This window comes from Pinus tabuliformis, chromosome 2_1, assembly GCF_031772625.1.
Source record: "Pinus tabuliformis cultivar Carrire ecotype Pingquan chromosome 2_1, CPIR1, whole genome shotgun sequence".
Lineage (NCBI taxonomy): Eukaryota > Viridiplantae > Streptophyta > Pinopsida > Pinales > Pinaceae > Pinus > Pinus tabuliformis.
The window spans coordinates 244,625,394-244,697,482 of NC_142299.1; positions in this window are offsets into that span (position 1 = coordinate 244,625,394).

The window sequence follows — 72,089 nt, forward strand, 5'->3', positions numbered from 1 at the left end:
TAAGTTGGGGTCCAATCCATCATTAGCTCGTAACTACTGCAAGTGCACTCACTGTGGCCTACCAACCTGCAGAAATTACAAAACAATTATTGGGTTGTCTGTGTATAATTCTGAAACAAATGACAATTATCCATCATGTGTTTCCCTCCTATCTAACAGATCACACACCATAAAGTGGATGCCACACTTGGCCCTGCCTATGCCTCTAGTCTCAATGGTATTAGACCTCCTCCTACCAAGTAGTTCATGAATGTTGGATAGTGATCCTTGTCATGGCCCTGGCCTTTGCATTTTATGCACCATGCTACCTCGTGCGCCTCTGGCCACGATGCCCTATCCTTCTTCAAGCTTTTCATTTCCAAACATAGATTCTATAGTTGCGTGTGGTTTTGTTGAAGTCCCAACCCAAGGTCTTGTATCAGGGTCTCATGTAATCTTATTACCATTTCCAATGCTTCAGCCAAGGTGGAAAGTTTCTGTTGTGACAGTGTCATCCTCAAGTGCGGTGTCAGAGATGCTACAAACCATGCACGATGTTGTCCATATGTCAACGTCATATTGGCTTTGTGGATCATACTCTTCATCCATCGATCCAGATCCCAAGGATTTTCACCTAGGAGCATCGCGATTTCTTTAAACCCGATGATTGATTGTGTTTCTGACTTTGGCCTGCTAAATTCCCTGTTTAGCGTGATCTGGATCTCTGATATCCATGCATTTGGATGGTCGTTAGAGTTCTTGATATACCATGTTAATGCACGATCCTGCAGCACACTCACTAGTGTAGCCTTCTTACTATTGTCGTCTGTGACACCTTGTCATTCCCACTGCCCTTACGATGAACTAGAATTGGTTCATATTTTAAGTCCCTACTCCTCTGAATATTGGTAGTTTGATCTCACTTGCCACACTGAACCATGGAGGTGGTGGAGGTGGAGTGGGTGCAGATGGAGGTGAGGGAGGTGAATCAGGTAGCGGTGTAGGTGGAGGTGGTAACCACAGAATGCGCTGCCTTATCAAGCTGACTGTGCTTCTTGGAGAGACCTTAGTGAACTCTTCCTCACTCTCTCATGAGGGTGAAATCAAGGGACTGTTTTCTAATTCTTCACTACTTTTGTATATCTTTCCACTCCGCATAGTCCCAAACATTAATGTATTCACATGAACCTTTTTTCACACAATAACATCTTAATCCAAGTATTCAAAGTTTTAATATACTTACCTCATGGTCCTTTTAGAAAGCATTGATCTGCCTTGTTGTAGCTCACGGTCTTGTCTACCACAAACTCAGTGATAAATACCCCTATGATCTGGTGGAGCCAATGGTCCATAACTCATGCGATCTTATCTTCTGATGCTTCTAGTCTGTGCACTAATTCTGGAGTCCACACTATTGGTTTATCAAGCCTACACCTTCCATAGTTGTCAGCTAACTTTGTAATCCACTCATACAGCTTAGAAGGAAAGGATGCAAAGAAAATATCGTGGATTTCCGTATACACGTAGTGCTCCAACCACTTTTCCTTTAACACTTGGGGAGTTCTTTTTTCCTATGTCGCGAACTAGTGAATCTTCTTGTCCAACCAATCTTCAATTTCCTTCTTTGTTGGGTTCCAGTGGCACGTCATCAGAAATCACTTATGTAGATCCCAGTCCTGGCAATGGAACCATTTTTTGGCTTAGTGGGGCCTGACCCAGGTTCAGAAGTGATTTAGCCAAGAAAATACCGGTACTACTATCCCTTTCGGCAATAGTCCACGGAGCGCGGACTGAGGTCTCACTCGAAGTAGTATGGGAGGGTGTTAGAACTAGGTTTCTGCACCCTGGGGATGTCTAATATGAAGTGATTGGTAGTCAGTCCAACCTTTACACTTACTGTGCTACGCGCACCAGTGGGTACCCCGCGCCCTACGATACTATCTTCCTTTTGATCTAGCTGCAGTGCGACTTGTGTTATTTACCCAAGTCTTCCATAATTAGGCTTTGTTAGCTGATTACTTAGATTATTTTCATATATAAGCATTCATACAAGTATTCATCTATTACATGTAGTAAATATGCAGAGTAAAAGTAATGTATAACATCAAAATACAGATTCAAGAACATATGCACAAAGTAAACTTCTCTTTATTAACTTTCAATCCCAAGTACAGACCCGACTCTGCCCTATGCACTTAGCTGCAAGGGTCTTCTTACTTAGCTACGGACTCTGGTAGGCCTTTGCACACTCAGCTATAGAGCCTCTTCCTACTACTATGACCTAGTACACTTCAAATTCAACTCTAACCTTGAACCATGCCTTCGCTATTCTTTCTATTCTTTCTTAGCTATCTTTACATTTAGATCCTCGCTCTATTTATACAATCCCATGGTCCACAGACCATGGGTAGGTTAACACAACTTTACATTAAATTATAATATTTTGGGGTGGACAACCCTATGAATCATCCTATACTTCGCGCTCCGTGCTCGTAATTCATGGAGTTTTACAATCTAACTAACCAAAACTTAGGCTTTGAGCCCCAAAACAATGCTGCGGGGGAACCCATGCCCAACACTTCTACCCCAAAACTAGCTCTTGGGGGAACCCATTCCTAACAGGCCCCCAACACAAACATGGTGACTCACCCTCAAGTCACTCTGTGGGCACAGAGATCTTGGTACGAAGACCCCCCAGCTCGACCTGTATGACTGCTACCTTGGTGGTGCATTGCGTGACCACCTTCTTTATTTCCTTGACCAATAACTCTACTGTTGGCCCTGCACTCTCAGCCTGAAGCTTCTGTTGAGTCTCCTGTAGAGCTCTCCCCTTTTCCACCCGACTCTTTGGTCCTAAGAATGATTGCCCTTCTCCGACCCTTCCTGTCGAGGTTGTGATCAAGTAGGCCTCATCCAACCAAGGCTTCAAGCATGCCTTCAGCACTTCCTCTTTGTGCTAAGTTGCATCTACTTGATCCTTCAATGCATTGGCCTCTTGTAGCTTCGTGAGTCTTTGTGTGAGGGCAACAGTACACGCCCTCCCTTTTACCTCATCGTAGCATTGTTGTATCTCTTGCGCCTCTATCTCTAGCCTTTGCACAGTAGGGTCTTTTTATAGGCTGGTTAGTACTTCGAATGACTATTCAAAAAGCATTTTACAGTCCACCACTACACTTTATACTACCACTATTGCCTCTGTTATAGTAGCCATGCACTGCTTCTTGACTTATAGTGGAGTCAAAGGATGGGCCCTCAACTGCAATTCGGTAAATTGGAGGTTCAACTCTAACTTAACCTTTTCCAATTTTGTGTGGGCATTGCACACCCCCATAGCGAGTTTGCAAACATGCACATCTACCGGCTCATCTATAGGAATGGTCAACTATGGGACCATTCGGCATGCTTCCTCCATGGCCTTAATCATGTGCTGACTTGTGTCAGTGAGTTCCAACATTGATTTGAGGGCAGAGTCTCTCTACACACCCAAATGAGTATTATTTATCTTCTGCTCGCTAGTCACCTACAAAGCGCACTGTTCACGGGCCCTCAGCTCCGCGATCACCCCATCCTACAACAGGTGGAGTGCCTTGCTAGGAAGAGTTACCACATTCAGCCCTACTCCCTTTAGTGTGCTAACAGCGGCCTTGTCAGCTTCAGTCTCTGTCATCAGTGCTCCATCTGGAAGCACTATGGTTCAGGAGTCCTTCACACACAACATCTCGATGGCTTCTAACGTAGCAATGGCCAAATTGGTGGATGCCAGGTCGGTCTATGTTTCCCGAATCTGTAGCTCTCACAGATTCATTTGAATGGGCCCCAACGCCTATTGCTACTGCTTGCTCAAGATACTGCATCATTTCCATGGTGGCATCCCTTATTGTATCCCCAATTTCATTTATATCACCCTCTGTCAGCGTGATTGGGTCCATGGACATCTTGCTAGTTCTTGGACTTCTTCCACGGCCCTAATTTTTCTTGTCCCTTTAGACGCTTCATACAAACCAGAGGTGTTTGCAGGTCTGATCCTCCCTATTCTGTTTAATCATGCTCTTCTTCCTCTTTGTCTGGGGAGGGTGACTTCTCTTTGTCAGAGTTGTGCTCCTCTCCTCCTGTCTATCCACATGTTTCCTCTGTGGTGTTTGGTCAATTTAGTGTGTTCTAAATTGCTGATTAAAATGTCAATCCGGGATTTGTAAATTGACGAAGTGAAGTGTACTATATGTACAAGATAACCATTTTCTTAGTCTTTTGTTGTTTTTGAGTTTTTTAGTTTGTTTTTGGATTTATATTTTATGGATTCCCTAGTGTGTGATGGTGAAAATGAAAGTTAAGTATGGATGGTAATGGTGATTTCTACAGTGATTTTCCAAACTTAAAAGTGTTCAAAAAGAAAACTCTAAACTAACTCTAATGAAATCAATTCTCAAGAGGAATTAAATGTATCAAACAGTGAACTAATGACAATGGCCCAATATCCTTACTACTGTATGAAAAAGAAAGTAAAAACTGAACTTAAAGCAACTCAAAGACTGAAAGCAAAGCAACTAAATCACACTACTTCAACCCCTGTTTTGATCCTTTACCCTTCAACTCAATCTGCCTTATGGGAAGCAATCATGAACAAGCTGAGCAATATGATATCTAAATTGCAGGAAATTAAATTGCATAAAGGAAACTAATCACACTACTTCAACCCCTGTTCTGATCCTTTACCCTTCAACTCAATCTGCCTTATGGGAAGCAATCATGAACAAGCTGAGCAATATGATATTTAAATTGCAAGAAAGCAAACTAAATCATACTACAATAAGTAATATTATGATTCCTTACTAATAGAGTCACTTGACTATAGAAAGGAAATCATAAACAAATTAGTAATATGATGTCTAAGTAGCAGAAAAATGAATAAGAAAAACACAATTTGAAAAATGACAGTGCTGGAATTAAACTTCAGAAAATGAAAATCAGCAAGAAGGACAAGATGATCTCATGTCAATAGTTATAAAAAAAAAATGTAAATCTGCCTGGGCTACCTACAATAAAACCTGTAAAAGAAGCACTGATCAGCTAACAGTTAGAAAAGAAACATAAAGGAGATATAGACAACAAATGATCATTAGAACATCACACTATATATACATGCAATGATTAAAAAACAGTAAATGAAAGCAAGTAAGAAACTATACAAATCTCTGGTGTATAGGGGCCCTCTGCAACCTCGGCCAGTCAATCACTTGGTCACAAATCCGATTCAGAAAAACTGTCTTCTCATGTATTTAAAGCAAATTGAAATGCAGTACAGTGGGTGACAACGGTCAAAATTACAATACAAAAGATAATCCCTTCAGCGTATATCAACGCGTTATTTATAAGAAAAAGATGTTGCAACTAATTCCTAGATTTATGCTGCCAAGAGACACATAAATCTTCTTCAGCTGAGATCTAGCGTGATGGTCATGAATTCATGGAGTGGTGGTTGCTTGGTTTAGTTCACGGGCTGCTCTCCAGGTGTGCCAATACCTTCTAAAACTAAGGATCGTGCCACGCAACCCTTCACATGGGCAAAACAAAGCCGTGCCACCGCGAAATTCTTCATTTGGCCCTTCTTTTGACCATCGTTGATCGTGATTGTTTATGAGTGATTTGGATGATCTGAGGGGACACACCCCATGTACACTTCACGTGCAGCTTACCCATGTGGTTGGTTTCTCCATTGGACACCTGTAGCATAGCCTTTAACAAAATGGCTGCGGAAACTTGGGCTGGCTGCGAAAAGTGACAAGTTTCCGTAGCTGCTTGAACAAAAATCTAAATCAAACAACATTCATAAACATAGTTAGGAAACCATTCCATAAGCTATTTTTAAACTATTATGCAACGATTTGACAGCTTGGTGGATGAAGTAAATGGAAAAGGAAGGATGAAAGGGTATATAGGGAAGTGCAGGTTTGGGACTCAACATACCCCCACTGTGAAGGTGTTACATGTCCTCATGCAACCAAAATTTAGTCACCCCTTTCTAATCCATATGTTCTGATGCTTATGCTATGACATCTAGCCCTGTTTTCTTCTTCTGTGGTGCTACCACCATCTTTGGTTTCCTTATTAGACACTTGAACTTGAGATTAATCAATGCTCTGCTCAACGTTTTGCACTTTTTCTTCAGCTTCTTGTTTTTCTTTTGCCATAGTCCTAAATGGAGCATAGTGTTATCATGAATAATCTTATCTACCTTGCTCTGCTCTTTGAGTGATTCATTTTCCTGCTTGATATGCCTATTTAGGACTTCTAATTCAAATACCCCCTGTTTCAAGGACTGAACTTGTGCATCTAGTGGCAGAGTGGTACTTGGACCTGTAGCTGATTTTTCTAATGATTCCAAGTAGTCATATACTTCATGTTGATTGGGGTCTACTTCAGGTGTCTTTCTTGGACTGAGTTGAAAATCTGGTGGAGGAGGAGGACTGCTCTCCAACTCTGGCTGAGAAGGGCTTTCATCATGTGGAGCACTGATTTCAATGCTTGGTTGAGGATGAGGTGGACTATGTTATGAAACCAGCTCACAAAAAGATAGAAAAGAGAGATCCACGCCTTAGAATTCAGCCTCTTCGAGGGGGAAACCTCCTTTACATTACATAAATGAACAATTCTTGGATGATACAAATGAAAAAACCTCCTTTCTATATATAGGAGTCTAAGGAGTCACAATATAATCCAACCGACCTAACAATAATAATATAAAGCCACAAAAATAACAATAGAGGGATTCTATGGGGCACAGAAATAACAATATGGGGGTAATAGGGGCACAAAAATATAAATAGGGGGTATAACTACAATAGTAATGGGGTAATCACTAGTATTATAGGGACCCAACATGCTCCTCTCCTTCAAAAAAAGTGTTGTCCTCAACGCTTGAGCAGTTCTGGATACTTCTGCATAAAATTCTCATCCTCCCATGTGGAATCTTCAGCAGATAAGTTCTTCCACTTGATAAGATACTCTGAAATTGATCGATTTCGTAGCTGTCGAGTTCTTGTTTCTGTGACTGCTTCCGGTTCAAATATAATTTTTCCTTCCTCGTCAAGTTCTGGCAATATTGTTTGAATTGGGAGCTTGTCCCCTATAACCTTCTTTAAACATGAAACATGGAAAACTGGGTGCAATCGAGAAGCTGCAGGAAGCTCCAATTTGTATGCCATAGTACCAATCTTTTCCAACACCTTGTACGGACCATAATACTTTGGTGATAATTTATTATCCTTCTTAGCTTGCTTTAGGGACATTTTCTTATATGGTTGTAGCCGTAGGAATACCCAATCACCTACATCAAAACTTCTTTCACTGCGATGTTGATCTGCCTGTTGTTTCATTCTATTTTGTGCCAACACGAGGTTATCCTTTAAGAGTTGGAGGACTTGTTGTTGATGTTCGATGTGATGTTCCACTGCCTGAACCTTAGAATTTTCTCTTAAATATGATGTGATGGATGGTGGTTGATACCCATAAAGTGCCATAAATGGGGTCATTTTTGTTGCTGTATGGAAGGAAGTGTTATACCACCATTCAGCCAGAGGCAACCATTTGACCCATTGTGTCTGTTTATCAGATACAAAGCAACGAAGATATCCTTCCAAACATTTGTTTACTATCTCAGTTTGCCCATCAGATTGAGGATGATAAGATGAGCTATGAGCTAACTGAGTACCAAGACAAGAAAATAATTCTGTCCAAAAATTTCCAGTGAAAATGGGATCTCTGTCACTTACAATAATCTTTGGGTTTCCATGTAGCTTTTGAACTGTTTCCATAAATGCAGTAGAAACTGTACTGGCTTTAAATGGATGTGATAATGCACAAAAGTGTGCATACTTGGTAAGTCTGTCAACTACCACCATGATGACACTCTTTCCCTCAGACTTGGGTAAACCTGTGATAAAATCCATTGAAACCTCCTCCCAACGTTGGCTTGGAATGGATAAAGGTTGTAATAGACCTGGTGTCTTAATTGTTTCAACTTTATTTTGTTGGCAAACCAAACATTCCGCCACAAACTTTTGAATATCTGATTTAAGGCCATCCCAAAAAAATTCCTTCTTAACCCTGTGGTAAGTTTTTAAAAATCCTGAGTGCCCTCCTAAGGGAGAAGTGTGCAATTCCATAAGAATCTTTTGTTTTAGCTGGGAATTCTTACAGAGGTATAAGCGATCTTTGTACCATAACGAATCATTTTTCCAGCTAAATGTATCAGAAGTACTGGAATCTTGTTGTAGCTTTCGAATAAGTGCCCACACTTCTTCGTCATTCTTCCATTCCTCCCTTGCTTCGTTTATCCAATCTGGTTGGATAATAGAAATGGCACACAACAATGCTTCCACATCCTCATCCTTTCTTGAGAGTGCATCTGCCACCACATTTTGCTTCCCTTTTTTGTAGATGATTTCAAAGTCATAACCCAACATCTTTGTGACCCACTTTTGTTGCTCTTCAGAGGATAATCTTTGTTCTAAAAAGTATTTAAGGCTATCATGATCCGTTTTTACCTTGAAGTGTCTTCCCATTAGGTAGGGTCGCCATTTCTTAAGTGCATGGAGTATTGCCAACATTTCCTTCTCATAAATAGCTTTGCTTAAAAACTTTCCCTTGATTGGACGACTTTCAAAAGCAATGGGTCTTTCATCTTGCATTAGAACAGCACCAATTCCATTTCCTGAAGCATCACATTCCACAATAAAGGTTTTTGTGAAGTCCGGTGTAGCTAAGACCGGTGCTTGGCACATTGCCTCTTTAAGATGTTCAAAGGCCTTTGTTGCTTCTGAAGTCCATGAAAATGAATCTTTCTTCAATAATGTTGTTAGAGGTGCTGCTATTCTCCCATAATTCTTAACAAACTTGCGATAATACCCTGTCAACCCAAGAAATCCTCGCAGATGCTTTATGGATGTGGGGATTTTCCATTCCTTAATGGCTTTAATTTTGCTAGGGTCTACCTTAACTCCTTCATGAGATACAATATGACCCAAATATTCCACCTCCTGGACTCCAAAGAAACATTTGGATCTTTTTGCATATAATTGTTTCTCCTCCAATAGTTGTAGCACCCTGTCAACATGTTCAACATGATCCTTCCAAGACTTGCTGTAGATTAGTATATCATCAAAAAATACTAACACAAATTTTCTAAGGAATGGTTTGAAAATTGAATTCATCAAACCTTGAAATGTTGAAGGTGCATTGGTAAGGCCAAAAGGCATGACCAAAAATTCATAATGACCCTCATGAGTTCTAAATGCCGTTTTTGGAATGTCTTCAATCTTCATTCTGATTTGATGATATCCCGAACGAAGATCCAACTTGGTGAAGTAAATTGATCCATGCAATTCATCCAGTAATTCATCAATAACAGGAATGGGAAACTTATCTTTAATAGTGAGCTTGTTGAGCTCCCTATAATCTGGACACATGCGCCATGATCCATCCTTCTTGTGCACCAATACTACTGGAGCTGAGAAAGAACTTTGACTCGGTTGAATTATACCAGCCTCTAGCATTTCTGCAACCATACGTTCAATTTCACTTTTTTGGACATATGGATATCTGTACGGCCTGATGTTTGGAGGAACACTTCCTGGAATCAGATGAATAGCATGATCATGATCACGCATAGGTGGGAGACCTTTGGGAGTCTCAAATACCTTGGAATGATTGTCCAGGACTTTTTGGAGATCTGGAGAAATAGATGATTCCAATGTGGAAACATCTAGCGAACATAATTGTGCAATTACACCTCTTTGCTCCTTTTTTAGAAGCTTTGTCATGCCATTAGAGCTGATTATCTTTCCTGGTTTCCCTGCAATACCCCTTAATTCAACTTCCTTTCCTTCCACAGAAAATTTCATGAAAAGTTCTTGAAAATTAAAAGCTATTGTACCCAAGGATTGTAGCCATTGGACTCCTAGTACAACATCAGCACCTCCCATTGGAATGGAAAGCATTGGGCTAGTCAATACATATTCTCCCATGGATAGCTTGATATTATGGCACTTTCCAGAACAATTTATTGTTCCTCCATTTGCAATCATCACTTGACACTCTGGTGCTGGATATAGGAAGCAATTCAATTCTTTTGCTACCCTACAATGAATAAAATTGTGGGTGCTTCCTGAATCAATCAACACTATTACCTTTTTCTTCTTGATTTGTCCTTCTATCTTGATGGTTTGAGGAGTGGTAATTCCCGCCAATGCATTACAAGATATGGTCGGATTTATTTGTTCTTCATCTAGGCTTTGTTCCTGGAATATATCCTCTTCTTTTGACCTTTCTTGCTCCTTTTCTTCTTCCTCTTCACAATCTATGTAGAATAATTTCTTCTCAGCACACTTATGACCTTTTGTGTATTTGCTATCACAATTGTAACAAAGCCCTTTTGCTCTTTTTTCTTCCAATTGTTGTGGTGTCAACCTTGTAGGTTGTGGAAGACTATGGGCAACAACACTTCCGTCTTTATAGTTGTGAATGGTATGCTTCCTAGTTGCCATAATTTTGCTTTCCATTTTTCTTGCTAACCTGAATGCCTTCTCTAATGAATCAGGTTCCCAAAGGTGCACATCATGTTGGATATTATCCTTTAAAGACCCTATGAACACATCAATCCTATGCTCCTCTGGAATATCTTTTACCCTTATGTTCAATTTTTGGAACTCCTCAATGTGCTCCATTATTGAACCCTTTTGTTTGAGACTTATCAATTGGCTAAAAAAAGTGTTGCTTTTTGTATCCTCATAATGTGCTATCAATTCTTCCGTAAAAATTGCCCAAGTGATAAATTTTTTACGAGAACAAAGCCATTGATACCATACAAACTGATTTGGTTCCAAATATAAAGTTGCCATACGTACCTTTTGTGTGTTTTGCACATTATTGAGATCGAAGAATTGCTCCATCTGTAATATCCATGTGGCGGGATCCTTGCCATCAAACTTCCTCATATCGATTTTTGGAACATGGTGAGTCTTCGATCCAACATTAGAGTCTATGGAATCATGATTAACATTTCTTTTGTTCTCATCATGAGTTTCCTTTACTACCTTTTCACCATTAGTGACCCTTTCTTGTAGCAACTTCTTCAATTCTTCCATGTCTATCTTCAAATCTATCTTCAAATCATCCATCTTAGCTTCCACGTCAATCATCTTAGCTTCTACGCCTTTCTTTAAACAGTCCATCTTAGCTTCTACACCTTTCTTTAAACCATCCATCTTAGATTCTGTTCCTTTTTGTGTAAGGGACAGTTGTTGCACTTGGTCTTGTAATTTTGATATATCATGTTGCATTTCTTCCTCTTCTTCATGAGTCATGCTAGAGCTTTCAGGTTCCTTACTAGGTGTTTGCATTTTCTTTCCTCGGGGCATCAGTTACCGATAATAATGCTCTACTATGCCCTTTGAATTCCTTCAAAATAAATTTTCAAACCAAGCTTAAGCAAAAATTTAAGAAAATCTACACACCTTTTTTCACTTTGTAGGAGCTCGATATTGCCTCTGATGTATCTCTGTACTCTCTGATTATCTAGTCCTAAATTTGTGACCTGTAGTAGCCCTCTGTGTCCTCTTTCCAATGCCACAAGTCTGACCCAAATTGGATTCTCCAAGGAAGAGTTATGCGAAATCTCCCACATTGACTTGATTACAGACTAGTTCAGTAGAGCGAACTTGTACGGCGTGCCACGAGTCCCTGTTTTGACCTTTGGATCTGAAAAACACCCACATGAAACTACAGTCCGTCCTCTTTCTGTACCTTCTTACGAAACTTCAATCCGATCTTCAGAGAGAAAGTTATGACAATTTTCCCCAGGTCACCTGTTTTGAATGTAATTCAGGAGTCTGCAAAAAGACCAACTTCCTCAGATCATATCTCCGCAAATATCGCGCGACAATTTCTGAAATTAGGACCCAAGATTCAGCGCGATTTCTTCTCAAATGGGTTTTTTTTGCGACTTCTGAAACGTCACAGAAAAACGTTATAGAGAAAATGCCACGATGACCTGTTTGGAGCAGCGAAACCCTAGAATCCAAAGCTCTGATACCAAATGTTATGAAACCAGCTCACAAAAAGATAGAAAAGAGAGATCCACGCCTTAGAATTCAGCCTCTTCGAGGGGGAAACCTCCTTTAAATTACATAAATGAACAATTCTTGGATGATACAAATGACAAAACCTCCTTTCTATATATAGGAGTCTAAGGAGTCACAATATAATCCAGCCGACCTAACAATAATAATATAAAGCCACAAAAATAAAAATAGAGGGATTCTATGGGGCACAGAAATAACAATATGGGGGTAATAGGGGCACAAAAATATAAATAGGGGGTATAACTACAATAGTAATGGGGTAATCACTAGTATTATAGGGACCCAACAGACTACGGCCAACTGGAGTTTTCTCAGGTGTCTCTCCACCCAAGTCAATGAATTGGGGCCGTTTTATTTGTGTTTTACTCCCTTTTCCTCTTAACCTTGTGCTTCTCCTTAAGTATGGTGGACTAGTACTCTTTTCTTATATACTCTGTTTTCCTTTTTCCTTTTTCTTTGCTATAGCAGCAGCTTGAAGATGTACTAATCTTTCTAACAGTGGTTTATAATCCTCCTCTATGGATTGCTCAGGGGATGGGTAGACTTCTTGGATGGTCCTTTTGCCTTTTTCTTTCTTCTGTTTCTTGTCTTTAGCTCTATCTTCTTCTTCTTTTTGGCCAGTTTCTTGAGTTTCTATAGTAGGGGAGTCTTGGACTATAGTGCTCTTTTCTCTCCTCCTACTTTTTCTTGGTGTCCTCGGTGTGCTACTTTCAGAGGCCTCAGATGGCTCTTGGAAGTAGTTTCTTATCAAGAATTGCTCCCATGTATCTTTGTTTTTCCTTAAGTGGTCTTCAATAAGAATTTTTATAAGTCCATGATGGTATAGATGAGGGTCTATATTGCCTATGTGTTTTTGGACTGTAATGCCCATGTTCTTCAAACTCAAGAGCAAGAAATAAGGAAAATTAAGAGTCTGATTTTCTAAGAAATTCATCAATAGTCTAGCATGGTACATATACATCGAACCGAAGCGTCCTTCACAGGTGACAAATTTTTGGATAACTAATAGTAGGCTAGCCCATTCTTCCTTTAATGCATGAACATGAATTCCTTTAGTAAACATGGTGGTTTCCATACTTGGGTTTCTTAACATGATTCTCCATGCCTGTTCATCCACGCTTTTATTTTTGAACCATCTCTCACCCTCCTGAGGTAAACCTGTAGCAGCTGCTACCGTTGTTTCGGTCACTATAAGCTTCAAACCTCCAATCTCCACTTTCTGACCATCAGATGACCGTGCAAAAGCCTTGGTTACTTCTTTGTTATAACCTTTAAACCTTTGAATGAACCGTAGCCATTTAGCTTTCTTCAGTAAATCCTTGGCCTAAGGGTAACCTTCTAGATATTTTGGTCCTTCTAGCTCTGCCCTGAGTAGTTTTCCCATTTCTTTCCCTGTTTCAAATTTCAACTGAGGATACAATTGCGTATGAGGATTATAGCAGAGGACAGTAGCTCGGTTGCTGGGTTTATGGTAAAAGGTAATGGCTGGGAAGGAAGTTGATTTGACTTCTGTTGGAATGGAAGCAAGAGTTGAGAATTTGGGTTCTGTTGAGACGGTTGTTGTTGTTGAAATGGCAATGATAGTTGTGGATTTTGATTTGGAAGTTGTGAAGCTTGTTGGTTTTGAAAAGATGGAGGATATTGATAAAATTTAGCAAATCTCCCATAAGGATTTTGCATGCCTTGTACCCATGATTGAAAAGGATTTTGAGGTTGGGACCAAGGTTGTTACCAAGGATTCCAATTTGGTGGGGTTTGAAAGTTCATAGAGTTATTAAACCCTTGGTTTTGTTGCCCCTGCCAAGGTCTCCTTGCAACAAAACATAGAGACTCAATTATATTTGGATCTTCTTGGAAGACAACTTTGAGCCCAGGAATTGACAGACAATCCTTGGTCTCATGATTCTCTGAACAAATCGCACATGTTTCTAAAACTTTTGCATCCAAGGGACATTCCCTGAGAGCATGTTTTTTTCTACATTTTGGGCAAAAGATGGCTAAAGCTTCAGTTTCTGCTTTCTGCTTATTATGGATCTTAAGAGTGTCTAGTTGCTCACTAAGACCCCCTAAGATATCAGTTTTTAATTCATCAAGCATATTTCCAATATCAGCCCTACTTACTGATCCAGTTGCAGATTTGTTTGCTCTGATGAGAGAAGGATCTATAGGCCCTTTTCCAGTTTTAGATTTTCCTCTTGAGAGATGGACACACAGCTCTGTTATATCATGAAGTGGAAGTTGAGATATGTCTCTTTTTCCCATCATGTTCAAAATATCTATCCATTCGTCTCTAATGGCTTTTAATAGAAGGGATTTCAAGGTTTCCTCATCCAAGTTACTCATTTTTTCTCTTTTCAGATTGTATTGGAATCTTTCAAGTAAATTGATCAGGTGCTCATGTCCTAAGTGTCGTAAAATGATCAAAATTTAAAGTGCTTAGAACTGGTTCAAAGTTGAATGATTGTAAATTTATCGTCTTCCCGATTCCAGTGCCGCAAACGGTTCGAAAAACGGTCACCGTATGAGGAAGTTATGGCAAAAAGAAGAATTTGTCCATAACATTAGAAATTTTAATTTTTCAAAAAAAAAATTAGAAAAGGAATATTCCGCCTGGCACGAAATCTGAGGCAACCACCAAACATTAAATGTAATTGCAATTAAGTTGGCGGAATTTTGGCAGGAGCGCCAAATTTGGCGGACCCGCCATAATTGGCGAAGCTAACTGGAGTTAACTAAAGTTAGCTGGAGTTTTTCTAGGGGAAAACTGGAGAAACTTTAAATGGCCATAACTTTGGCTAGGAAAGTCGGTTTTGGATGAATTTTTTTTATATTTTGGATATTTTCGACCTTCTGAAGCCATTGGTGCAGGTCTTACAGCCATCTGAGGTCATTTGTATAGGGTTTGGATCCGTGCAATTTCTAGGAGCCACCAGGGCCCAGTTTTGTGAACACTGGATAGGGTTGCAGGTATCCATTGGAGGTGATCCAATAGCCAATACTGAAGGATTCGAGTGTTCTGAATCCATTTTTACCATCTATTTCTCTTGTAGATGATTTTATTTAGCTATATTTTCAATTTTAGCATTTAATAAAAACAAGGACAAGCCCGGTTGGGAGCTTTGGACCCAACAAACATAGCCCTGGAGGGGGTGAACTGCTTTATCAACTTCTTTTCCATTTGTGGTTGATTTATTTTTTAGATCAAATTTGTTTTAATGTGTTAAACAGTAAAAAGAAATAACTCTTCTATGCTTAAATGGGTCATGAACAGCTGAAAATTTCATGTGTTTTCTTTCTGCAAGACATGGAAATCTTTTAAACATGTTTAATTCTGAATTGAATACCTTGCAAAAAAATTTCAAGTAGTTTCAAATTCAGATCAAGTTGGTATCAGAGCTCAGGGTTTTTGTGCAAATATCTTCTAACTTTCTTGCAAAGTATTGATGCTTACCAGGTTGAAACTTAAAAGAGGGGAAGGACAGTTGACTAGGGAATGAGAGAATCCTCAGTCAAGGAAGGCCAGAGAGCCATCACCTCCACCTTCAATTTCACCCTCAAGAGTCTCAACAGAAGCTTCAAGGATGTCTGAACATGAGAAATTCCTACAGAGAGAGATCCAAGAGAAGAAGAAAGAGTCTTTAGAAAGGCTTTCTTCGACCTCACTGAAATGGTGAGGATATTGTACCGAGAAAGAAATCAGAAATTGGCTGGAGAAGGGTCCAAACATCCACATGAAGGAGAGGGCTCTTCAGGAGGTAAGAAGGATGATGATCATTCCAAGAAAGGACATGGAGAAAATGGTGATCCACCACCCCCATCTTCACCTTCTTCCTCTTCATCTTCGTCTTCTTCTCTTCATAAGCATAGATCCTCTGGAAAAAGTCCTTTTTTGAAGCTTGATGTAAAATTCGAATTACCTATGTTTAATGGTGAATTGAATGCAGAAAATCTTGACAACTGGATTAGGCAGTTGGAAGTTTACTTGAGGATCCAAAATATGCATGATGATGCCACAAAGATTCATTTGGCTTCTTTGAGAACGGATGGAGCAGCACTGGTCTGGTGGGAGGCCAAGACTAAAGAGGAGATCAAAAAATTCAGTAAGGTTACCTTAACATGGCCTGAATTTCTGTTAGCCATTAAAAAATAGTTTTATCCTCTTGCTCACATGCAGAAGGCCATTATGAATTGGCAAAATTTCAGACAACTTAAGGGTCAGAGTGTCCAAGACTACACCCAAGAATTTAGGAGAAGAGCTCTCTTGTTAGGGGTAGATTTAGAGACCCAAGAAACCTTGCTGAAATACATCGGTGGCTTGCCCAGCTACCTTAGACACACCATCTTGATGTTTAACCCTACTAGCCTGGACGAGGTTTATGTCCAAGCTACCCATTTAGAGGCAAGGGGGAAAAGCACATTTGAAGAGGGTAGAAACAAGCCCCCCAAGGGGAAAAACAAAGAGAAAACCTCCAAGGGAAAGGGCAAAAAGAATGCATCTGTCAAACAGGAGAGTGAGAAAGTGATCTGTAAACACTGTTCTAAACCAGGCCATGAGGAGAAAAAATGTTGGAAATTATATCCTGAAAAAAGACCTCAATTTAACAAATCCAAAGGGAAACAGAAAACTGCTGCTACTACATCTACACCACAAGATTTAGGGGAAAATTCAGGTGATGAAACCAAAATTGCAGCCATGGGTTTGAAAAAAATTGAAGGGAAAAGAAATTGAAACTCAAGCCAGCACTAGTACCTCAAACTGCCATGTACAAGCTCCTAATGAGGAAGAAAGAATTGAATTGTTTCATGTGAGGGTGATTTCAAAACATACTAAAATTGACACACTTTTTGATAGTGGGTCACAAGCAAACCTTATATCAGAGGACTTGGTCAAGCAGCTTAAACTTGAGACCGTTCCACATCCGAAGCCATATCCACTTGGATGGATTTGCAAGGATGCAAATTTACAAGTTTCAAGAAAGTGCACATTGCGCTTTGCAATTACTACACATTTTATTGACACAGTTGAACTTGATGTGGTACCTTTTGATATAGCAGGAATTGTTTTGGGAAGTCCTTACTTGTTTGACAGGAAAGCTATCTTTCATCACCATGAAAACAAATATCATCTGTTCAAAGATGGCAAGGAGTTCATTTTTAGAGCTCATCGCAAGAAGACAAATATAGCGATGGTCAATGCAGGACAGGTAAAAAGGTTGTTCAATTCAAGTAAGAATTTTGTTCTTCTTATGATTAAGCCCAAGGTTGATGTGAATCATCAATCATTTGACAATTGTGATCCAAAACTTAAATCATATCTGTATGATGTAGTTGATTCATATCATGAGATGTTTCAGGAGCCAACAGGTTTGCCTCCTAAGCGGGAGATTCAGCATGAAATCCATTTGCATCCAGATTGTCCTCTTCCAAACATAGGCATGTACCGCATGTCTATTATGGAGAATGTTGAAATAAAGAAGCAAATCAAGGACTTGTTGGACAAGGGTTTCATAAGGCCAAGTACTTCGCCATGTGGGTCATCGATTGTATTGATTCCAAAGAAAGATGGCACTTGGCGTATGTGTGTTGATTTCAGGGCCTTGAACAAGATAACGGTAAAGAATCGTTACCCACTCCCAAGGATAGATGATTTGCTACACCAGCTGAAAGATGCTCGATATTTTACTAAGCTAGACTTGCGCAGTGGATATCATCAAGTAATAATTGAAGAAATTGACATTTGGAAGACATCCTTTAAAACCAAACAAGGACTCTTTGAGTGGCTTGTGATGTCGTTTGGTTTGTGCAATGCACTTGCAACTTTCATGCGGGTAATGGATGATGTCTTGCGTCCTTTTCTTGATGATTTCGTTATTGTCTACTTAGATGAAATCTTAATTTTCAGCAAGTCTAGAGAAGATCATGTCATGCATGTTAGAAAAGTACTTGATGTTTTGAAGAAGAATCAATTATTTCTTAAAATGTCAAAGTGTGAATTTGGAAAGACTTCTTTGGTTTATTTGGAACACATAGTAGGAGAAGGTGCTTTGAGAATCGATCCTGCTAAGATTGAGGCTATTGTGAAGTGGCCTACTCCCAAATCCATAATAGAGGTAAGACGTTTTTTGGGTGCAGCTCAATATTGGAGGAAGTTTATCTCTAACTTCTCTTCTATAGCAGCTCCTATGCATGCAGTGACAAGTGGGAAGCATGCTTTCCAATGGGGAGGCAAGCAGAAAAAAGCTTTCAAATCTTTGAAAGAGAAGATTAGATCAGCTCCAGTCCTTGCATTACCGGATTTGAGACAGCCATTTGAGATACAAACTGCTGCTAGTGATTATGCTATGGGTGTAGTTCTTCTACAGCATGGTAAGCCTATTGCTTTTCATTGTGAAACTTTTAATGGTGCTGTTGTAAATTATCCTACATATGATAAGGAGTTGTATGCGTTGGTACAAAGCGTCAAAAAGTGGAAACACTACTTGATGGGCAAAGAAACTGTTATACATACTGACCATCAACCCTTATAGTACTTGCAATCACAAAGCAAGTTACAACAGTCATGACACTTCAGATGGATGGGCTTCTTGCAACAATTCCATTTGGTAATAAGGTATAAGAAATGTACTTTGAATAAGGTTTTTGATATGCTTTCAAGGCCTATTATTGGTGTTGTTACTTTACTTAAGAATGATTCCATTGTATATGATAGTTACATAGAACAATATGCCTCTGTTGATGACTTTAAAGATGTGTATGCTAACTTGAGTAAAGGAAATCATAGAGAGGAAAATGACTATCACATGCATAACAATTTGCTATTTCATTTGGGCAAGTTTTGTATACCATAGGGAGAGAGGATAAATGTCATAAGAGAAGCTCATTCTTCTCTTATTGCTGGCCATTTTGGTGTGAGCAAAACAGTTGCACATCTACAGAGGTATTGCTATTGGCCTCGCATGGTAGATTCTGTTTCAAGGTCCATAAGAGGTTGTTCATTATGTGCTACAAGCAAGCCTAGCAACAGGAAGCTTGGGTTGTATACTCCTTTGCCGGTACCTTCTAGACCATGGGAGAGCATCTCTATGGATTTTGTAGGAGGTTTTCCAAAATCTCGAAAGCAACATGATTATTTATATGTAGTAGTTGATCGTTTCAGCAAAATGTGTATGCTTATGCCTTGTAAGAAAACTATAACTGCTAAACAAACTGCTGAATTATTTTTTCATCATGTATGGATTCACTTTGGTTTGCCTACTTCCATTATTAGTGACAGGGATTCCAGATTTGTGGTTAATTTTTGTTCCAACCTATGGGAGATGATGGACACAAAGTTGAAGAGAAGTATTGCTTTCCATCCGCAAATAGATGGACAAACCGAAGTTGTGAACAGAACCATTGTGCACCTCTTGAGAGGTTATTGCAGCAAGCATCCCAAGCTTTGGGATGAACATTTGCACTACATACAACATGCTTACAATCGTGCCAAGAACTCTTCCACAAACACCTCATCGTTTGAAGCTTGTTTTGGTTATTTGCCAAAATCACCTCTTGATTTCATTATTGAGAAAGATGTTGCCATTGAGGGACATAGTGACATTGACAAAGCTCGTTCATTCATTGAAAGGATTCAGCAAATACATCAGCAAATTCAAGAACAGCTTGAGAAGAGTCAAGGCAAGTACAAGGAAAGACACGAAAAGCATAGAGTCGATCACAAGTTTCAAGAAGGAGATGAGGTATGGTTGTACATTAGTAAGGAAACGATGCAAGGAGAAGGTAAAAAGCTGAAGCCTATTCGTTATGGTCCATTCAAAATACTCAAGAAGGTTGGAAATAATGCTTTTCAATTAGATTTGCCTTTCTACATGCAAATGTATTCTGTTGTCAATGTGGAGAACTTACGTTTGTATGAACCTCCTTTGATTTCTGATCATGAAAATGTTGTTCAGCTGCCATCTATAGAAGATTTCTCGCCAGAATTCTTAGATGAGCTGAAAGAAGATACAATCCTTGACAGAAGGACACGCACTTGAAGGAGGGGCAGTGTAGATTATGTTCGAGTTGGTTTCAAAGGTAGCAAACCAAACAAGGAAAAATTGATGGAGGTGGATAGAGTGAGGGATCTGTACACTCACCTCTTTAATAGGTAGTTGAAGGCTTTTGGGGTCCAAAAGCTTCCCAATGGGGAGGCGTGATCAGGTGCTCATGTCCTAAGTGTCGTAAAATGCTCAAAATTTAAAGTACTTAGAACTGGTTCAAAGTTGAATTACTGGAAAGTTCTCGTCTTCTCGATTCCAGTGCCACAAACGGTTCGAAAAACGGTCGTCGTATGAGGAAGTTATTGCAAAAAGAAGAATTTGTCCATAACATTAGAAATTTTAATTTTTCAAAAAAAAATTAAAAAAGGAATATTCCGCTTGGCACAAAATCTGAGGGAACCACCAAACATTAAATGTAACTGCAGTTAAGTTGGCGGAATTTTGGCAGGAGCGCCAAATTTGGCGGACCCGCCATAATTGGCGGAGCTAAATGGAGTTAACTAAAGTTAGCTGGAGTTTTTCTAGGGGAAAATTGATGAAACTTTAAATGGCCATAACTTTTGCTAGGAAAGTCGGTTTTGGACGAATTTTTTTTATTTTATTTTGGGTATTTTTGACCTTCTGAAGCCATTGGTGCAGGTATTACAGCCATCTGAGGTCATTTGAAGAGGTTTTGGAGCCGTGAAAGTTCTAGGAGCCACCAGGGCCCAGTTTTGTGAACACTCGATAGGGTTGCAGGTATCCATTGGAGGTGATCCAATAGTCAATCCTAAAGGATTCAAGTGTTTTGAATCCATTTTTACCATGTATTTATCCTGTAGATGCTTCTATTCAGCTGTATTTTCAATTTTATCATTTAATAAAAACAAGGACAAGCCCGGTTGGGAGCTTTGGACCCATCAGACGTAGCCCTAGAGGGGGTGAACTGCTTTATCAACTTCTTTTGCATTTGTGGTTGATTTATTTTGCATATCAAATTTGTTTTAATGTGTTAAACAGTAAAAGGAAATAACTCTGTTATGCTTAAATGGGTCATGAACAGCTGAAAATTTCATGTGTTTTCTTTCTGCAAGACATGGAAATCTTTTAAACATGTTTAATTCTGAATTGAATACCTTGCAAACAGATTTCAAGTAGTTTCAAATTCAGATCATAAATCCTCCAAGTTTTCATCTTCTCTTTGTACCATTTTAAATACTTCATCCTTGTGGTTGGTAGGCATATAATAGTCCATGTATCTATCCAGAAATGTTTGTTTCATATCATTCCAGGTCCTAATGGATTGAGTGAGTGATCCCATGAACCATTTCAAAGCAGATCCTTTCAATGTTGAAGGAAACAGTTTGAGTTTTTGAGAGTCTTCCAAATAATCATAGGTTCGACACATGACCTCAAACTCAAATAGAAATGTTTCAGGATCTTCATTTCTTAATCCATGAAAGTTTGGGAGGACAGATGGTGAAATATTTTTCATTGTTGCTCGAGAATCCTCATCGACTATAGGAAATCAAAATGAGTTATCTCCATCCCTATTTCCCCCATTGTTACCTCTACCTCCTCCATTATTTCCTCCTCCCCCTCCTTTACCTCTACCTCTACCAAATCCATTAACTCCCGCTTCTGTCATGGTAGTTTTCTCAGAGATTTCAGAGTCTTCTGGTTCCTCCACTAATGGCGAATGAGGAGTAATTTCTCCCTCTTCTTCCTCAGGTGATTCTACTTCTTCAATTACAATGTGTCTCCCTGTAGAAGGAAAGAAAGGATCTTTTCCTAATTCAGATTCGATGGATGGTATGGAAGAGTCTCCTAACTCAACTACTGCCTCTTGAATTCCAGGAATCCTAGGGCTAGGAGTGTAGGTTGGAGATGATGGAGGTGTCTCTTATCTATTCCTTGAAGTAGATGGATTTGTGAAAATCAAACTCTTGGCTCTAGCTAAAAACCTTCCCCTAGAATCTCTTGTTCTATGCATATCATTTTTATTTTTCTTCAAGTCAGGCTAATAATTCTCTTTCTGATCTTCCAGGTCACTCTAGGTGCAAGAAGAGAGCATACTCAAGAAACTATTAGACCAATAAATTTCTCTTTTCTGATCCTCCAGATCATGCTAACTACAAGAGGAGAGCATACTTTGAGAGGTTATCAATTTTCCTTCCTTGAATTTTTTTTTTAAGAAATTGGCTACCTAGTTTCACTTCCCGAGCAACGGCGGCAAAATGTTTGGCCAATTTAGTGTGTTCTAAATTGCTGATTAAAATGTCAATCCGGGATTCGTAAACTCACGAAGTGAAGTGTACTATATGTACAAGATAACCATTTTCTTAGTCTTTTGTCATTTTTGGGTTTTTTAGTTTGTTTTTGGATTTATCTTTTATGGATTCCCTAGTGTGTGATGGCGAAAGTGAAATTTAAGTATGGATGGTAATGGTGATTTCTATAGTGATTTTCCAAGCTTAAAAGTGTTCAAAAATAAAACTCTAAACTAACTGTAATGAAATCAATTCTCAAGAGGAAGTAAATGTATCAAATAGTGAACTAATGACAATGGCCCAGTATCCTTACTGCTGTATGAAAAAGAAAGTAAAAAATGAACTTAAAGCAACTCAAAGACTGAAAGCAAAGCAACTAAATCACACTACTTCAACCCCTGTTCTGATCCTTTACCCTTCAACTCAATCTGCCTTATGGGAAGCAATCATGAAAAAGTTGAGCAATATGATATCTAAATTGTAGGAAATTAAATTGCATAAAGGAAACTAATCACACTACTTCAACCCCTGTTCTAATCCTTTACCCTTCAACTCAATCTGCCTTATGGGAAGAAATCATGAACAAGCTGAGCAATATGATATCTAAATTGCAGGAAATTCAATTGCATAAAGGAAACTAATCACACTACTTCAACCCCTGTTCTGATCCTTTACCCTTCAACTCAATCTGCCTTATGGGAAGCAATCATGAACAAGCTGAGCAATATGATATTTAAATTGCAAGAAAGCAAACTAAATCATACTACAATAAGTAATATTCCAATTCCTTACTAATAGAGTCACTTGACTATAGAAAGGAAATCATAAACAAATGAGTAATATGATGTCTAAGTAGCAGAAAAATAAATAAGCAAAACACAATTTGAAAAATGACAGTGTTGGAATTAAACTTCAGAAAATGAAAATCAGCAGGAAGGACAAGATGATCTCATGTCAGTAGTTATAAAAAAAAATATGTAAATCTGCCCAGGCTACCTACAAAAAAACCTGTAAAAGAAGCACTGATCAGCTAACAGTTAGAAAAGAAACATAAAGGAAATATAGACAGCAAATGATCATTAGAACAACACACTATATATACAAGAAATGATTAAAAAAACAGTAAATGAAAGCAAGTAAGAAACTATACAAAGCTCTGGTGTACAGGGGCCCTCTGCAACCTCAACCAGTCAATCACTTAGTCACAAATCCGATTCGGAAAAACTGTCTTCTCATGTATTTAAAGCAAAGTGAAATGCAGTAGAGTGGGTGACAACAGTCGAAATTTCAATACAACAGCTAATCCCTTCAGCGTATATCAACGCGTTATTTATAAGAAAAAGATGCTATAACTAATTCCTAGATTTATGCTTCCAAGAGACACATAAATCTCCCTGAGTCGAGATCTAGCGTGATGGTCATGAATTCATGGAGTGGTGGCTGCTTGGTTCAGTTCACGGGCTGCTCTCCAGGTGTACCAATACCTCCGAAAACTAAGGATCGTGCCATGCAACCCTTCATGTGGGAAAAACAGAGTCGTGCCACTGTGAAATTCTTCATTAGGCCCTTCCTTTGACCATCGTTGACCGCGACTGTTTATGAGTGATTTGGCTGATCTGAGGGGACACACCCCATGTACACGTCATGTGCAGCTTACCCATGTGGCTGGTTTCTCCATTGGACACCTGTAGCATAGCCTTTAACAAAATGGCTGCGGAAACTTGGGTTGGTTGTGGAAAGTGACAAGTTTCCACAGCTGCTTGAACAAAAATCTAAATCAAACAACAGTCATAAACATAGTTAGGAAACCATTCCATAAGCTCTTTTTAAACTATTATGCAATGATTTGATAGCTTGGTGGACGAAGTAAATGGAAAAGGAAGGCTGAAAGGGTATATAGGGAAGTGCAGGTTTGGGACTCAACATGTGGTAGCATGGTATGCCCTAGCCTTATCCCCAACCTCCTTTCTCATTTTCTCAGCCAACTACTCCATATTGAGCTTGGCTTCATCCTTATTCCATTGTGTGGCTGTCTTGCTAGATCTTGCCATTAAGCCTGAGGCAATGTGTCATTCTACCGACCAACAATCAATAACTTCTTGGATTGCATCATCCATCGCTAAGTAGGGCAAGTCATGCCACTTCTGTTCGGGGTCCTTTCGCACCCTTATTGATACCTGGTTTAAATCATCCTTAAATTCCATGTACAGCTACAATTTATCAAAGACAGTAGGTGACAACCGTGACTTGCAGTTGATGGTCATGTGCACGTTCATCTCCATCAAGATCCAAAAGATCTTCATGTCCTTGATTCACTGAGGATCCTTAGTAACCCATAGTGAAGTGTACTTCATGGCCTCAAGCTGGTTCGACATGACTAAGGGAAATTGGCTTTCTTTGGGTAGCTTCCAAGCTACCATCATGATGGAAAGCAAGAGCCATGCATAGTGGAAGGTCTCTTTGAGATCTTACACCTCACGGTAGTTCACGAGGAACTCACTACAGAGGTAGCGGGCCTAATTAAATTGAAACCCCTTTGCGCATTAGGTTGCTAGAGCTACAAAAGGTGTCGATACTTCATCGGAGTGACACTTCCGCATGGTCTTCCCTGCCAATATTTGTGTGGCCACTTTAACTACAGGGTTGGAAATACTTATAATCACATAGCTCCAAAACTTCTTTACTAATCCGAACTTCTTCTTCATGGCCTCCAAGAGGGATAGTTCGCCTGCCTTTCCACCAAACATCATAGCCATATTCTCCCCTGAATATGGAAACCTTATGATTTTGTGGATTAGTCTATCAGTCATGGGTATTGGCTCCTCTAGTCATAGACACCCATCATGTACCATGAATAATAGCTGCTTGATTAGCAGCAAGGCAATGGGTGTGTGATTATAGTGCGACACCCATAACAAGTTGAGCAAGCCTACCTTATCCACTCCTTGGAGCCACTTCTGTGGTTCCAACGCGATCACCTCAGTGGTCTTATTGAAGATGCGGTGCATTAGATGGTCTATCGCCAAGTGAGGGAATCACTTAGTGTCAGCTAAGTCCCAATCCTCAAATTTCAACATTGGAATCTGCCCCAAGTGTGGTCCTTCAAAAACAATCTTGTCTGGCAACAGAGATGTGTACAAGGTGACTTTAATCTTGTCAATGTCCTTAGACACCTTGGCCTTACCCCTACGTGGAGGGACGTACTCAAGAAATTTAGTAATGGGGTCAGATCCCTCAACTTCAACATCCTCCATGTCTATCCCAAGACCCTCATCATCCATTGGGATATCCTCAATTTCTTTCTCCTTTGGTTCCACGTTAATGGTTTTTCCCTTTTCCTGAGTGGTGGGCTTGTCCTTTAGCAAGTTTCTCCTAGGTGACGCACACACTGGTGGTGTCGCAGTCTGCTTTCCTTTCTTGCCTTTCGCGCCTTCTTGGGTCTGGGTGGGCCTTGGTCTAGGTGACTATGGTGACTTGGGTATCTTTGCAACCTTTGGAGAAGTTCCCTCTACTTCCATAGCAACCTCTGGCACAACCCCTTTAGTTGTCATTGCTTCCCCAATATCTACAGTTTTTGCCAGTGTCGACATGATGCTATCTAATAGTTCTTGTGTCTCCTTTGGTAATTTTTCAAATGCCGAACTCACTATCAAAGCTTCAAAGAATTCACGGTTCATACGCATCTTAGAGTTCAGCAACTCAAAGCTCAAAATGGAAAGTGTTCTTCATTGGGTAGCCACATGAAATTTATAGACCATTTTGAATTCAATCATAATGTTTCCCCAAAAATCAATTCATTAATGCTATATTGGCGACATATTTTCAAGTATCTCACCCATAAATTTCGTCTTAAATGTCACCCCTTCTCCATTTCGCCATGTTTTCATCTTTAAATCATGAATAATGACTTTAACAGTCACTTTATAGCTGACCTACAAGGTTTTATCCCAGGTAGCATCGCATTCTGCATGCTTGTGTGGTCTTTGTGACATCTCCTCATTCCACGTAGTTTCTTCATTGTGCAATTCCCCAACCCACGTAGTGTAGTTTATAGTCCCCCGTCTCCTTTCAGCTACCTGGAGTGCTAAGACTTTGTTTCCTTCATATAGTCACCTAGCTAGATCACTAGTGTATTGCTTCAATTGGCTACCATTCACTTTTGCTGGGAAGGGCTCCCCATTTAACTTAACCAACTGAACTGCTCCATCGACAGTAATCTCCTTGATGACATAGGGCCCCAACTAGTGCATCCTAAATTTTCTTGGAAATTTATCAAACTTGTTGTCATATAGCAAAACCAGATCATTTATCTGGAAGGTGCATAGTTTAATGTGCCGATCATGTTATGCCTTTTGTGCTCCTTTTGAGCTTATTGATGAAATCCAGCTAGAAATCAGTCCTCCTCAAGCTCTGTTAGCTACGCGTGCCTCTCTTCCCAGGCTCTGTGTTCTGCCATTCCTATGAGTGTGGCTATGCATAGACTAGGTACAATGTATTCCATTAGCATCACAACTTCTATGCCATACACAAGTCTAAAAGGCATTTTCCCAGTCAACTTCTTGCAAGTCCTTCTATAGGGCCATAACACCACTAGTACACACGTATCCCAATCACTTCTCTGAGAATTATAGACCTTTTTCAGTGCGTTCTCTAGTATTTTATTGAATTCTTCCATTGTCTCATTGGCCTATGGGTGATAAGGCATGCTCTTATGATGATACACCTGAAATTATTTCGTCAACTTGCTAATTGTTTCATTAAGGAAGTGCGTATTGTGATCGCTCATCAAGATCTTTGAACAACCAAATCTTGTCAATACATATTCAAAAAGAAACTTTACCGTTGTTGTGCTAGTAAAGTCCTTCATAGGCCACGCCTTTGCCCATCTGGTCAAGTAGTTTGTCATGGTGATGATGTACCGTGCAGATGTTTTCTTTCCTGGAGGCTAAATTGGTCCCACAAAGTCAATTGCCCATTTCTAGAACGGTTGTAATGTTACTTGTGGTATCAATGATAGTTCATCCCTTTGCGATGACCTACCAGTCCTTTGTCATGCATCACAAGCCCTACAATATGCTTTCACATTCTTATGCAAAGTTGGCCACCACAATCTAGCACACAGAACCTTCTACGCTGTCGCTTTTCTTTCATAATGTCCTCTTAGAGATCCTCTATGAGGATGCTGCTTCGATCAAAGTTAGGTACATAGCATCGTACTATCTTGTCATACCCCATTTTGTATAGATGTCCTGCAATGACGGAAAATTCTGTTACACACACTGCTAACTCCTTCTTCTGTTGGCTTGTATACCCTTCTAAAGCAGTCCCCATTGTTAGGAATTGTATCATATCCTCAAAGTGATTGTTGGCGATGTGTACCACAAAGAGCTACATGTTAGGGAGTCCTTCCTCCAAATTAGTGGGTTCCTCTCCCATTTTGATGTACGAAAGATGATCTAGTCCCACGTTCAATCATCTAGACTTCACAATAACTTCAAAATCATACTCCTGGAATAATAACAACCACCTACAGATATCCCCCCCAACATAGGCTTATTAACTAGGTATTTTAACGCAGAATGATTTGTATACATCTTAAAATATCTTCCTAGCAAATAGTGCCTGAACTTTTGAAGCATGTGTACCATGGCTATCCCTTCACACTCTGTAGTGTAATAGTTCTTCTCAGCTGTGGACAGCTTCCTCCTCGCAAATGAAATAAGATGTTCTAATTTCCCCTCACCCGCCTATGTCAGAATGTCCCCTAGCATGATACATGAGGCGTCCATGTGCACATGAAATTCCTTCTTCCAGTCCAGAAAGACTAGGATCGACGTAGTGACCATTTTCTCTTTCAAAACGTCCAACTCTTCTGGCATTCATCATTCCAATAGAACATAGCATCCTTTCTCAAAAACTTCTCCATGGGTGTAGTGATCTAGGCATAGCTCTTGATGAACTTCCTATAGTATCCAGTATGCCCCAGGGTTGTATGTAGTTGTTTCACACTCCTTTCCACCTCCAAGTTGATTATCACTGTGATCTTCATGGGGTCTACCATCAATACCTGTCTGCACACCACATTCCCTAGCAAGATCCCAAAAGGGACACAAAACAGAAACTTCTTCAGATTGAGCATGATCTGGTGCCTTCAACATATATCTAAAATTAAGCACAAACCTACCAGATGATGCTTGACCAATCCAAACATTGTCCAATCATAAAAGTACACCTCCAGGAACTTAATAATGAATTATTTGAATGCTGCAATGACTACACATGAAAATATTGCGAGTGCATTCTTCAGCCCAAAAGGAATTAGAGTATACTGAAAACACCCCCATTCTGTCACAAAGGTCATATTTCTTCTATCATGAAGTATGATTTTGATCTGATGATACCCAAAGTACCCATCAGTGAAAGAGTATGCTTCTTGGCTGCCTACATTATCCAAGACTTCATCAATGAACGGGGTCAGGAAGGGGTCATGCATGCAAGCATCATTTAGCTTTTGAAGATCCACACATATCCTTATTTCTTCTTTCTGTTTCTTTTCCTGAACCACTATCGGGCTTACCCAATTGGACTCTTTTACTCGTTCAATAATTCCTTTTGCGAGCATCTTATCCAAGTCAGCGCAAACCCTTTCCTTATACTTAGGATTAAGAAGGTAAGGTCTTGTTAGAAATAAGACTGAGGGGGCAGGGGGTGAACCAGTATTAGTCAAATCAATAACTTTTTCTTTTCATACTCTGATGTATATATGCTACTTCAATGAAGGTAACTCACATCTACACACAAATGTATTTAAGGCAACCAACATATATCCAACAAACTTATGATTTAGTTAATTCATCATATGTTGATCCTTAATCAATGCATCAGTACTTCATTAGCCATATAAACAGTAACCATGTGTAGTAATAATAGAAAAAACCATCACACATAAGAAACAGACATGAACACCAAGATTTAAGGTGGAAACCCAATGCGGGAAAAAAACCACCTGCTACTGTCTTCTTTTAATATAAGAAAAACTTGTTTACAATATTGTACTAGTGTAGAATCATACCAGTACATAGGCACCCGCTTGCAAAAGGATACAACCTTCTCTCATTCTCCAGCTACTACTGGAAGGGAGCTACAATGCCCTAGCTTTTGTACTAGCCGATTTGTTTCTTAGTACATAGGCGCTGACCTATAGAAGGCTCCAACGTTCACTTTTTTTCCAACTCCTACTCTAAGGGAGCTCCAACCCCTTGTCTCTTGTACTAGGTAATCCATTTACTAGTACATACGTGCTAGCCTATAGAAGGCTCCAACCTTCACTCGTTTTCTAGATGCTACTGGAAGGGAGCTCCAACCCCCTGGCTCTTGTACTGTCCAATATGTTTTCCAGTAGGTAGGCACTGGCCTACAGAAGGCTATGACCTTATCTCTTCCTCTAGGGACTACATTTCATCAATTTTCAGACTGGAGACTCTTGGAACCCAAAACCACAATCTGAAGACCTCATTTCATCAAATTTTCATACTGGACTTGTCAATAACATTGAAGATCAAAATCAATCACCACTGCAATACAACCATCAAATACATCTGCATCAACCAATCACTAAAACTTAATCATCACTCTTTGAATCAACCACAATTGAATCAATCAATCACTGACAACCCATCATCACTGAAGCAAATCACAAACAATCAATCTGAACATTTAGAACACTGTCACCAGAATACGGTCACCAGAACACTAAGCATAACCCATAACTTTTCATTAACAACCAGAACCAATTGTAACTTCAAACATCTTATTTCATAATGTATACACTACTTGGATGTGACAAACTAGCGTCAGTATTCCGATCTAGACTATCCATGATCAAACCACATAATGATAATTCATTTTAGGTCTTATTATCCCGATCCATCATCCATCATTAACCACATAAGTGCATCCTTACTTCAGATCAGGCAAAGCATAAAAAACCCATAACCTGCATATTTGATCTAACACTTCATAAGATATTCAATACTTGCACACTTGGCCTAATGATATTCTCCTCCTTATATAGCTTTAGGCCTTTCTCAATACCTTGGACCAAAACCACTTAGGACCAAAACCTTGGACCAGATACCTTGGGCCGATACTGTGGACCAAATACCTCAGACCAATACCTCGGACCAAATACCTTGGACCAAATACCTCAGATCAATACCTTGGACCAAATACCTCGGACCAATACCTTCGACCAAAACCTTTATTTTCATCCCATATGCGCTTTTCCTTATGTGAAAGTGTGTGTATACGTATAAGCTCCTTTTGTTCTATTAACCCATGTGTATATGCTACTTGGACAAAGTGAACCATCGTATACTTCTTAAACCACTCTCTTTCTTCAATCTCTCAAGTCTAATCTGTAATCTTTGTTGTTAAGGTTGGCTTGAGGGGGCCTAACCTAGGTTCAGCGTTAGTTAGCCAAAACAATCCCTACACTACTGGCCCTTTCGGCATCAAATCGCAGAGCGAGGACTGAAGTCTCACCCAAAGTAGTATGGAGTGATACTGGAACCAAGTTTTTGCACCCTTTAGATGGTTGTGATGTCAATTTATTCCAACTATACCTGCCTTCGTGCAGGGTGCTTCACGCTCTAGTCTATCCTTTAGTACCTTCACAATCTGTTACAATCGGCTTTCATGCAGCCTAACCAGGAGCTGAATGTAGAAATTTTGAATAATTTAACACATATTCAACAGATATTATCCTGATCATGTACTATTGCGGAATACATACACAATACATAAGCTCCTCTACGTTGATCATCAATATAGCAGCATCAATAACAATAAAACATCAAGAGCATTCACACATTAACACAATATGTAACCCGGGGAAAGAATCTCGCTAAAAACCCCAACTATCTTTATATTAATGATTGATACCATGTAACATTACAAAGTATAATGCTTATCACAAGCAATCCAGTACCAGCTCCACCTGTTACACAAAATACAGCTAAGATCTGATCTCCAAATCTATTCCACTCCTTGCCTGCCTCCACTGCTCAATACCTGCTTAGGAATGAATGAGAATGGTTTACCAAAATCGTATTTCACCTCCAAAGAGTCACTCACACTGTGTTAGACATGAGCATAGGCTATAATACTGGGCAAATAAATGAGCAAACTCATTGGAATACTCAATCCCTTGATTGTGGAAGATCTGATGCACAACTATAGTCACAACTGATAACAATTGATTCTCTAACACTTGTCCATGCTAAACTGAACATGCACTGACATGAAATTGAGTTAACTGATGTATTCTATAGTTGTATTATGACTTAATAATTAGTTTAACAACTCATCATTAGTCTATTTGCAGTTAGACTAACTACAACTAGTTTAACCAAGTCAAACTGAACACAACTCCATCAACTCTACAATCAACTCCACCAAACTCAATTGATTGAGTTCTAACTGAAGTCATGCATGCAACAACTCATCTGACTCAGAAGAAAAGTGTATTTCCTTCTAACAGCTGCATGGGCCACATCTGTAGCTCAAACTGAAGTGCTCCAAGAGAATAAGATCAAGTTTATAGTCCAAATATTATTATGAGACAATAATATTTGACATTTCTATTTTGGACAGCCAGTCTAAAAATAGACTTTGATCACTCCTGCTGTGATCACTCCTACTGTGATAACTCCTACTGTGATCACTACTATTGTGGTCACTCCTGCTGTGATCATCCCTACTGTGGTCACTCCTACTGTGATCATCCCTGCTGGGATCCAAAAATAGAACTTGCGCCATAATTTGCCTGCGGGCCCACTTATTGAAGGCGACTCTTTTCACTAAGCTCCATTATCTTGTTGCAATCTCAACACTCCCTCTTGACAAGATATGGATTATCAGCAACCCCTATCCTGCCTTGGTGGTACTCGAATTTGCTCCTGGTGAGAGCCTTCTTCAGAATATCAACATCCTGATCCTCCGTTGGAATGTATGAAAGCAACATGATCCTCCGCTGCACACAATCTCTAATATGATGGTACCTGATGTCTTTACTGCCATATACTCGGCCTCTTGAGCTCCCTGCCCAATATGCATCCTCCTGTCTATACCAAGATCCATATCCCGATGTGCCTCTCAAGTAGCGCAATACATGCTTGCCCGCCTTCCAGAAGAGCTTGGTAGGCTTAACCATAGCTTGTGAAAGTTGGTTAACTGCATAGCATATATCAGGTCATGTATTGACCAAATACATCATCAACCCCACCAACTGTCGATAAACAGTGGCATCCACTTCTTCTCCTGAAGTGGCATCCTCCTTCCTCCAACCTCCAAGAAGAGGAGTTTCAACAGGCTTGCAGCCATGCATGTTGAACTTCTCCAGTATCTCCCGAGCATACTTGTCTTGAGAAACAAAAACTCCACCACTGCGCTACCATATTTCCTATCCTAGGAAATAGTGAAGGAGGCCCAAGTCCTTCATCTCAAACTCTGTAGCAAGATCCTTCTTGCATGACAATATCAACAGCTCATCACCCGTTAGAATCAAATCATCAACATACAGTACAATGATAAGCAACTCACCCTCCACCACAATCTGGTATAGGTTAGGATCCGCCTCACTCTTGGAGAATCCAAGTCCTCTGAAATAGCTATCTATCTGTGTGTACCAAGCACGTGGTGCTTGCTTCAACCCATACAACGCTCTCTTGAGCCTGCACACATGCGACTCGCTGCTGAAGACCTCAAAGCCTTCGGGTTGCTCAATGTACACCTCCTCCTCAATGACTCCATTTAGGAACACAGTCTTCACAACCATCTGATGAATGTGCCATCCCATCTGTGCTAAGAGAGCAAGAATCATCTGTATGGAAGAATACCTTGCGACAGGTGCAAAGGTCTCCTCATAATCAATCCCCTCTATCTGTGAAAAGCCTCGGGCAACAAATCTTGCCTTGTACTTCTCTACACTCCCGTCAGCTGCCTGCTTAACTTTGTAGACCCATCTCGAACCCACCACTAATTTCCCTTCTGGTCTAGGAACAATCTCCCATGCACTGTTTCTGACAATAGAATCATACTCTTCCACCATGGGATCTACCCATGTAGGATCCTCCACAACTTCCTCGAAAGAGGATGGCTCAGTCACAACACACTTGCTCATAAGAGCCATGTATCCAGTGTAACGATCAGGTGACTGTCTCTACCTGTGTTGGGCTGTAGGTGGTCCTACAACTTTCTCTACATCTTGAGCTAGTCGCTCAGCTTCTATCAAGTGCTTTCGCCCTCTGATGGTTGGCGCTGCATGAGTGGTCTCTTCCACTCCATGAACCTCGTCCTGTGGCTGATCCACATCCTAAAGCTCATCCTTAGGAACTAATAGCTCCTCATATGCATGCAAGTGTAGCTCCCTCTCAAGCGAACACTTCATGGCTTTCTCCTCCTGAAATTTTATAACCCATCGCACAACAATTTTACCACTGTCTGGAAAATACACACGATAGTTGTGGGGCATATTAGTGTACCCCACAAATATTCCAACCTCTGCGGCCAGCTCCAACTTCTTCCTGGCATCCTTTGTCACATGCATGTAAACTTTAGCACCAAAAATCCTCAAATGAGAAAGATTAGTCTTCTTACCAGAATAAGCCTCCTCGGGTGTACTCATGCCAAGTATCATATGAGGACAACGGTTCTACACATAAATTGTTGTATTGCATGCTTCTGCCCACAAGTGAAGGGGTAGGCCCTGATCATGCAACATTGCCCGTGCAGCACCCACAATCATTCTATTCTTCTGCTCAGCTACGAATCCCTTCTACCTTGCAGAAATCCTTGAACTCGTCTGAGATGTATTCACCACCATTATCGCTCCTAAGAGCCTTCACCTTCTTCCCAGACTCCTTCTCAACCAGTGCTTTGAATTCATAGAACTTTGAATATGTCTCGCTCTTCTTCTGCATGAAGAAGATCCAACACTTACGAGAGAAATCATCAACAAAAATCACATAATACCTGTGTTTTTTTGTCGAAGCAACTGAGAAAGGTCCACACACGTCTGTATGAATTCTCTCAAGGATCATCGTTGCGCGACTATCCTTCTCGTGAAAGGTGGCTTTCACAAACTTCCCCAAAGTACACTTGCACTAATCTGACTGCGCAAGTGTGCCTTTAGGAATCCCTGTAGTGATCTGCTGCAGTATCTTCAAGGCTCCATGGTGAAGGTGACCCAATATCCTGTGCCACAACTCGCCATCATCCTGACTCACCAATCCTTTTGCCTTGCCTGCCATTGTTGCACATCCATCTATATGCTACTGATAAAGGTTCCTCACTCGAACCCCTATCTTCTGGGTCTCACCAGTTGTCTTGCTGTGCAGGAAAGCCTTTCCCTCGCCGAAAACAACATCATACCCCTTGTCTTCTAACATCGCCACTGAGATAAGATTCTTCTTCAATCCTGGAACATGCATGAATTCCTTCAATACGAAGGGTTTACCAGACTCCCTCTCAAAGGAAATGGTACCGATATCGGTCACACTGTATCTACCATCATCCCCCATCTCGATGTGCACTCCAAGATCTTTTTCCTCCAGATCAGAGAACAAATCTCTATCTCCTGTCATGTGAAAAGACGCACTACTATCGAATAACCACACCGATCCCATCACACTCGAAACCAAGCATGTGATCAATGAAAAATAAAGCTCAAACTGCGAGGCTAGAGCCTCTCCTACTGCCTATCTAGCAACATGCTTGTTCTTCTTCTTTTGCGGATAATTAGTGGCATAGTGTCTGTGATGGTGACAGTGAAAACACTTCACCTTGGACATATCCTGCTTCTTGCCTTTCACACCAGACTGAGAAGCTTTCTTGTTCTTCCCTTTCTTTGCTTTGGCAGCCAAAGTGCAATTCTCTTCATCAGCTCCCTTTGACGAAGATCCATCCTTGGTACTCCGCCTGATCTCCTCCTGCACAAGATTTGACCATAGTCTTTCCCATCTTGGCAATTTCTCCCAACCATTGACAGAGTCCTGATACGAATGCCAACTCTTCGGAAGACCAAGGAGAGCCAAGCTCACCAATTCCTCATCATCGACAGTAACCCCCACACTTCCCAGATCATCTCGACACTGAGTGAACTTCTTAAGATACTTGGGCATATTGTCGCCCTTCTCGCATTTGATGTTTCTGAGTTTATCTTTGAGCGCCAGCTTCCTCTGATCGCTCTTGCTTTGGAATAATTATGTTAATGATTTCCACATAAAATATAGAGTAGCCTTTCCATGGAGGCTGGACAAAATGTGATCCTTCACGCACTCCAATAGAATCCTTTGACATTTTGCGGTCTTATTTTGCCAAGCATCAGCTTGAGTAGCATCAATAGGGTTTGGGACATCCGTATCTATGAACTCCTTCAGCTCGTTATCATCCAATACTACCTCCATCTTGTCCTTCCATGCAATATAGTTTGAGCTACCCTCAAGAGCATACTCTAATCGCAATCCGTTGAAAGACATTGTTGCATTGCCACCAAGAAAACATTGCTGCAAATTTGAATTCCACGAGCAACCAACTCAACCACCTCGGATCTGAGATTCGTGAGAACACAATATTTCTCGTACAGAGATTGACTATATGGGCATTCACCGGATATCTCACCTTCCAAAGGAAGGATGAATCTAGAGGCTACCTGGCCCGATTACAGACTCTGCCTGAAGAAATAGAATGTAAAACACTTCCTGAATAGTATATCTGATGATCAACAGCTCTGATACAATGTAGAAATTTTTCTACAATTATCTCGCTCACTCCGATGCCATGTAGAAATTTTGAATAATTTAACACATATTCAACAGAGATTATCCTGATCATGTACTATTGCGGAATACATACACAATACATAAGCTCCTCTACGTTGATCATCAATATCGCAACATCAATAACAATAAAACATCAAGAGCATTCACACATTAACACAGTATGTAACCCGGGGAAAGAATCTCGCTAAAAACCCCAACTATCTGTATATTAATGATTGAGACCATGTAACATTACAAAGTGCAATGATTATCACAAGAAATCCAGTACTAGCTCCACCTGTTACACACAATACAGCTAAGATCTGATCTCCAAATCTATTCCACTCCTTGCCTGCCTCCACTGCTCAATACCTGCTCAAGAATGAATGAGAATGGTTTACCAAACTCGTATTTCACCTCCAAAGAATCAATCACATTGTGTTAGACGTGAGCAGAGGCTATAATGCTGGGAAATTACATTAGCAAACTCATTGGCATACTCAATCCCTTGATTGTGCAAGATCTGATGTACACCTATAGTCACAACTGATAGCAATCTGATTCTCTAACACTGTCCCTGCTGAATTGAACATGCACTGACATGCAACTGAGTTAATTGATGTATTCTATAGTTGTATTATGACTTAATAATTAGTTTAACAACTCGTCATTAGTCTATTTGCAGTTAGACTAACTACAACTAGTTTAACCATGTCAAACTGAACACAACTCCATCAACTCTACAATCAACTCCACCAAACTCAATTGATTGAGTTCTAACTGAAGTCATGCATGCAACAACTCAACTAACTCATAAGAAAATCGTACTTCCTTCTGATAGCTGCATGGGCCACATCTGTAGCTCAAACTGAAGTGCTCCAAGAGAATAAGATCAAGTTTATAGTCCAAATACTATTATGAGACAATAATATTTGACTTTTCTATTTTGGATAGCTAGTCTAAAAATAGACTTTGATCACTCCTGCTATGATCACTCCTACTGTGGTCACTCCTAATGTGATCACTCCTGCTGTGGTCACTCCTGCTATGATCATCCCTGTTGTGGTAACTCCTGCTATGATCATTCCTGCTGGGATCCAAAAATAGAACTTGCACCATAATTTTCCTGTGGGCCCACTTAGTGAAGGCGACTCTTTTCACTAAGCTCCACCATCTTGTTGCAATCTCAACACTGAAGTCCTTTGGTGTTGATATAGTATCAAATTGCGCTATTTCCCAAACTAGACTAAGTATCTTAGTTTTCTTATTGACATGTCTTGATTATCTTCATGTAAACAAATGTTCCTACTTGCGTTCACTTAACCAATACAATTATACACATTTGCGCATCATATAAGAATTATAAGTGAAATTCATACCCAAAATAACAGATGCATAAATAGGAAATAAATATGTAGAAATGATAGAAACTTCTCTTTATTAATACTTCGAGATGATTACAGACTTGACTCTCCCTGCATACTTAGCTACAGGGGTCCACACACTTAGCTGCGAACTACTAGGCCTCTGCACACTCAGTTGCAGAGCCTCTACCTATGCTATGACCCAAAACATAGACTTACACTTTGAAACTATATTGCATACATCTTCATTATTCGATCTTAGATTAATTGTCTTAACTACTTAGAGCTTCGCTCTATTTATACAATCCCAAGGTCCAGGAACCATGGGTAGATCTTCTATAGTTGAAGGCCGGTCCGTTCGTTTCTGTGGGACCAGCCTGGAATTTGGATGAAAGCAAATCTAGCTTTTGTATTCTTTGACCTGCCCCCCTCGCTGGTCGTCCTCCTTAAGTGCACCTTAAGTGAATCTGAATATTGCGATGAGGGGGTGTCTTTCCATTTATACGATGCCTTAATCGGCGGACCCTCAGCTCAGGGGTCCTTGTAGGCAACTTAAGTCTAGGACTTAAGAGAGAGGAAATGACCACTAGGGGCTCACCATTCCGATGGTGAGGCTGGGCATAACACCTTCCTTACCTTTTGGTTAGCAATTTGAGGGGAAGAAAGAAAGGGCGAGTTGGAGAGCCGCTCGACCGTTTCGTTCGTTACATTCAGGCAGGCCCTAAAGGGGTACTTCGTGACTTGCTTGAGGGCATTGCTGGAAGCAACAGGTCTTATTGCAGAACGTATGGAGACAAGGTCGATCTCAGGCATGCAGCAAGTTCTCAGCAGGTCGAAGGCGGCAACAATAGATCTCAGGCAGGTAAAAAAACCACTACTTGTCTTCCACCAAGGGTTTTCATTTCCAAATTCCTGTACACCAAGAAAAGCTTAGCTCAATCTTTCATCTTACACCCTTTGTATCATACTTGGTTTTGTTTCATTCAATTTTCTTTGCTTCTTTAGACCCGCTAGAAAGACGTTGCTACGTCGTATTATCACTACTAGGTGCCTCTAAGTAAGGGCACTCTGCCTGCCTGCGTCGTTGAGACCTCGACGGCTACTACGATAGGTTAAATGATGATCTGGCATTACCCGCTTGCTTTACCACTCTCCTTATTGCTCCCACTCCTTATTGCTCCCATGTACATGACAATTCCCCCTCATCTTGACGATCCCAACCCATACCGAGATGCAGATCCCCTTTAGGGGGCTCGACTGATAAGGAGAGGAGAGGACCTTTAGGTACTCGACCATAAGGTCCGTCAGGGGCTCGACTGATAAGGAGAGGGAGAGGGAGAGGGGTCTTCGAAGGGCAGAACAGTTTGTTGTTGTTTCACTTCTTCCGTATGCTGATCCGGTTGGGAGAATGGCGACTGATGGTTCTCGATATCTCCCTCGATCGACCCGGTTTGCGGGCTCTTAAGCAGCAGGAGAGGAAGGTGAAGCAGCGGATCGAGATCCATATCCTGTTTCCATTGATCCAGTTTCTGAGCTACCTCGCCCGATATCCATTCTAGTCCCATAGCCCGCTGAATTCCTTCCCGTCCCAGCTTCTCTTCCGGGTGGAAGCCTTATCCATAAAGGCTCGACCCTTCCATACTTTTCGCAAGGACGGGGCTAAACCCCCCTGCTTTTTCGCAGAGATCATCATTTATGATCCCCGACCAGTTGAGCTGGCGGTAGATCTGTACTTGGCTTTGACCCTGCCTTTGTTGCCTCTGCTACATGCTTGGATGCATGTGCACCTGGATCCGCTACTTAAGCTGCTGCTAGGTAAACTGGCTCCTTTCCAAGTTCATCCCTTTTTCTATGCTGATCTTTCCTCTCCTTATCAGTCGAGTCCCCTAAAGGGTCCTTGCACTAGGAAGCGCAAGCCCCAGCACAGATTGGACGCGTTGTTAGACCTCTGGATCTCCAAAACCAGAACCAAGATCAGACCAAGCAAGAAGGAAAGGGAGGGAAGGAGGTTAGGTTATCGCAGAGCTCTGCTGGTACCCTAGCTTGGGTGTGTAAAGTACCCGTAAAATGCAAGAAAACGCCCTCTCCTCTCCCTCTCCTTATCAGTCGAGCCCCTAACGGACCTTATGGTCGAGTACCTAAAGGTCCTTATTAGTCGAGCCTTCGAGTTCGGAAATAGAGTAGAGCTCAGGGTCCCAAGAAGGGGGCCGGGGGGAACTAATGGCAGAGAGTTGGTTTTTTACTCTTTAGTTAGAACCCCCCCTGGAAGAGCATCATAGGGGTCGAGTGTTATAACTTGGTCCCGCCTGCATGCTCGCCCGCTCTACGATTGCTGTATGGAGCCTCATTATGACTTATGCTCCACCTACATGACTGAGGTTAAGCTTTCCACATAATTCCCTCTAAGTAGCCAGTAATGTATATTTCCTCACCATATGAATAGTGAGTCCCTACCGGGCCTGACCCTGGCCTTCCTTGAAGTCTTGATCAGAGAGGCGGTCGTTTCCTCACCATCGGAATGGTGAGCCCCTCTCCTCTCCTCTCCCTATCAGTCGAGCACCTAAAGGTGATGGTGGCCTTAACAGTCGAGCCTGCTTACGCATCCTTATCAGTCGAGCCTGCCTTCCTAGTGCAAGGACCCGACAGGGGGCTCGACTGATAAGGACCTTTAGGTACTCGACCATAAGGGAGAGGAGAGGAAAAGTTCAATTTACTTATTGGGTGGGGGGGCTTATGGTCGAGCCTGCTTGCGAACCATCCGTCCCCTCCAACTAGCAATCGAGCTGAATGGATGAGAGGGAGAAGCTTGAGTCCCCTACCTATCCTTTTTGAATGAGTAGTTGAGTGAGTAGCGGCCTTGACAGTCGAGTGTGCTTACGCACCCTCACCATTGGAATGGTGAGCCCCTACCGGGCCTCTCCTTAACAGTCGAGCCCCTGCCGATCCTCACCATCGGAATAGTGAGTGACCCCTATAAAGGAGTAAGGGCGATGGCAGCCTTAACAGTCGAGCCCTTAGGACCCTTACCTTAGGACTCTTGACTTCTGACCTTGAATCTTTAGACCCTTGACTTATATGTTAGCCATGAAGAGCGTTACCGATTCAATGGGGACAGCTCTAGAGAGAGGTTTGACCCATAGATCTTTTCACCTAGAAGAAGAAGGATGCAAAAAAGGGAAGGTCCGGAGGGTCTTGCGGTAGGGGCCACTCCGTGTTGATCACTTGACATGACGAAAGGGAGAAAGGCTATAGTAAGCTTAGCTTGAATGAATTCCTCTTCTGATGAATAACTTGACGGCACGGCTTCGTCGCTGCAAACCAGTAACCAACACGGCACAGTGCACCTACACGGGTAGGTCCAACAATGCACAGTGAACCTGAAGAGCATAGTTTCACTTGGCTACGTGCAAGGCATCCATCCTCCTCCTTCCCTCCCTCCCTGTGGTGTATAGTGGGATCGACCAGTCCTTTCTTCTGTTCGAAGCAACCAACTCACAAGCTGGTATCTGTACAAACCTTGATAGACTGGCTTACTTACTTTCACTTTGAGATCTTACTGGTGGCTTGGTTGGCTTGGTTGTTGGCACTTAGAACCTTGACACTCACTATTCATATGGTGAGGTCCTCTCCTCTCCTTATCAGTCGAGCCCCCTAAAGGGTCCTCTCCCTCTCCCTCTCCTCTCCTTATCAGTCGAGCCCCCTAAAGGATCCTTATCAGTCGAGCCCCTTCCTCTAATGTATAGGTACCAAACTTCTCAATATAAAGTAAATCCTGTTCGGACAGTTTACACATCTCAGTTAGATACAACTTAGAAGTCTTCTTCTGATCTGTTCCTATTACTAGAATAGGTGTTCTGAGATTACCTAGTGTTCCTAGTCGCCTTTTCACCCTGTTACCAAATGCAGTTACCTAACGCCCACGGTTATTGAGTCAACCAGTTCACACCCAGCCGGTCCCAATTGCAATCTTATGCCAAATGCTCAGTTCCATCTGCTGCTGTGAGGATATGATCGATGGTTTTGTGCTCCTGCCGCTAGTTCGAATATGTTTCTTATCAAGTGATTTGGATCAAGATGGAGGGATGTGGCATATAGCTTAGAGAAAGAAAGTTTTTCATGGTTGAGCCATATTCATACATTTCCATTCCCCGCCCGAGCAGCTGCGGGGGACAACAATGAACAATGAAGAAAAGGTGAAAGGACCACACCGAGGTGAAAGAACATCACTTCGATAGGCGATAGGTGTAAGCACCGCGAGGTGTTCAGCGATATCGTACTAAACTGAAAAGAACCTGCTCTTTCTTCCGGGAAAAACCACAACTATTTCAAGCAAGCAGAGCACTAAAACGATACCAACAATTGAAAGCTTACCCTTATGGAACACAGTGCATACTACACCTTACCAGTACGGAACCAAAAGGAGGTACTTCTACCTGCGCATAGAGCACCAACAGCGGCCATCCAGCCAATAAAGCAATCCATCCAGCCAGCCATCGCAATCTATGCTTCCCACCTTCCGAGGCAGGTTGAAGAGAGCTCCAACAGGCCTTGGAGGACCGAACCCACGTATGTGGCAAAATACGGGGATGACTTGTGGCAAGGTAAGTATAGGGGTAATTGTATGTAGGAAGGTAAGTAAGCATCTAGTGTTGTATCGAGTGAATGGATGTCGATCAGCTACTATCGATTAACCCGATGTCCCTCCGGTTTGCCTGAAAGTAGGCTTAAAAGTGAATATGAATTCTCAAAGTGCAAAGCTCCCCAAGCAAGCCCGTGAAGCACTTGAGCGAGGTTATGAAAAAACACTAGCAATATAGGGTAGGCAAAAGCGTAGACATAAGTAGTGTGGTTTGAGCACCAAACAAACATAGTTAGACTTCCTTCCTAAATGATCGTCCCCCTGATTCCCTTCCTCATCGACCAAAAACTACTTGAATGCATATATTATATATGTAATTACACTTTAGCGTCGTATGGGATCGTAGCTCGAATCATCTATCGTACCCGTAATATCGTATACAAATAGAGGGCAGACAACCCTATGACTCTTTAAAAACTTTGCACTCCGCGCGCCCACAAAATGTGGAGTCTTTACATTGGAATTACAAAATTGGACCAAAATCTAGGCTGTTAGCCCCAAAACGGCCCTTGGGGGATCATGTGCCCAATATGCCCCCAACACAAACATCGTGACTTGCCCTTGAGTCACTCTGCAATTGCGGAGAACTTAGCCCAAAGAACTCCCATCTCTGTTTAGATCGCTGCAAGTTCTGTAGCGCACTAAGTAGCTACCTACTCGACTTCCTCCATGCGCTCTTCGATGATTACTATTATTTAACTAATGCCTTGAATCCTCTCCTGCGTTACTTGTCGTTGTACACGCTTTGCTTCAATGGATGGTATAATTGTATATGCCTCATCGATCCATGGCTATAGGCTCACTTTCAAGACCACATCTTTGTGTTGAGCGACATCCAGCTACTCCTTGAGCGCCTTTGCCTGCTGCATCCTTTCAAGCCTCTACGTAAGGGCAACCATATGCGTAGTCCCTTTTACCTCATTGTATTTCTGTTACAGCTCATGTACCTCTATCTATAGGCGCTCTATGTTCAAGTCCTCCAGTGGGATGGTTAGGATGGGGAATGATTGTTCAAATAGCTTCATGCAGTCTATCACTGCACTATCAACCACCACCATTATTGTTGTGATGACAGTGGTCTGTTGTTCTCTGACCTCCAGCAGAGTTGAAGGCTGAACCTTCAATTGCAATTCTGCGATCTATAGGTTCAGCTCTAGCTGAACCTTGGCCATATATTGTCATACGTCACACATCCCTGAGGCTAACTTGCGGATGCACACCTCCACCAGTTCCTCTGTTTGAATGGCCAACTCTGGGACCATCTGGCAAGCTTCCTCCACAAATTGCATTATCTATTTTTTCTGCTCCAGTGCTTCATTGTACTATAGGCACAACTACTCAATGTTGATGTGTTTCTCGCTCATTACCTGTATAGCATGACTCTCCCTGGCCCGCAGTTCCACAGTGACTCCATCCTGTAAGAGATAGAGCATCTCCTGAGGGAGCGCATCCATGTTTAATCCAAACCCTTTCAAAGTACTGACCATAGGCCTGTTGGCCTCATTCTATGTAATGAGTGCTCCATCTGGTAGCACTATTGCATTGGTCACCCTGGCACACAACATTTCCTCTGTAGTTGAAGTGCCGACTACGAGGCTAGTGGACACCATGCTATCCTGTGGAGTACACACCTACAACTCTCATATTTCTGTCCAGAGATCCCCCAATATCAATTGTTATTGTTCCACAAACCGTTGGTGGGCCTCTGCCATTACATCCCTCACCATTTCGTTGATATCATGTAAATCCCTCTTAGTGATGGTGATTGGGTCGAATGACGTCTTTGAGGCATTTATTTTCATTTGTGGCCCTATTTTCTCTTGTGGTTGCAGACGTTTGAGTTGGGTGGACGTCATCTGTGGGTCCATACCACCTTGTTTGTATCGGTCTCTGGTTTGGGCAAAGGTGACTTTTATCCTTCGCGCTCTTTGTCTGTTGTTTTCTACTGCTATGTCAACTTCACAATGTCACACACCACTTGGGCCTTAGTCATTGCTTCTTCTTTCCTGCACTTTTTCGCCAGCTACGCCATCCAACGTTTTGTCTCTTCTTTCTTGTGTTGCACGACGGACTTCTTTTCTTCCACTGCAGAGTCAGCTAGAGCACGCCACTTTGGTGGCCAAGACCTCAAGAACCACGAAAATTACATCGTCGGTTGCCAAGTATGGTAACTCATGCCATGTCTTCATAGCGTTCTTCTGCACCCTGATGAAGACATGGTAGAAGTTTTCTTTAAACTCTGCAAAGATCTGCAAACTGTTGTAGATTGTGGGTGATAACCACAGCTTGTGATTGATCCCCATCCTGATGTTCATCTCCATTAGCACCCAAAATATCTTCCTCTCTCTGATCCATTGTGCATCGTTGGTTTCCCACAGCGAAGCATACTTCGCTACCTCTGGAAGGTCCTGTGCAACCAAAGGGAACTAACTATCTTCGAGCAACTCCTATGCCACCAATACTATTGACAATAGCAGCCATGCGTAATGAAATGTTTTGCCCCACCCCTGTGCCTCACGGCAGTTCACAAGGGCTCCTTTGTTGCGTATCCTAGTTATCAGCATAGGAAAATCTTTTGTCTCATGATCAAACAACATGCAATACTTGCATGATGGGCATGTTGGATTAGTGCAATCGTGGGCATAGCATCCTGGTCCTCCGCAATTGTAGTAAATCAATTGTTCGCGACCTCTACCAGGTCATCCTCTGCCTCGTCCGTGCCCCTGAAATCCTGTCAACGCCATTCCTGCATTATGGTCAAGGGGCTGCGTTTGGCCTAAACTATGTAGGTAGGCATTCTATCCATCATCAATTCATAACTCCTAAAAGTATGCTCGTCATGTCCCACTGACATAAAAAAGTTGCATAACAACTGTTGCAGAGTTTGCATATACTTATGTAACAAGTGGCAGCTAAATGTGGCATGATTTCTGGCCACTTGACAGATAGCACACCACAAAGTAGGCACCGCGCTAGGTCCTACTTGAGCTCCTAGCCTTAAAAGCATCGTTCCTCCTTTTGCAAGGTAATTTGTAAAGACTAGGTAGTGGTTTTGTCATGACCCTGACTCTTGCATTTCACGCACCACACTTCTTCGCACACTTTCAGTTGAACTATCCTGTCTTGTTTCAGACTCTGCATCTCAAGGCACAGATTCTTCAACTGTGCAATGGATCTATTGAACTCCTAGATTAGGATCTTGCATCGGGGTCTCATGAAGTCTCATGGAATTCTCGAGGGCCTCGTCCTGAGTCGTTATCTTCTGCTGCAACAACATACTCCTTAAGTGTGGTAGTAGCAAGCTACAAAGCGTTCGCAATGTTTTCCTTCTGTCAGATTCATATTGGCTTCATGGATCGTACATTTCAACCTCTAACCTAGCTCCCAAGGAGTCTCACCTACTAGCATCATGATCTCTTTAAATCCCACAATCCACTGTGCTTCAGAATTAGGCCTGCTAAATTCACTATTTAGTGTTTTTTAGATATCCATAACTCTCGCATTTGGGTTATCGTTGGAGTACTTAATACACTAGGTCAAAACGCAAGCCTATGGAGTGCTAACTGTCGAGCAGTAAAAAGAGTCTTTTTCACCTCTATTTACCCTACATTAACTTATCAATCCAGGAACGATTTGTTATCTCAAAGAGTGTACTCAGTTTCAGGCGGTCATTTGTCATATTAATGTTAGTAGTATAGTGCTCTAAATACAAGAGTAAATGGATGCTTGAAATAAGATCTACTTATAGAAAAGAACCTTAAAACTCAAATCATGCACTTAGAAAACTAGAGCAATGTATTAGTCAAGGGTACAGTAATGGTAACTCATCCCTCTGTAAACTGATGTAATTAAAGATAATCGAGGAAACGATCATCAATCTGGGAACTAGACAACAAATGTCAATGCTCACTATAGTCTCAGATCGTTCTGCACACCAAAGAAATGATAATACAAATGATAGGAAATGGAACAAAAACTAGTCTTGTGAACAAGATTGAACAACAAAACCTTAGTCTACAGAAATGAATGCAACAATTATACCCTACAGGAATTAGGTAGAAATATTTACTCTAAAGATGAATCGGACAACAAACAGAAATACAACAACAAATAACAGAAATGAAATATAGAACATCAACTGGAGTCAAATATAATTGTACAATGAACCAAAATGAATATCAAACATAGCATGCTTAATATAAGAATAAATAGTAATCTGACTTCGATACAACAAGTATAAATCTCAATTATAAAGAGTAACGATTGTGATTCGTAATGGAATAGCAATGCCAGTTGAAAAAGAATCACAGTTAAGTGTAAACCATAGATAAATACAGTAATACTGACTTATGAATGTACAACACAGTTACTTTGTAATTGAACAGCAATGGCATTCTGTAAGGAACAACAATGTTATATCAATGGTTAAAGGAACAACAATGTGTTACAAAGTCAGAATGAACAACACAACATTCCTATTACAGAGAACAACATTACCGAGTTGAACATAAACAAAATATAACAGAACCGTTATGTAAAATAGCAAAACACATTTGACCCTCAGGCATTTCATACAAGGCCTGGTATCTTGGTGCAGGATGCCAAATAACCAGACTGTGGAACCTACAACCTAACCAAGATAGTCCTTCTCTCAAAATAAGGTCACCATAAAGACCCAAGTGATCAGTAGCTAGCTTAAATTTCTCATAGTTAAACGGTTCCCTGAGTTGGATGTTCGGATTAAAAGTATGATATCGGAATTTGGAAACTGCAATGTAAAGGTCCTTAACGGTAAAGAAATATTCTATCCCTTGCCGACTGATTGTTGTATGAATAGGTCCTAATGCCTCAATCATGCCCAAAGTCCTCATGAGGTTCCTATGTTTATTCCACAACTGTAATGGGTCTATAGGCTCAACTTGCACCCATAAGCCTAATCCATTTTCTTGTCTTTGAAAGGAATTATAGGCTTTAAGCCATTTTATTTGATTAACACCAAAAGAAATGAATGCCCGCAGTTGGATATCCCCAACAAAAGGGCTGGGATTCTGCTCTGTTTCTTGATCTAACACAAGGTTATGCAAATAGAATTCACATAATAATCTTTGAACCTTCACCCCATAGTGCTTACAACAATTTATGAAATCGTCAATAGTGTTTATTTCTATCGGGGCTCTTGCTTTGACAACTTTAATTTTCAATTGCAAATATCGTTCCATTAAGAACAAGGCATAATTCCTAGCAGGTGCTCTACATGATAGGATGTCAGTATACAAAGAGCATAAGGTATCCATTTGTTTGATGACTACATCTAGTCTATGAGTTACCTTTTTGACCCTTTCTTCTTCCTTTCACCATCCTTCAAAGGCTTGGCTTTCAGATAAGTTGACATTCCTCAGCTGTTGTTGTAATTTTTCATACTTTTCTTGAGAGATAGTCTGTTCTATAAGTTTCTCTACTATTTTCTAGGCTTGCACCAAGTCCTTTCGCAAAGTTACTGTCCTCGGATCACTGTCCCACATGGTAGTTGTAAGCAGAAGGTTTACTTGAATCTTCTTATTGCATCGTCTCGTGTTTATGGTTCACATTCCTTTAGAGGACCGTGCCTCTGTCTGAACTTCTTTTTTACAAGCTGATATATCATCTATTTGTACCTCAACATGGGTGACAGCTGAATGCTGTTCTTTTTAGTTTTGAACAGCAGGCTAGTCTTGAGTCCTCCTAATCTTTTTCTTAAGGGGTTTCGCTAGAGTGGTTGCACGTTTTACCCCCGAGGTCCTTTTTGCTCTCTTTCCCAGTTTCAAAACCCAGATTTTTTGTCAAAGTCGTGCTATCACATTAAGCAGTATTTGCGGTGCTTTTAGTCATTTCTTCTGTTTTCTTAGAAGGAACAGTTGTCTGTTTACTCGGGCTTGGACTGTCATCTTGGCCAATTTTCTGGTTCTCTTCTTGGGGTGCTTCTTTTTTGTTCTGATCGGGTTGTTCAAGAGTAAAAACCCTAGCTTGTTTTGTTATTTCCTGGGTGACTTCTTCTTCCACCCCTTCTCCTCCATGAAATTCTTCCGCTGTAGTCTGGTTGGGAGAAGATTGTTCCTCTTCTTTATCCTCATCACTCTTCTCTCCAGATGTACTTGCATCATGAATGGATTGATTCTCTTCCTCTTCTTCCTCGTCACACAATTCTTCGGATGCATTTTTGTCATGAGCAGAATGCTCCTTTGGTTCTTCTTCGATGTGGAGGTTTAGTGGGCTGAGAGGTTGAGAATATTCACCCATATTGGCTAGAATATGGGCCAAATCGTCCTCTTGAAATGGATTTTGCAATGGGCTCTCTCTGCGTTGCTCTGTCTCTTCCTCCACCTACCTAGACTGCTCGGTCTCTTCCTCTGTTTCTCCTTCCTCATTTTCCTCCAACTCTTTCTCATTCTCCTCCCCTTCCAATTGTTGGGGTTGCTTATCACCTGAATCATATATCTCTACCGGTTGACTGGTATTCCCTTGGGAATTTTCCAGCCTCCCTCTGATTCATGCCAATCTAACGGATTTCCTCCGTTTCAATGATCTATTCGATGTACTGGTATCATGTTTTCATTTTGGGGCTGGCAGAGTCAGTCCCCCATCTATCATAACGATCAGTGCCTACCAAATTCTGTATTTTTGAGTAAGACTGTAGCTAACTATCAGTCATATTAGCCCATGGTGACTTACTACCAATTCTACGTGGCATGATTTTATCATGCATTGGGCAACATCATGTAGTAAAGAATTTAAAAATGTAGGAAAATTCATAAAGCATTTTTGTTTTAATACAACTAAAAGTTTAAGGTGGCGTGGTCTTACCATGTCTTTCCTGCCTTCACAGGTGATGTAGCTCTGGATGATTCTTGCCAATTCTGCCCATGGCTCTCCTAATGCTACTGATAGAACTCCATGTCCTCTTACAGTCAGGTTTTGGCCTTCATCTTGGAAGATTTTTATGACTTTTCACAGTCTCTCCTTCTTTAGAGTCCACAGAGGTCCAGTGGCTGGCAGTCCCAAGACCTCTGCAATTATGTCATCAGTGACTGCTATGTGTCTCCCTCGTACCGTGGAGTGATGTTCTTGCAAGTTCTACAAGAATTTTATTGCTACAGTCTCATTGTATTCTTGTAAACAATTAAGATAAACTATCCACCCTGCCCTTGTTAGGATTTCCTGTGCAGCATCAGAAACTGTCAATACCTATGGTTCTCTCTGAATTGATCTTCCTCCCATGCTTAGCACACTATAAAAATGCATAGATAGTAATGGAATAGCAGGTTATTCAAGCTGTTAGAAAATATAGAGAAAATAACGAAACAACAAACTCGTTCAAATCCCAAGTCACTTACTAATTTGTTGCAAAGTATAATACAGAAATAGCTTAGGAACAGCAAGCCATGCAGATTGGAAAACAATATACCATTAAGCCTTGTTATTCCCAAGTGAAAATTCTCCGAATAATAGTCTGACACATATACCAGAAAATTATGAGGTCACCTGTTTCCCCCCTTCAATGTGATAGCCTGTCCTCGGCCGTCAAATGAGGGAGCGGTGTGCCGAACTGCCATGGTACAGAGTCATAAAGGAACCACGTATATCGAGATGCCATGTTTACAAAAGGATCAAGTTGCCAAAATCGAGGTGTATAATAGAATCGCTTAATAAATAAGAGAATGTCGTGATATGATGCGAGGTTGGGAGGATAGGAAAGTTGACGTGCACAAAAAGTCTGATGTGGTCGTTATCAAATTTTTCTGTCATAATTGGTTGTAATAGATTTTCATGTGTTTAAGGTTCGGGGAGGTTATATACATAATCTCATTTAACCTATTACAAAGGTATAAGACAAAGAAGGGTCTTGATAATTTCTATTGGTGTATAAGGAATGTGACTTTAATACCATCAACAGAGATCCATTGCCCACAGATGTCCATAACCTTGACAGAGTTGTTTCTTTCACCCATGGAACCATGATCCTTTGTGTATGCTTAGGAAGTGTTGTGCAATGTCAAAATGGAGGTCACTATGCTAGCTTGGTAACCAGATAAACCATAATGCCATTCACTAGGAAGGAGTGAAAGGTAGGCATGTTGGCTCGTGATGAGACCTCTTGTTCCAAAGACTCTTTATTTTTTCTAATGTGCCTCTTGGATCATATCCCTGGTGTGGTGGCCATAGTGAGAATGCCACTTCACTTTCTTCCTTATGATCATGGTAGGCTAGCTCTTGATGAGACCCCCTATCCCTCATTTGAAAACACATATTAGCAAATCATATTTTTCTCTTTTTTCTCTCTTTTGTAAAGTACTTTCCTATTTATACACAAAGGGTGGTTCAACACTCCTTAAGAGTAGGAATGGTGGAAGATGTCTTAACATCTCAATAGAAAAATATACCCTTTGTTCTTATTCCTTAATAATGATCAAAGAAGATTATGGGAATTTAAAAAGAACCACCATGATAAAGATAACCAATCATATCAGTATTAGTAGAACAATGACGACAAAGTGATGAATAGTTGTGTCCTTTCCTCTTTTCTCCTATCAATTCAAAGAAATTTCTTGCAAAAAAAATAGCGATTTTATGTAATTTGTTGATTTCAGTATGCTCTAGTTTTGTATCCATTGCACAAGTGTATAGTTGTGCTCCAAATCACAAAAAAAAGACTCAAAACTGTTGTATATTGAGAGGAACAACAATTGTCCTTTAATTGGAATAGCAAGGAGAACTAGCGTAAGTGAAAGGAATATGAAAATATTGTCCTTTCAAAAAGGAACAGAAAAGAATGCAAGTGTTATTCCTTCAAAAAAGGAACAACAAAAAGTTCAAGTGTTGATCCTTCGAAAAAAGGAAGAGCAGAAAACAAAAGTGTTTTTCCTTTGGAAAATGAACAACAAAAATGAAAGCGTTGTTCCTTCGGAAAAGGAACAATAGAAAAACAAAAGTGTTGTTCCTTTGGAAAAGGAACAGCAAAAACGAAAGTGTTGTTCCTTCGAAAAAAGGAACAACAAAAAAAAAAAGTGCTCACAAGTGTTGTTCCTTCGGAAAAGGAACAGAAAAAACGACAGTGTTGTTCCTTTGGAAAAAGGAACAGAAGAAAAATGCAAGTGTTGTTCCTTTGGAAAAAGGAACAACAAAACGGTGAAAATGTTGTTCCTTCTGAAAGGAACAACAGAATGCAAAATTGTTGTTCCTTCGAAAAGGAACGGAAAAAACGCTGGAACTGTTGTTCCTTCAAAAAGGAACAGTAGAATGTGAGGTGTTGTTCCTTGAAAAAGGAACAGCAAGTCGATGAGAATGTTATTTCTTCCTAAAAGGAACAGCAAAGTGCAAATACAAAAAAAATATGTACAGAGAATAATTTTACGCTAACAAAAGAAAAGAATTATATACAAAATGTAACAGTTGGATCAGTTAATGAACCAGAGGTGAGGAAGATTTCTCTTCCTCCACCAAAATCTGCATGTCGAAGTCTTTGCAGAGTTGCTGGTAGAAGGATTCCTAAGTAAGTGGTTTGCGGTATAGTCAAACTCAGTGGCCGTGCGCCTTGAAGGTATGTCTAGATTTGTCAATGGTGGTTAGAGTAAGGGTGCCATTATCATGTACCTTCTGGATTTCATATGGTCCCAGCCAACGAGTCTGAAGTTTCCCCTAAAAATCCTGAAACCTGGAATCGTATAGGAGCGCCCAATCTCCTTCACAGAAGCCTTTCTTTTTAATGAGAGTGTCATGCCATTTAGCTCACTATTGTTGGATCAATGTAGTGTGTTGAAGGGCAGAGAGACTGATATCATCTAGCTCATTGATCTACTATAATCTATTAATCTATGCTCCATTTAGATTTAGACTAACTTCTTGTGTTGTTCGTAGTGTTTGTATCTCGAATTCTATCAGAAAGATGAGTTCCTTTCCAAATACTAGCTGGTATGGTGAATAGCCAGTAGTGCTTCTCCATTTTGTTTTGTAAGCCCACAAGGCTTCTGTTAATCTTGTGGCCTAATCATGTCTATGTGATGCAATGGTTTTTGTTAGGATTGCTTCTATTATTTTATTGCTTCTTTCTACTTAGCCATTTGCCTGTGGGTGGTATGGAGTAGTAATTTTATGCTGGATATGGTAATTTTTTAGTGTTGCAGCAATATTGTTACCAGCAAACTATGGTCCACCATCTATAATTATATCTCTTGGGAGGCCATATTGCACAAATATATGGAGCAGGAACTATATGATAGAATCCTCTATAGCTCTCGGCAATGCCTCTACTTCAACCCATTTTGTGACATATTCTGTTGCCACCGAAATATATGTTTTTTTGTTCGATGATGGGTTAATCGGACCAACAAAATTGAGGGCCCATCGCTCAAATGGTTCAATAACTAGCTTTGGGTTTAGGGGCATTTCGACGGACTGTCCAGGGTGTCCTTCTCTTTGGCAGTTGTCACAAGCTTGAACAAAGTTCTTTGCATATTTGAAGATCGTGGGCCAATAATACCTTGTTTGCAACACCTTGTGACCAGTTCTTCAATCGACGAAATGTCTACCACATGGTCCGTCGTGACAAGCTTTCAAAATTCCAAAAATTTCATCTTCGTGGATGCATCTCCTAATGTGCATATCTGCCCCTATATTGAACAGGTAGCCCCCAATCCAAGAAAATCAAGTACTTTGCTGGACAATCTGTTTTTGTTCATTTGGGGTCAGATGTTTCAGTAATTTACCTACTGCTAGATAATTTGCAACATCAGCATACCCGGGTGTATTAATAATGACAACAAACAAATGTTCATCTGGAAATTGATCTTCAACTGCTGTTGCATCAACTGATTTTTGCATTCATGAAAGAAAGTCAGCTACATGATTTTCTTTTCCAGGTGTTATCACTCAGGTTGTCCTTAAAGCTCCTTAAAGGATACGGCCGAGGTAACCACAAACCAATCTTTGGACTGCAGGTCCTAGCCTACCTGCAATCAGAGAGGGCTCTCTCTTTATAATTTAGCTTTGTTGCAGATGATATTAGGCTAGCTAATGAGTTCAAGGGGGTTTTGTTTATGTTTGGTGGGATGGGGGATTCTTTCAAACAGAGTTGGGATGCATAGTGTGAGAAGTTCAAACCATTGGGCATGGAGTCGTGGATTAGGCTTGATGTTGCGTTTTCATGGTCACAAGAGGAATACAGAGCAGGATAACTACACATAAAACAATATTGAGCTGGAATAGAGATGGAACGAAGGTGAGAGAATGAAAGGCAGCTAAGTAGCTCTCATTATTCTAACAGAGGGAAGGTGAATGAACATTTATATAGGAGCAATCAAAGATTCCTAAACAACATTCATATATGAAGGAACTAGTGTAAATATGAGCAAATCAGTATTCATATTTAGGACTAATTCAGAGGAAAACATAGATAAATCACAGAAATTGAGAACAGAATACAACTAAGTGAGCTCTGAATTATTCTTTCTTTCTGCTATTTAGATAGTGAAACAATGATGGGATAAACACATATAAACTGTAAACAGAGATAAGAAACACTTTTTGGGCTATGTAGAAGCGTTAGGTTTCCATAGTCACTCTTCAGTCATTAAAACACAACAGCCAGTTCATCTCCCAAACATTCCAGCGATCTTTGATTTTAGAGACTCTCAGAAAATACAATGCAAGTCTAGAGAGGAAGTTATCGACCAACCAACCCTTAAAACAGTGCAGAGGGTGGTTTAAATAGAAAATATTTACAAACATCAGATCTGGGACAGATCTCCTCAAATAAATGCCTTTAACCTAATTTGTACAGAAGTAAATGGCAGAAATATCTATCTAACAGCTGTGCTGGTGTAACTGGCATCTCAAAATATCTATTACAGCAGATCTTAGGCAGATCTGAGGAAAATGAGTGCTTTAATCTATTTTATATTGAAGTAAATGCTTAAAAAATTTATCTAAGTGTTGCGCTCGGGCAGCTACCTAAAAAATGGATCAAAAGAGTTCCTTGAGCCACACGCTGTCCTCTGTGTGATAACTATGCATTTAAGGAGGCAGCGCTGCTCCAAAAATATGACTGGGAACAATGTCTCTGCAATAACTCTGCCTTGAAAGCCTTCATCTATGCCTTTAGGTGGCTTTAAAGCAACAAAAGAAGTGTTGGTGAGCCTTAATGGCCGAATGATGCTTTGTTGACTTTGTTGGGCTTGCTTTGCTTTCATCTACTTTGAAAAACTACATTGATACTCTTTGCCGCATCTTGATATTCTTTGGCACACACCTGAGCTATCTTGGCTTCAAAAATGCACTCAAACTGTCAAATCAACACTTATTGGCCGCTGATCAGCCCAAATATCTGTTGTGAGGCCTTCTGCCGCTTTTGGGTGGTTGTCTGCCCTTGGCCGACTCAAAATGCTTTAGCAACACTTAAAGTCATGAACTGGATGAGTAAAGGGTCATTGAAGGTCTGCCGAGGTGAAAACCTGCTATTTGGGGCAGTTTGGGCCTGGAGCGATCCAAGAATGGCCTGAGAAAACCATGATTTCTTTATACCCGGGTGGGCATGAGCGCCGCACACAAAACCTTTGAAAACGGCCCATTTCCAAATAACACAGAAAATGTACCAAAAACATGAAATTTTGATGAAAAATTGGCTCTTGGCGGGCACTGTAGCAGCCTTTAAATCCTGGCCGTTGATCCGGCACGGGCCGATCCAACGACTATCGCTAAATCGCATCGGGGCGGACCGGGGAGGCAGCACATATAGAATCGCCGAACTGTGCGGACCCGATATGCTATAGGCCCTTTCTTTATTTGAATCGGGTCTGACCCATCGGCGATGTCAATCGGCAGATTTAATAAAAAAGGGTTAGCGGACCCAAAATCTATATATGCTGCAGTTTATTATATTTCGGCTCCGCCCTGTCGGAGCCTTCCCTTTTCGCTGTGCAACGCCCCCTTACAGACCCGAAATCCTTTATACGCCGCGACTTAATTTTATTTCGGCTCCACTGGTCGGAGCCATATACATGGGGTGACCGTTGATTACATATGGGCCATTGATTTGGGGCCCAGAAATGGATGGCTGTGATTAATTCGACAATTCTCTATCGGCGGGGTCATGGGGCTACCACATAGAAACGCCGAAATGTGGCGGACCCGATATGCTTTTACCAGTCCACTTTATATGTTTTTGGGTCTGGCCCATCGGCATTATGCCCCATGCCTTGAGACTTAGCCATTTCACTTATATATGCCACTGCCCCCTCCCGATAGCGATATCACATCAGAGGGGGATCAAATAGATCCTTTTCTCATCCGGGCATGCATTTTATTAAAATGCAAAGGAAACATGAATTCAGAGGAGTTATATATGTTGTTTGAACATATGATTGCCCCCTCCCGATAGCGATATCGCATCGGAGGGGACCCAAAGGACCCATTTCTCATCGGAGCCATTATTTATTCAAAAATGCAAGTCTTTTGAATTCGTAGGGGGTAACCTTTATGCATTTTCTTGGATTCTAAGGCATCAGAAGGGGTCCGATAGCCAAAAAAAGGAGGATTTTATCATTTTTTGAAGGTTTTTGCATGGTTTGCATATTCTTATGCCTTAGAAGAAGTCCAAAGGCACTTAGGAGGAAAGTGATGTGGTTTTGAGAGGGGTTTAGTGGCCAAAGAGGTTTTCATGCCTTATAAAGGCAAACCAAGGTCAAAGGGGTGATGTTTAAACATGTGAAGGGGAATTATGCAAAGGAATGAGTCCTTATGCACTTGGGAGATAGTTAGGGGGAATGAAGGGTTCTATGCATTGGAAAGTGTCCAAAATTCATGAGAAGATGGTTTGAGGGGGAAATGAGGGTTCTTGCTGAGTTTCAGATAAACTTAGCAATTCCCAAGGATGTATATGGTTATTTTTCAACCAGGGGGAGGGATAAGTATATAGGGGAGTTATGTACATAGTTTTACTAGGGGAAGGGGAAATAGATAGGGAGCTACATAGTAGTGTTAGTAGTTTACATGAAAAATGATAAGAAAGAACTAAGCATGTGAATCTTAGGCTATTAAGGGGGAGAATGATTCATAGAAGAAGTGTGTAAATTCCTTGAGTGAAGTAGATCTTCACCAAGGCAAATGATATGGAGAATGATGAAACTAAGACGTATCAAGCAGATCTTGACCTCTTTTTAGGGAAGTTAGTGAGTGATTTGGGGAAAGAGGAAGAAGGGGAGTTAGACATGCCTCGCTTTAAGTCCTCCAACTGAACAACTACCTTCAACTTGTGATATGATAGATATAACACTTGACAATATGAAATGGATCACAAGCCATGATTCTGCAACCACAAAGCTACCTACCCGACCTACTCACCTAGAATTTTCTCTTCTTTTTGGTTTGGGTGCACTTGAACTAGCATACCCAGCTTTTCATTCTTTTCTTCTTGCTGTCCTCCTATCTAAATCTACACTTATTGCATCCAGGGGCTCAGATTAGGCTGTTGAGCACCCTTGTTTCTCTACCTATTTACAGATCTGCCAAGATTAAACAGTTTGGACAGATGTTTATTCTCTATATTCTAAAACAGGAAATTGAAACCTAGGGAGACCAAGATTAAGCTGTTTGGACCTCCCTTAGCTGAAAACTCATGAAAATGGATCAACTTATCAAAAATAGAACACAGCAGTGGCACTTTAGACTAGCACAATCTCAAGCACACTTCTTTAGCCAACTGTAGCAAATATGGAGCATTGCAACATGCATAGTACAACATATTTGGCATGTAAAAATGTCGTTCATGAAAGATGATTAACCTGCTGCAACAGGAGACTAACAGTGGCTCCACTTGGGGATGGATTTTCCTTGTGACAAGCCAAGAATAGCAGGTCAGAATGCCTTGATCCTCTGTAGTTGCTGTTAATTGAAAATTTCTTCCGTGCTAATTTCTGAATGACTAGAACTTTAACTTCTGAATGCAGCACTCCTCCTTAACTGAAACACTGTGAAAAATAAAGCATCGCCTGCTTTCTTCTGTGTGCTTGATATTGCATACACTTTTGCTTGAGAACTGCCTTGTGAAGTAAACACAAAAGGGAATAAAACTAGAGCTCTTCTTTTCTTGTCTTTGAAAGGGTGCTGAAGTAAATGAAAATCCTCCTTTCTTTTTGATACTGTTGACTTGAAGACTACAAGCTGCAAACAGTTTCTCTTTAACATAAATCACTGTGATATGACAGTGTTGCTCTTGCTATTTTGCTGAGATTACTATAGAGACAGAGCTTAAAAATAGAGGACTTGCATTGGCTGTGTCTTCACAAACTTTGTTGTTGCTCCTCTAACAATCAGACTGTTTATACAAAATAAAAACAAAAGTGCTGATATATACAAATATCAATGTACAAAGAGATATTTACAAAGCTGCGTTATGTTCAACAAAAGGGATCATGATAATGCTTCAGCATACGGCCATTTACAGGGCCTCCTTTAGCAGTGCTGCCTTCTATAGATTTGAGGAAATATGTGTTATTTCCCTGAACAACAGAAATAATGAATGGCCCTCTCAAAAGGAAATCAAATTTTGCATGTTTTCCCTTGTCTTCTCTTCGTGAGTCCCACCTTAGAACTTTGTTGCCAACACAGAAATTCTCAGCCTTAGTCCTCTTATCAAACATCCTTTTGAGCTTCTCTTGCATAATTCGAGCTCTGCCATAGACTTGCCCTCTTGTCTGCTGCAAATGAATTGTTTGGTTTATCCTCCTTTGTATATCATTTGGCTCAGCTTGAAACTCTTGCAACAGCTTGATAACAGGAATTCCCAGTGATGAAGGAAATCTGGCCTCCATGCCATATACTAGCTCATAAGGGCTCATCCCAATGGATTTCTTGGTTGACAATCTGTCTGCCCATAGGGCATTTGTGAGCTTTCTATGCTAGTTCTTCTTGTTTTCTTCTAAGGTCTTCTTGATAATACTGATCAGGATCTTGTTAGATGACTCGGCTAAGCCATTACCTTGAGGGTAATAGGCTGTGGAATGGTCTAAAGTGATATGGAATTTATGGAAAAAATTGATCATCTTTTTGGATTTGAAAGCAGCGGCATTGTCAGTGATGATCTTCTTAGGGCAGCCAAATCTAGACAGGATATTGCACTCAAGGAATTGGATAATGGTGGTGTCATTGGCCTGCCTGCATGGAATGGCATCAATCCACTTGGTGAAATAGTCAGTGGCAGTTAGAATCCACTTATGTTGGCCTGAGGAAGAGGGATGGATTTCTCCAATGAAATCAAGACCCCATTGTTGAAAAGGCTTCTCAGTTGAGATGGGTTTCAGAGGTAAGGGGAGCAACTTTCTTTTTCCCTCAAAGATTTGGCATTTGTGACATGAGATAGCAAACTTCTTTACATCTGCAAACAAAGAGGGCCAATAGAAACCAGCCCTTAAAATTTTATCAGCAGTGGACTTCCAATATAGATGTCCTCCACAGTCCCCTGCATGGAATTCTTTCATGACATTATTAGTTTCATTCATGGTCAAACAATTAAGCAATATGCCTTCATGATTCTTCCAAAATAAAGCACCATCTAAGACACAAAATTTCACAGCCTTCATTCTTAAAAATCTCTTCTTGGTCCTGGACAATCCTGGGGGAGCACACAGGTTTAACAATACAAAGAAAATATCAGCATACCATGGGGATTGCAAAAAGTTGTCACTGATCGATGGAGTCACCAGCTCCTGTTCATTGTCCAGTTGGTTGATGTCTAAGGCTTGAAAGTTTGTTTCGGACATCAGTTTGGCTAAACCTTGCCCCTTTATTAGCTTGTTTGGTTTTATTTCTATGTCATACTTAAGAATGTTATCAATCCACTTGCCTCTTTTGCTTTCTAATCCTTCTTGGGTTAATATGTCTTTTACAACAGCATTTGGGACATAGGCAATCACGTGTGAATAAAAAATGTAAATTCTGAAGTCTTTGATTGCTTTAACAAGGGCATAGGCCTGCTTCTCCATGATTTGGTACTTCAGGGGTGCATCTCTTAAGGCTCGGCTGAAAAAAGCAATTGGCTTTTCATTTCCTTGGTCATCCTTTTGCAATAGGACAGCAGCTATGGTATTATCAGATGCAAATGAAAATATGATAAAGTCCCTATCAAATTGAAGACTTGTGAGGATTGGGGCTTGAGTTAAGGCAACTTTGATACTTTCAAATGCTTGCTTGGTTTCAAGAGACCATTTTACCTTGGCATCCTTCTTTAACATGTTGCTCAACAGTCTTATCAGCTCGGCTAGATTTGGGATAAATCTCCTTAGGAAATTGATCTTTCCTAGGAATGCTTGCAGCTCTTTTATGTTTCTTGGATATGGGATTCGGAGAATGGCCTGGATCCTTTCCGGATCAATTCTAATCCCGTCTTTTGAAATGATATGTCCAAGTAATTTTCCTTCTTCAAGGCCAAATAAAGACTTCTTGGGGTTCAAGGAAATGCCATATTTCCTACATTTTAGGAACACTTGTCTCAAATATCTTAGGTGCTCTTGATCAGATTTGGAGAAACGGGTAAGGTCATCAAGATAGACAACCAAGAAATCATGTATTTCCTTGGCAAATGCAATGTCCATGGCCCTTTGAAAGGTGGCACCTACGTTCTTTAGGCCGAAAGGCATTTTCACATATTTAAATGTTCCCCACGATGTGGTAAAGGCTGTCTTGTCTTGGTCATCCGGGTGAACCAGTATTTGATTAAAACCTGAAAATCCATCTAGCAAAGAGATTCTAGATGACCCCACTACTCTTTGTCGGATGTGGTCCATTTTGGGCAATGGGTAGTGGTCTTTAAGGGAGACTTGGTTTAATTTTGTCAAATCTACACAAAGCCTAATCTCACCTGTTTTCTTTCTTGTGGGAACAAGATTGGATACCCATTCAGAAAATCTAATGGGTGCTATGATACCTGCTTCAAACATTCTTTTCACTTATGTCTCAATCAAAGGGAGAAGCACAGGATTGATTCTCCTCAGTTTCTATTTGAAGGGCTTTTGATCTGGCTTTAAGGGAATGGTATGTTGAATAATTGAGGTGTCATAGGACTTTAAGTCCTCATAACTCCAAGCAAATACATCTTGGAATTCTTTGAACAAATCCACGTATTTGGGCTTTTGATCAGCTGGTAAATTTTTGGACAGTTTGATCATTTTTGGGTTCTCTGCTGTCCCAATGTTATGTTCTTCTATCTCAGTGTTTATGGGTTGCAATTTTGGTTTTCTGGGGACATCATTTGCATCAAACATGTCTTCTAGTGGAGTGAGGCCAACCGGGAGAAAATTGTCCTTTAGATCAATGATTTCGGCCTCTGTTTTGGCTATTTCCTCCAAATGCATCTGTTTCAGCTCTTCTATGTTTTCTTCATCAAAGATGGTTGGATGTAGCAATTTTCTAGCTGTTACAGTTTGCTGGATTTGGTTTATTGCTTGCAGTGGATCATCCATAGCATCCATATCAATGTTTAGGCCTGAAAACTCATGTTGTAAGGTAAGAAAATTATTGATTTGAGCATCATCCTCAAACACTTGCCAATCCTTAATATTGTTAGGGACAACACGCCTGTGCTTTATCTCAGCAGTAAAGTGGTAATTGGGCTCAAAAGGAAGCTTGCAAGTGCTAGCAAAAGTAGCTAGGCTGTGAGCATGCATGTTATTGCTTCTAGAAATCTTAGCAAGTTTGGATTCAGTGAATGTATCAAGTATTGCAGTGGTAGCAGTCCTATAAGCTCTTAGCCTTCTATCATTGGTAACAAAGTTGCCTTTTATTTGTTGGATTACTAGGTCTGAGTCACCTAGAATGGAAACTTTGGCAGTTCCTAAAGCTTTGAGCAGCTTAAGGCCTAAGAGGAGTGCCTCATACTCAGCCATGTTGTTGGTGCATCTGAAATTCAGCCTATAAGCATGACCCTCTGCATGGTTGTTATGTGTATTGTGAATCCATATTCCTGCCCCTACTCCTAACTTGTTAACAGAGCCATCAAACTCTAAATACCATGTGATTTCTTGCTTGTAGTTAGTATTAAGAGTTTCAGTCATTTTAGGATTGGGCAGACCTAGGTTTTGTGCTTCATGTGGTTCTTCTTGTATGCTGGTTGCGCTGATTGTTTTGACAGTTTCCTGGGTATGAGCAACCGATTCTTGATTGATACATGTTTCTTGTTCTAATGGCAAAGGCCTCTGATTAGTTGGAGGACTTGTTTCATCATTAAACAAAATAAAAGAATCCATATCAGAATGGATTGAATAGATAGGGAAATTATGGGGTTTTTCCTCACTACTTACCACATACTTCATCAATGTTTCTCTATACAGTCTCTTTGGTTGCCCAAAGACTGAAATAGTGGCATAGGAGAGGTCTAATTGGAGAGATCCTTGGAGTTTTGACCCCCAAGATCTTGACAACAGCATGCCATACTTTGGTGGAATGTCAGCAACCACCACATCCATGAGGATTGTCTTGTTTGGATATTGGACTAAGGAGACACACAAGTCTTTGATGAGGCCTAAACATTTGACTTGACTTGAGTCAAAGGAGAATAGATCTTTGTATGGTCTTGTTACATCAAGGTTTAGCTTCTCCATTACAACTTTGGGCATAAGGTTGTGTGAGGCACCTGAGTCAAACATTGCATTGTGTAAAACTTTATCATGTATGTGCAGAATGACATAAAAGGGTAGAACAGCTCCATGTGCTGATTTGCCATCAACTTCTGGACCAAAAAGCAACTCAGGTGTATCATCTAAAACATTCACATCATCCCTGACCTCTCGCATTTGCAGTGATCTTTGGATTTGTTGCCTATACACATCATGCTTTGCAAGTTTAGACAAAGGGATGGAAATCTTAAGTTTGCTTATTTTTGCTTCTAAATTGAATGGTTTCTCCAATGGAATCTTTGTGCTGGAAATAGCAGATTTCCCCTTTTCAAGTGTATTTTCTGTGTTTTCCTCTTGATTATCAGTGTTATGGTGAGTGATACCTTGCGGTATTTCTATTTTGGGAAGGATTTTAGGAGTGTTGTTCAAGTTGTCTTTCGAGGAAGAAGGTGGCAGAGGCTGATCAACAGAAGGTTGTATGTCTGTTATGTCCTCTACAGTCACTTGGTGCGGGTTTGGGACATTTATATCAGTTGTTTCTGTTATAATAGCCTTGCCTCTAATCTGGTTGGGTTGTTTGCCCTCCTTTGGTTTAACTTTTTCAAGCACATCTATGGTTCTTGTCCTCAGCTTATACTGTTTGTGGACTTCATAAATAGCTTAATCATAACCTTGTTTAAATTCAAAAGACTTACCAGAGTTAGTCTGAAATTGATTTATCTCATGGTCATCTTGGTCTTGTTGAGTTAGGAAAATTTGTTTCTCACCCTTCATATCCACCAAGTTCATGTGAGTGTCTTTTATGGGTTCATTAGAAGTGGATGCCTCTGTGTAGTTTTCTTGAAAAGGAGGTCTTATATCATGGTCTGGGCTAGACCTACCAGCGTTTGAGTTCTGAGTGTTCATGAAATTTGGGTTCCTTATGGTATTGGGATGTTGTCCTTCCCATGATGATTTCCTTTCAACACTCTCTACTCTGTCTCCCAGCCTGTGAATGCCATTGATAATAGCATCTAGCTTTTGATCCAAGGCTGAGGGCTCTTCCTTGAAGGTGGTTCTTCTCTCAGTTCTAGCTCTGTTTCTTTTGGCAATTAAATTTGCCTCCACAGTGACAGCCATGTTTTGCATGTCTGCAAGGCTTAGGGGTTCTTTCTTTTAATTGGTAGGCCATATCTGGGTCGAATCCATCAGGGAATTTATATAAGGCAAGGTGAGGTGCGGGCCTTAAGTTTTGTGGGATAGCATTATAAACGCTATTGAACCTTGCACAATAGTCCAAGACTGTTTCTTGTGGACCTCTTTTGATTGTATCGTATTCAGCTAGTATGTGCAATGGATCTTTCTTTTTCTCCCATCTGTTGATAAATGACTGGTATAATGCTTCTAGGTTTGCTATGGAATTGGCTGGGAGTGCTCTAAACCAAGTCCTGACATCGCCTGTCAAACTTTGGACAAAAATCTTCATTCTCACACCATCATCGTCAATCTCAGAGCTTTCAAAGTAATCTTGCATTTTCTTTGTATGCTGAAGGGCTGTGCAAGCACTTGTGCCATCAAAATATGTGATTTTAGTTTGGTAATCCTAAGGCATAGCCCCGGGATTTGTAGGCAGCTGTAAAGGTGCATATCTATTAGCCATATTCACAGGGATAAGAGGGACAATAGGAACAACTGGGATAATAGGAGTAGTAGTGGTAGTATGTGCAGTGAATGGAGGTGTGGAAGGAGTGCTTTGAGAGATGGATGAAGAACAAGGGGAACTAGGGGTTGAACGAAATAAAACTTTGACAGGGGTTGGGCCACAACGTGGGTGAACTGCTTCAGGACTATTATCAGCAAAATCCTCTCTTCGCTCTAGCTTCCTGAGGTTCCTTGGGATTATATTGGGATTTTCAAAAGCTGCTAGGGGATTTGGGTCTAGATTTGGCCTTGTATAACGTGAATTCTTTTTGGGAGCCAACTTCTAGCCTATTTTTTGGATATTTTTCTAAGAATATAAGGGTTGGAAAGAAACTTTTGAAGGTCTGGTTCCTTCCCAGTGGAGCTTTCCACCTTGATTTGTGAAATTATCTGAGGATGTTCCCCAGTGGAGTCTTCTTACCTTCTTTGTGAAACTTTATGAAATTATCTGAGGAAAGTCCCCAGCGGAGTCGCCATTATGTTATCACTCAGGTTGTCCTTAAAGCTCCTTAAAGGATACGGCCGAGGTAACCACAAACCAATCTTTGGACTGCAGGTCCTAGCCTGCCTGCAATCAGAGAGGGCTCTCTCTTTATAATTTAGCTTTGTTGAAGATGATATTAGGCTAGCTAATGAGTTCAAGGGGGTTTTGTTTATGTTTGGTGGGATGGGGGATTCTTTCAAACAGAGTTGGGATGCATAGTGTGAGAAGTTCAAACCATTGGGCATGGAATCGTAGATTAGGCTTGCTGTTGCATTTTCTTAGTCACAAGAGGAATATAGAGCAGGATAGCTACAAATAAAACAATATCGAGTTGGAATAGATATGGAACGAAGGTCAGAGAATGAAAGGTAACTAAGTAGCTCTCATTATGCTAACAGAGGGAAGGTGAATGAACATTTATATAGGAGAAATAAAGGATTCCTAAACAACATTCATATATGAAGGAACTAGTGTAAATATGAGCAAATCAGTATTCATATTTAGGACTAATTCAGAGGAAAACATAGATAAATCACAGAAATTGAGAACAGAATACAACTAAGTGAGCTCTGAACTATTCTTTCTTTTTTCTATTTAGATAGTGAAATAATGATGGCATAAACACATATAAACTGTAAACAGAGATAAGAAACACTTATTGGGCTATGTAGAAGCCTTAGGATTCCATAGTCACTCTTCAGTCATTAAAACACAACAGCCAGTTCATCTCCCAAACTTTCCAACGATCTTTGATTATAGAGACTCTCATAAAATACAATGCAAGTCTAGAGAGGAAGTTATCGACCAACCAACCCTTAAAACAGTGCAGAGGGTGGTTTAAATAGAAAATATTTACAAACATCAAATCTGGGATAGATCTCCTCAAATAAATGCCTTTAACCTAATTTGTACAGAAGTAAATGGCAGAAATATCTATCTAACAGCTGCGTTGGGGTAACTGGCATCTCAAAATATCTATTACAACAGATCTTAGGCAGATCTGAGGAAAATGAGTGCTTTAATCTATTTTATCTTGAAGTAAATTCTTAAAACATTTATCTAAGTGCTTCGCTGGGGAAGCTGCCTCAAAAATGGATCAAAAGAGTTCCTTGAGCCACGCGCTGTCCTCTGTGTGATAACTGTGCATTTAAGGAAGCAGCTCTGCTCCAAAAATATGACTGGGAACAATGTCTCTGCAATAACTCTGCCTTGAAAGCCTTCATCTATGCCTTTAGGTGGCTTTAAAGCAACAAAAGAAGTGTTGGTGAGCCTTAATGGCCGAATGATGCTTTGTTGACTTTGCTGGGCTTGCTTTGCTTTCATCTGCTTTGAAAAGCTGGACTGATACTCTTTGCCGCATCTTGATATTCTTTGGCACGCACCTGGGCTATCTTGGCTTCAAAAATGCACTCAAACTGTCAAATCAACACGTATTGGCCACTGATCGGCCCAAATATCTGCTGTGAGGCCTTCTGCCGCTTTTGGGTGGTTGTCGGCCCTTGGCCGACTCAAAATGCTTTAGCAACACTTAAAGTCACGAACTGGATGAGTAAAGGGTCATTGAAGGTCTGCCGAGGTGAAAACCTGCTATTTGGGGCAATTTTGGCCTGGAGCGATCCAAGAATGGCCTGAGAAAACCATGATTTCTTTATACCTGGGCGGGCACGGACGCCGTACACAAAACCTTTGAAAACGGCCCATTTCCGAATAACACAGAAAATGTGCCAAAAACATGAAATTTTAATGAAAAAGTAGCTTTTTGCGGGCACTGTAGTAGTCTTTAAATCCTGGCCGTTGATTCGGCGTGGGCCGATCCAACGACTAACGCTAAATCGCATCGGGGCGGACCGGGGGGCAACACATATAGAATCACCGAAATGTGTGGACCCGATATGCTATAGGCCCTTTCTTTATTTGAATCGGGTCCGGCCCATCGGCAATGTCAATCGGCGGATTTAATAAAAAAGGGTTAGCGGACCCGAAATCTATATATGCTATAGTTTATTATATTTCGGATCCACCTCGTCGGAGCCTTCCCTTTTCGCTGTGCAACGCCCCCTTACGGACCCAAAATCCTTTATACGCCATGCCTTAATTTTATTTCGGCTCTGCTGGTCGGAGCCATATACATGGGTTGACCGCCGATTACATATGGGCCGTTGATTTGGGGCCCAAACATGGATGGTTGTGATTAATTCGGCAATTCGCTATCGACAGGGTCATGGGGTTGCCACATAGAAACGCCGAAATGTGGCGGACCCGATATGCTTTTACCAATCCACTTTATATGTTTTCGGGTCCAGCCCATCGGCATTATGCCCCATGCCTTGAGACTTAGCCATTTCGCTTATATATGCCACTGCCCCCTCCCGATAGCGATATCACATTGGAGGGGGATCAAATAGATCCTTTTCTCATCGGGGCATGCATTTTATTAAAATGCAAAGGAAACATGAATTCAGAGGAGTTATATATGTTGTTTGAACATATGATTTCCCCCTCCCAATAGCGATATCGCATCGGAGGGGGACCCAAAGGACCGATTTCTCATCGGAGCCATTATTTATTCAAAAATGCAAGTCTTTTGAATTCGGAGGGGGTAACCTTTATGCTTTTGCTTGGATTCTAAGGCATCGGAAGGGATCCGATAGCCGAAAAAGGGAGGATTTTATCATTTTTTGAAGGTTTTCCATGGTTTGCATATTCTTATGCCTTGGAAGAAGTCCAAAGGAACTTAGGAGGAAAGTGATGTGGTTTTGAGAGGGGTTTAGTGGCCAAAGACGGTTTCATGCCTTATAAAGGCAAACCAAGGTCAAAGGGGTGATGTTTAAACATGTGAAGGGGAATTATGCAAAGGAATGAGTCCTTATGCACTTGGGAGATAGTTAGGGGGGATGAAGGGTTCTATGCATTGGAAAGTGTCCAAAATGCATGAGAAGATGGTTTGAGGGGGCAATGAGGGTTCTTGCTGAGTTTCAGATAAACTTAGCAATTCCCAAGGATGTATATGGTTATTATTCAACTAGGGGGAGGGATAAGTATATAGGGGAGTTATATACATAGTTTTACTAGGGGAAGGGGAAATAGATAGGGAGCTACATAGTAGTGTTAGTAGTTTACATGACAAATGATAAGAAAGTGCTAAGCATGCGAATCTTAGGCTATTAAGGGGGAGAATGATTCATAGAAGAAGTGTGTAAATTCCTTGAGTGAAGCAGATCTTCACCAAGGCAAATGATATGGAGAATGAAAAAACTAAGAGGTATAAAGCAGATCTTGACCTCTTTTTACGGAAGTTAGTGAGTGATTTGGGGAAAGAGGAAGAAGGGGAGTTAGACATGCCTCGCTTGAAGTCCTCCAACTGAACAACTACCTTCAACTTGTGATATGATAGATATAACACTTGACAATATGAAATGGATCACAAGCCATGATTCTGCAACCACAAAGCTACCTACCCGACCTACTCACCTAGCATTTTCTCTTCTTTTTGGTTTGGGTGCACTTGAACTAGCATACCCAGCTTTTCATCCTTTTCTTCTTGCTGTCCTGCTATCTAAATCTACACTTATTACATCCAGGAGCTCGCATTAGGCTGTTGAGCACCCTTGTTTCTATACCTATTTACAGATCTGCCAAGATTAAACAGTTTGGACAGATGTTTATGTTGGCATTATGAGACAAGTGTTGTCCTTGATGGCAAATCACACTGATAACAAATCATAGTGCAGAAGGATAGCAGCAAGGAATTGATGATCAGTCTACAAGTTTGAAGAAAAATATATACACGCTGGTTCACTATATACCAAGTCACGTATACAAGCAGGTTCACTATATACCAAGTCACGTATACGCAGGTTCGCTATATACCAAGTCGCGTGTACACGCTGGTTGGCTTCAGTAAAAGCGCGTGTATGTGGAAAACTTATCTTTGGTCCACGTCGGTTATTTCTTGGAAGTTGTGCCTATGGTTTTGGACCTTGGTGTCTCGACAGACGTGTTGATCCCTAGTTTTTGAAGTTGATGGTATTGGATTTCTATGGTTTTGGCTCGTGGTATTGAACAAGGCCTAAGGCTATATAAGGAGAAGGAAATAATTAGGCAGGAGTATCTGAAATGTCTTGAATATCTGATGAAGTATTAGATCCAGTATGCAGGTTATTGGTTGATGGTGTATTGCTTGATCTGAGCTAAGGAGAGATCTCATCGGTTGATGGAGAACAAGATCTAAGGAGAGATCGGGATCAAATGTTTTGAAATGAACTATCTTTATATGGTTGATTATGCGAATTTCTACATCTGCATACTGACACAATGTTATGTTCTAGGTATAACTGAAATCTGGTACAGCTACAAATTATGAAAAATTATTTTTAGATCTATACGCAGGTTGTCTTCGGTAAAACCGCGTGTATACGCGGGTTGCCTTCATAGTAGTAGCGTATATCTTTTGGAGCTTGATTTTTGGGTTGCAGCTGGATCTGACTGTTATTGCAGAGTTCTGTAGTCTGCTCTGTGTTTTGGTGACTGGGTTTGATAGGGTTTCAGTGGTTCAGTGTTTCAAAGATTGATGATGCTAGTATTGGTTGTTTCATATGATTTGTGAATGAATCATGGTCTTCAGATTGTAATGTTGTGCTTCAGGAGTATCCAGTCTGAAAATTGATGAAAAGTGTTACCTGAAGGAAAGAAGATTGTAGGCCAGCACCTACATACTAGTATCTATGCAAGTACAAGAGCAAAGGGGGTTGGAGCTCCCTTCCAAGGAAGTTTGGAGAACGAGAGAAGGTTGAAGCCTTCTGCAGGTTGTAGCCTGCGTACTGGTATAAGGCTGCACCAGTACAAAAGATTGTAAACTGAAATTCTTAAAGAAAGATAGAGACGACTTGCAGCAGGTGGTTTTCACCCACATTGGGTTTCCACCTTATATCATGGTGTTCATGTGTGTGGCTTTTGTGTGATGATCTGTTCTGTTATACTGCATCTGTTTACTCTTAATATGGTGAATGATGACTTGATGCACTTAACTGAAGATAAACTAACTGAATTATAAGTTTTATGGTTATACGTTGTTTTCCTTAGACACAGTAGCGTGTACACGCTGGTTCACTTAACTGAAGTAGCGTATATGTTTCTGAGCATTGAAAAAGTTTTATTGATCTGATAATACTGATTCACCCCCCCCCTCAGTATTATTTCCAACAATTGGTATCAGAGAACGTCCTTCAGAGAAGCTTGATCGCTTGAAGGTAGACCGTTCATCATGAGCAACTACGAGAGAGAAGCATCAATCAGGCCACCGGTTTTTGATGGGACAAACTTCAATTATTGGAAGGTAAGAGTTACTGCCTATCTTCAATCTCTTGGTATAGAAGTTTGGGACATCGTAGAAACAGGCTACACTTTTCCTTCAGCTACTCCTACAGATGCAGCTGAGAAAAAGAAGTATGAAACAAATGCGAAAGCAGACAGTACCCTATTAGGATGTATATCCCAAACGGAATTCATGAAGGTAATGCACTACAAATCTGCAAAAGAGATATGGGACAAAATTGTCATGAGCTATGAAGGAGATGAACAGGTAAAGCGTGCTAAACTTCAAACTCTCAGGATTCAATATGAGACTCTCAAGATGTATAATGATGAAAGTGTGGCTAACTATTTTCTTCGGGTATATGAGACTGTTAATTGTATGAAAAATTTGGGTGAAGAAATAAAAGAGGCTATAGTGGTTGAAAAGGTTCTAAGATCATTTTCCCCCAAGTTTGAATCTAAAGTATCTGCAATAGAAGAAAAGGAAAATCTACGAATTCTTACTATGTCTCAGCTACATGGAATTCTAACTGCTTATGAAATGAGAAAGGGAGGTCCATCAGACAGAAGAGAAGTTGCTGTCAAGGCATCAGGCAAAGAAGATTATTATGAAGCAAGCCACGTCCCAGAAGAAGAGGAAGAAGAATCAAATTTTGTCAGAAATCTTCAAAGGGGTTATGGAAGGTTCAGAGGTAAGTTACCTTTTAAATGCTTTGCTTGTGGAAGAGTAGGTCATTATGCTGCAAAATGTCCCTATAAGGATAAAGGAAAGGAACCTGCTAGATGGAACAAGAAACTAAGTGCAAATAAGAAAAGCTACTACACTCATGAAGATAGTGACGGTCTATCGAATAGTGATGAACATGAACGAGGTAATGAATATAAGTTGTTAATGGAATTTGAAGATGATGATTATATGGATGCTATAGATGTGGATAATCTTTATGATGAAATTACTAGACTCAAGAGATGTATAGAAGAAAAGAATATGATCATTGATACTCTACAATTTCAAATTGATGAAAAGGAAAAACATCTTGAAAAACTAGAAGGTGAAATTGTTGGTCTTAGAAAAGAGATTGAGAAAACAACGGCTATTAATCTTAAATTTGTTAAAGGATCTGAAACCTTGGATGAGATTATCAATGTGCAGCGATCTCCTCTGATCAAGACAGGTCTTGGATATCATGGAGAAACATCTCAAGCCTCTACCTCTAAAAGTTATCTTGATGCAGCAAGGAAAAGCGAGCAAAGGCCAAATAAAAGTAATCAGGTGAATTAGGGACAGTTTACCTCAAGAACAAATAAAGACCATCAAGAAATTTGGGGACAAACTGCCTTAAGGACAAACAAAAGCTACAATCAGCCACAGGTAAAATCTTCCCAATTTTCTCCAAGAATAAATAGAAGCTATAATCGGTTGGATGATAGATCTGATTATCGCAAAATTTTCTTTAATGGCCAATGCTTTTCTTGCCATAACTTCGGTCACAAAGCAGCTCAATGTGTTGCATAGAAGACAATCAAGACTAGAGAAGCTCAAAAGCAAGGGAGAATGACTGAAACCATGAAAAGGACTTATAACAACTTTTCGGTTCTTCAAAATGAATTTGAATGCTCTATTTGTAATAACTTTGGTCATGAAGACTCTGAATGCAGGAGCAGTTTCTGGAAGACAATTCAGAAGGAGCAAAACTCAAATGTCAGAACATGGAGAATAAAGGAACCACAACCAGAAAGATGTGGGATAGCCTTTTATGCAGAAGGTCAAGAAAGTATATGGTACATTGACAGCGGATGTTCGAAGCATATGACAGGGGACAAAGAAAATCTTGAGTCATATACCGCATTAGAAAAAGGGAAGAAAGTTTCTTTTGGAAACGATATCTCTGCAACCATAAAAGGAAAAGGTGTGGCTCCATTGAAAGAGAAGGTCAAAGATGGAAATGTTTTGTATGTTGATGGATTGAAGCATAATCTTCTGAGTGTCAGTCAGATGTGCGATCAAGGAACAGAGGTAATATTTAGATCAAATGGATGTTGTGTTCGTGATCTTCATACAGGTAAAACAGTGATCAAAGGAAGAAGGACTCCAAATAATCTATACATATTTGAAGAAGGACCACAACAATGCTATTTGAGCAAGGATGATGAACACTGGCTATGGCATCGAAGGTTGGGGCATCTAAGCTTTTCACAAATAAGGAAAGCATGCAAATATCAGGCAGTTCGTGGTCTTCCAGATATCAAAATTCCAGACAACACTATATGCAAATCTTGTCAGTTTGGAAAGCAAACCAGAACTAACTTTCCAGAGAGGGAAGGATCAGCTAGCATGCCTCTTCAGCTAGTACATACAGATACATGTGGTCCATTCAGAAAAAGAACACCTCGAGGAGAAGAATACTTGATATTATTCATTGACGATTTCTCCAGGTTTGTCTGGTTAGGACTTATGAAGCACAAAGATGAAGCATTCGAAAAATTCAAATCCTTCAAAGCCTTGGTTGAAAATGAATCAGGACACAAAATTAAGTGCCTCAGATCTGACAGAGGTGGGAGTTTACCTCAAACGAATTTTTCGATTTCTGTGAAGAACATGGGATAAGAAGAGAATTCTCTATAGCTAGAACTCCTCAGCAAAATGGGGTGGTGGAAAGAATGAATAGAACAATCCAACAAATGGCTCGTGCTATGCTTGATGAATCAGGTACTCCCACAACTTTCTGGGGTGAAGTTGCACATGCT